This window comes from Leptinotarsa decemlineata, unplaced genomic scaffold, assembly GCF_025532065.1.
Source record: "Leptinotarsa decemlineata unplaced genomic scaffold, Ldec_3_MD MMD2_tig00001019_RagTag_RagTag, whole genome shotgun sequence".
Classification (NCBI taxonomy): domain Eukaryota; kingdom Metazoa; phylum Arthropoda; class Insecta; order Coleoptera; family Chrysomelidae; genus Leptinotarsa; species Leptinotarsa decemlineata.
The window spans coordinates 1,251,497-1,323,585 of NW_027412557.1; the positions used below are offsets into that span (position 1 = coordinate 1,251,497).

Sequence of the window (72,089 nt, forward strand, 5' to 3'; positions counted from 1 at the left end):
TGTCATTCGAAATGGAAAAATAAAGATATCATGAACATGAATCAGTGAACAAACAATATTACAAACTAAACTATCGGTCTTAACATTCATCATTCATACACCATATACCTACGTAAAATAATTGAAAGTCATATGTCTTATATTTCTTCAATGTTCTGTTCTTAATATGGTCCTTGATGACTGCACTTTTCCTTTCTGAACAAATTCTTGTTCAGAAAGATTGCAACAGTACAGAATATGCTGAACAGTAATGACAGATGTGAATTAAAAAATATGAATGAAAGTTCAAATATACGTACAAAGCTGGTGTAGACCATGGATTGTGAAATTATTTTCATTTATACTTGTAAATGTTTACATTATTTTTTTGTGAGAGTGGTGAGTGTCAGTCATACCACGTTTCGTCCAAATAGAAAATTTGCCGTTGTTTTTGTGTATATATAGTTATTTGCTCTAAGTATTTGTTACGCAATTACACTATTTTTCTGCTTTCCATAACTGCTTAACGTTTGTTTATCATTTTAAATCTTAATCCCAGTTTCTTTATCCAATTCTGAAGAGTTTTGTCACAGCAGCTCACGTTAATATTCATTTTCTTCCTTATGAATTCAGTTGTAGGAATCTCTTTGTTTTCTTCATTGATTTTATTCGATGAACATCTCAGGTTTTGGTAACCCTGTATCACATCGCGTCTTGCGTTCATAAGGTTTGTTTTTGACTTTTTTACGTACAGTTGAGAAATGAATTTTGGTCAAATCTGATGTTGCTTGTAATAGTTTGTTTCCTCCGAAACCAAACCTGATATATAGATTCTTATATACATTACTCTCTGTGTTTCAATATTCAAATGTATCCAAATCTTATCTTTTTCGCATTGTTCACCAGCACTATTGGAATCACTACATAGGAAAAAATCTGCGTTGTTATCACACTCGTTATTACTATTAGTACTTGTCCGAGAACGTTACATTTTAAACAGATAACAAGAATTTCAAGTAATTATAACTTCACCAATATCGAATTTCAATACTCAAATCGCGATCAGTTCCTAAATTGAACACGATGGCGATAACCATCCCAGCATTCCCCGATTTCTATTTGTCTCCGTAACATGACTTCAAATTTAATTTTATGACTTTTCAGCCAATCATAAAACTCGGTTAGTAAAAATTATCCAATACAAACCGTCAATTCCACAGTCCACGTGGACTAGTTCGCAGCCAGTTCATTTCTATGTATTGGATTTTTGGCTTTTTAAGAGTGCCGCCAACTTTAAGTGTGCACAATATAGTTCACTTCGACTATACCTACGAGTATATTCAAACACGCATACATCTGTACATCTGTATGTACAGAGGTCCGAAAATCACATGCCTTAAGTTAAGAATGACATACTTGCATTTTTCCGGCCAAGATTTCTGCCTTCGAGCGGCAAGCCGACATGATCTTGTGATCCATTCCTCCAAAAGGACAACCATCTACCACAACAGAGTAGTCTGGATAGATTCTGTGGAATTCGATGAGAAGATCTCTATATTTCATACGTTTTTTCTCTAGTTTTCGAACGATATTCGTCTCATCGGGACCTGAAAACTCCACCACAAGTATCGTCTCTTTCTGATAGTCAGGAAAAACTACATCAAGCTGATCAGCTTGTATGAGCCTGGAGATGTGGAATGAATAGTTCCAATTAATTAGGCACTTCTCATACCCCAAAATGAATTCAATATCCCCTGGAGCAGAGGGCAACACCGGTGTCTCGTCAATACCGTTAACGTGCCTCGTTATTATTATTATTTCTATTAATATCATTACATAATAGTATGAGAATATCCATTTCACCATAAAAGTGGAATAAGACCTTCAGGAATGATCAAAGTAAAATTCAATAAGTTTGTGAATTTAAAGCACGAACATATGTGCAAAGGAGTAATGAATTGACAGAGAATCATAGTTTCTGAATTTGATCCTCCACATATCTGCCGATTCCTTTGAATTAATACTCTGAATGAATTCTTTCCCAAGTTTTCACAAAGTATTTTTTGTATATTCAAATTGAATAATTTGAATTCTCGGAACTATCCTGTATATTTACTGCAATTTGTTCTGATTCTAAACTTGTTGAACGGGATAGTCCGACTTCCGCAAATCTGTGAAACCCGCATGACCCGTGATTGTCAATCTGAGAATTATGTTGGTCTAGTAGTGTCGCTTCTATGTGACTAAATTATTCTATAAATAGCTTGAGCAGTCTGAATAGCAAATAAAATAGGTAGCGAAATGGGATGCTCTCACGATCTTTAGAATGCAGAATGCGTTGTCACTGGCGAGCCTAAACGTACTTAACACGGTTCGTGTTGCTCACCACCGATATCGATGAATGTTTTGAATTATTGACAGCTGTCTGTCATTATTAAGATATATTTACGAGAACATTTTTGTTTGTCATTGAATGTCGGTTGGCATTTACTGTTCATTCTCATTTTACCAACTTGATATCATTGAAGTATAGATACTTGCTGTCAGTGGCGGATTTACAAATTATTAAGGTATATGCTGTGCAGTTTTTGCTGCCCTTAACTCTACAATTGTCACGTCCTACATTAGTTTTACAATCTAACAATTTCGTTGAAACTGCACGTAAAATAATTTTTGGATATGAATCTATTGAAAACACAGTATATTTGCTCTGGTGAGGGAGAAGTGTTTTCAATAGTGAAACTCTTATTATCGACCACCCCTGTAAAATGTTCACTCCCCTTTTTGTATTTCAAAATCAAAAATCCCTTGTTGACATACTTTTAATATGTATACATAGTTAGGCTAGGTTAGGTCCAAAGTGAGTGAGCCTATTCGACCTTCCACCGCAACCCGCAAGGGTTTATTGTGGCTCACACCTATTCACACTCGACCAAATAAACCCAGCTTCTTAATGAATCCGATTAGTTTGTATGTATGGTGAGTGATGGTGAGTGGTTTTTCAGGCATGATTCGGTTCCCAGCGGGACAGGTACAAAGTATGTGCTCTGCTGTTTCATCATTTTCCTAAAAAGCAAGCAAGCAATAATAAAATTGATTCAAGCTCTAAGAACCAACAACTTATGTGGAAAACCATTAAATCTCTAATTAATACTAAGTCTAATACAGTTGACACAAACAATATTGAATTTGAAGGAGAAGGACAAGTAGAAATCCTTAGAGATGAAGCTGAAATAGCAGAAACTTTCAACAAATATTTTGAATCCAGCTTAGAAGAAACTGTTAAATCAACTAAGACTACTACTTCATGGAAAGGTGAAATTACGGCGGTCTCTAGTTTCGAAAGTTTTAATCAACTTGAATTGAAAGATCTTACAGGAATTGTCAATAGATTGGAAAATGAATCTGGAACAGAAATCTTAGATATCAAGTTTATTAAAGCTACGTTTGCAGTCATTGGTCATGTTTTGTTACATTTTATAAATATCTCTCTACAATATGGGCAATTTCCTGAGCAACTGAAAACTAGCATAATAGTACCTGTTCCCAAAGTCAAAAATACTAATAAAGCGGGAGAATTCCTTCCAGTAAACACCTTACCAGGAATGGAGAAACTACTAGAAATGGCTGTATACGATCAGCTCTTAAGTTATGTTGAGGCCAATAATATTCTCATAAGTAATCAATCCGGTTTCAGAAAAAATCATTCTTGTGAAACGGCTTCACAACTTACGATTAGTAAATGGACTCAATCTATTGACAACGGAGATTATATTGTAACAGTATTCTTAGACTTAAGAAGAGCTTTTGAGATAATTGACCGTAATATATTAATGAAAAAATTGGAAAATAGGTCTTAAAGGAACAGTGCTAGGATGGTTTTTAAGGACTACTTAAGCGATCGAAGACAAATCACTAAAGTGGGTAATGTTCTCTCATCTCCTATTAACGCAAAATTTGGGGTACCTCAAGGAAGTGTATTGGGCCCTTTACTATTTCTTATATATATTAATGACATCAGTTTATGTCAAAATTGTGACTTTATGAATTTATTTGCTGATGATACAATGTTAACAACATCTCATAAAGATTTAGAGATAGCTTTGATAAAAATGAATATCTGCTTGGAGGAGATTCATAAATACTTGAACGTCAACAAATTAAAACTAAACGTGTCTAAAACAAAAGCCATGATTCTGACCACAGCATATAAATATAAATATATAAACATAAATTACTATTCTTTGGAAATTAATTAAAAAAAAATTGAATTTGTAACCGAAATTAAATACCTGGGATTCATGTTAGACAACTGTTTATCTTATGATGCACACTTCAAATACATAACTAAAAAAATATCAAAGAAACTTTACTTTTTTACTCGAATCTCTTATCATTTGTCAGTTTCTTCCAAGGTCACTATATATAACACAATCATTCAGCCTCATTTCGAATATTGTAGTACATTACTTTATGAGTGTGATCAAAACAAAATTTCGACTTTACAAAAACTACAAAATCGTGGAATGAGGGACATATTATAATATAATCATTATACAAGCATAAAGTTTATGCTCGACGCATTACAATGGTTATCAATACAAGAAAGGTTCTATAGATCAGCAATGATATTTGTTTTTAAGACTATTAATAATATGTTACCATCTTATTTTGATGAATTCATTACTTATCGTCATAGTACTCACAACTACGAGACAAGACAAGGTTATCTTTTTCACTTGCCAAGATGCAGATTAACCAGCTCAATGAAAATATTGTTTTATAAGGGTTTAAACCATTTTAATAAGCTGCCAAGAGACATAAAACAAAGCGAAAGTATTTATATATTTAAATCTGAACTGAACAACAATATTAAAACAAACACAATTTTGTAGGAAAAGACTCAATGATGCAGAACATCAGTAGTCTTAAACCTTAACATTTATTATCATGTATCAGTATGTTTTAAATTGTTAGTATAGTCTTAACTTTGAATTTTGTTTCCTTTTCTATTTTATTTCTCAATATTGTTAGGTTACAGTCATATGACTCTAGTTATTAGTTATTATTATTGTTGTTTAAGGACATATTATTATTGTTTACTGATTTATTATTATTATTATTGTATATTATTATTATTATTATGTATATTAGGATTTTCTTAATAAACGTATTCATTCATTCATTCATTCATTTTCCAAACAGGGGCGACATACACTGTCTTTCGACAGTTATAGTCTCTGCATATGATAATTGAAATAACAGTGACCTGTAAGAAGGTCTGTTAGACATTGTAGTTCATCCCTACTGTGGTCCAATAACTTTTTGGTATCAAGTTTCGAAGGGTGAATAAACGCCTTGAAGTGAGCCAATCCTAAAAGATTATGCCAGAAGTCCATAAATCTTCTTACCATCCAGGTGTTCAATCTTTGTTTGGCAAAGCCTAAAGCGGTGCCAACGACAGGTTCTGGCTCGATGAAGCTGCTTGCAGCCCCCTCCTTTTCAAGGGAGTCAGAAGCCTCATTGTCTCCCAGGCCAGTATGGTCAGGAATCCAGACCAGGGATAATCTGTTTAGTCTTCCTATCGATGAGAGTCGTTTTTTGCAATTTGCAACCAATTTAGACGTTGCTCGGTAGGAGCTAAGAGCTTCCAACGCCACTTGACCGTCCCAGAATATTTTTATTAACTTGTTTTTGAGGTTGGATTTTTCCAATCTCTCCGCACACAATTCAATAGCGTAAATTTCCGCTTGAAATACAGTCGCATAGGTTCCTAGGCAGGTTGATATATCTTCCCTGGGTCTGCGACTTAAAACACCAGCACAAAAATCAGAAGATGTTTTTTATCTATCTGTGAACCAATAACTATCTGCTCTTAATATTTCCTTCTCCCGGAGGATCCAGTTCTCTCTACTCGGAAACAGTACTTTATAAGTTAGTGTTGTTGACAGTTGAAGGCATAAAGTCAGAGCTCATTTCCAGAATGCTATGACTTCCAGTGTCAACCAACAGTCTGTTGCACTCTGCATTACATTGATTTGTGCAATTGGCAATGTGCACAAGTCTATATACAGTGCGTCTAGCCTGTCTCTCCAGAAAAATGTCGAGAGGAGGTAGATCTAGAAGGATCTCCGTGACAGGTGACGTTGTGGCATCGATGGCACCACTTATGGCCAGACAAGTCTGTTTCTGTGAGCCATAGAGCTTCGCCTGGGCCATTTTCTGCAAAGCCTTCCACCAGGCAATTGCACCATAAGTGATCATTGGTCTGAAAAGCATCACATAAATCCAATGGATTTCATCAGTTCGGACTTCCATTGTCTAATATAATATAAATTGATTCGAAATCTCTGAAAGAATCTGTAACAAATAAAGAAGATTAGCTGAAAAAACAATTTCATTAGGCAAAAAACAGAATTTACAATGAAATAACATACAAGCAACAACCAAAAAAAAATTGAACTATCAACACGAGCTGAAAAATTATTAACAAGAAATGAAAATAAAAGAAATCTAATAATTTTTCAATTTTTCATCTCGTGTAAATAGTTCAATTTTTTATTGTTGCTTGTATGTTATTTCATCGTAATTTAAGTTTTTTGCTTGATAAAATAGTTTTTTCATCAAATCTTTTTAATTTTTTACAGATTCTTTTAGGAATTTCAAATCAATTCATATCATTTTAGACAATGGAAGTCCGAACTGATGAAATGCACCACGAAACATTGTCAACCAACTTAAAAAATCCAATGGATTTGTTTGGGACCCAAACCCCAAGTTTTATGTATATTGTATATTAATTTATTTATCTTTCAGGTGTACAATTACCTCATGCAGACACATTGTACAAATAAGGCAAGTCACGGCTATGCAGAGCGAACAGTTTAAAATACATCATAAAATGTCTATAGAATAGAGTAGAAATTTATTTAACCACATTATACTTTACATGTTTGTAGCAAGTCATGACAAATTTGTTACATATGCTTACGCACAGCAAAAGTAATTTCAGATCGGATGAGTATAAAAAATTATTTTAGATAAAAAGTGGAGCAACATAAAGATTAACATTAGAAACATGAAAGAACAACATGATATAGCATATTTACGGTAGTCAGATGAGTATGTTGCTTGTAAGTTGAGACTTAGAAGCGATTTTTAAAATACCCCAGGTAATCAGAGACAGAATAAAAGCAGCCCTCCAATAGTAGTTGTTCAATGGATTGTTTGAATTTATTCATACTGAGATCTTTCAGCTTGACTGGTAAACAGTTATATAAGTTGTAATCCAAAGAATTTTTTTTGTGATTTAGCTAGGCGATATCGATTTGTACAGATCTTTTCAGCGTTTCTCGTACGGTACTGATGAATATTAGAACGTTTAGGTAAGGTACTCGCAATTCTGTGGATTTATAGCAAAACATAAAAAATTAATAACGTTGGTACATGCATGATACCTAGTTTTTTGAAAATTGGCTGACACGGTTCCCGAATATTGCCAATATTCGAATGGCTCGCTTTTGTAACCTAAAGATATTGAGAGAACCAGGTGAGTTTCCCCAAAGAACAATCTCATAACCAATGTGAGAATGAAAAAGCGAATAATGAGTAACTTTCAATATATCAAAGCTGGTAATACTTTGAAGTTGTCGTAGAACATAAATAGTGCTGGATAACTTACTCCTAAGATGATTTGTATGTTGATGCCAAGATAAAGTATTGTCAAGTGTTATGCCAAGCAATTTCACGCTATCATTTGAGGGGCCTACAGTGGAGAATTGAAGACGTTGTGTCTTATTGGTATTTAATTTCAAATTATTTGTTAGAAACCAAGTATTAGCTTTATTTTCAATGTCTTCCGATATTTCTGTTAGTTTGTTGATACTATTTCCATTGTAGATTAAGGTGGTATCATCAGCATAAAGAATTGTTTTATTTGGCACCATAAAATTGCAGAAATCATTTACGTAGATGATAAAAAGTAAGGGCTCAAGGATATATCCTTGAGGAACTTCATGTAGGTACTACAGGTTTGAAGCTAGAAATGGTATTATTGCAAGAAACAGCTTGATATCTATTTGTGAGGTACGATTTGATGAGTATTAATGAAACTTCTCTCACCCCATAATATTGTAATTTTTCAAGTAACAGCGTGTGTGACACGCAATCAAAAGCCTAAGATAAATCAAAAAGTGTAATGGCAGTATACAGTCCATCTTCAAGGCCATCAATGACATATCCAACTATATCTAAAACAGCTTGCGAGGTGGATCTTTCTTTGCGGAAACCATATTGGGAGTTTGAGAAAAAATTATTTGTTTGAAAATAGGAATATAGGCGTCTTTTTAAAATTATTTCAACAATTTTACTGAAAATTGAGATAATGGAAATAGGACGGAAATTATCCAAGGAAGAAATATCTCCTTTTTTAAATATTGGGATCACTTTGGAGAACTTAAAAGAATCCGGAAATATGCCTGTTTCAAAAATCAGATTTACTAACATGGTTAACGGGTATAGTATGATGTCGAGTGTTTCCTCGATAATAGAACTATTTAAATCTTGGGCATCTAGGCAGTTTGAATCTTTTAGAGATTTTACCGCTTCTGTGATTTCAAGCTCAGTAACGGGCTTGAGAAGAAAGGTGTTGCAGGAAGCTGGAAAATTTTTAAAGTTTCGTAAATCAGGTATGGGTAATTTAGGTAAGGATTTTATGATACTTTCTGCAATATCCACAAAAAAGTCATTGAAATTTTCCGGTGAGATATGAGAAGCAATTTGACAAGTTCTTTTATTTCGTTCGAAATTGATGATCTTCCAGCAAGCATTAGATTTATTTTTTGCTAAACGAATGTAATCATCATAAGCTCGTTTTTTAGCAAGTTTTATTTGCTGTTTATAGTCCCTCTTTAGGTACTTATATAGCTCAACATCAGAATAATCTTTGCTCACATCAGCTATAAGTTTGACGTTAGTCAATGTCTTTCTGAAAGTTTTCAGGGAATCGTCGAACCAGATTACTGGAGATTTATTGTTAATAGGTGTGGATTTCCTTAGAGGCATGTGTTTGTGAACCAAAGAAGTGTACCTATTGGACAAATATGAAGCAAGCATGTTAACATCGGTAGAGTTTTTAAAAATATCCCATATCGTTTCCGAAAGGAAGGATTTTAGTTTATTCGAAGTTGCTTTGGTTATTCTCCTGGAATAATTAGTTTTATCGATTAGTTTAGGTTTTTCTTTTAAATTGATATATTGGGCCTTGTGGTCAGCTATACAGGGTTCAAAAACTCCTGTATGAATATAATCACTATTCAAATTTCTGAGAATAGTGTCGATTTGACTAGAGGATGAGACTGTTATTCTAGTGTCTTCATGTATCTTAATATTTAATCCAAAAGAACGCAGTAGGCAATGGAGCTTATTGAGGATATTTGAATCGGTTTTAAACTCAATGTTGAAATCTCCCAAGATTATTATTTTCGTACCAGCCTTCACCATATCATTTAGGAGATTTTCTAGATTACTGAAAAACAAATCGATATCGCCATTGCAAGACCTATAGACAATGATGATTTTAATTTTAGGATTCATCAATTCTATGCCGCAAAATTCGGCATTTAGTTCACTATTATACAGCTGTAAGTTTAAGGGGTGGAAATCGAAAGTATTTTTTATAAATAGTGCAGTACCTCCATGTTCTCTTATTTTTCTACAGAAATGGTTTGCGAGAATATAACCATCTAGACTGATATTATTGATAGTTGCTTCTCTCTGCCAATGCTCAGAGATACCTACTATGTCAAAGTTGAATTCTTTTAAATAAGCATAAAATACTTCTATTTTGTTTGAAATACACTGAGCATTTACATGGAACATACTCACCATGTCTGAGTCGTTAACAGCATTTTGAAATTCACAAAAATTTACGTCAAGTTCATTAATTACTACTCTTGGATTAGGGCGTCGGAGTTCATACATCAAAGTTAATATCATTAGAAAAGCTAATGCAAGCACTAGACCATTGGCATTATATCTAGAGTTGGGCAGCCATATATTCCTCCATAGAATAGGATGTGTTCGAGATAAGATGATTCTTTAGGTATTTTTTGAAAGTATTATAATCGAAAGCTTTACCTTTAGGAGGCAAGATATTATAACAATCAACGTTCATAGAATTTTTTCTTGATTTGTCCAATCTGAATCTGTTCGGTCTTATGAGTAGGCGGCTCCTAGTATTATGACCATGAAAATCAGCATCAATTTCGAGATTGCTTTTATTTTTATGTATTTCTAAGAGTGTATGATATATAAGTATAGATGGCAAAGTCATAATTTTCAATGTCGCGAAAAGGGGTCTGCAGGAATCACTCTGCTTGGCCTGTGAGATTATTCTTACCGCCTTTTTCTGAAGAACAAAAACTTTATTTGCTTTAGTACTATTACCTCATAGAATTGTTCCATATGATATATGAGAGTGAAAGAACGCATGATAGGCAGATAATAATGCATGATCACTAATCATAGTCCTCTGCTTTCGAAAAAGGAATATATATTTTGATATTTTCAAACATAGCTGCTCTACGTGTTCAGACCAGTTCAGGGAGTCATCAAGGGTGATACCACGCAGTTTAACACGATGTCCGTTTACAACAGAAGCATTAGTTGAAAAGTATAGTTCTTGGGTTTTAATTTCATTCAGCATGAGATTGTTGCACCTTAACCAGGATGTAGCTCTGTCCTGGGCCAAGATAGTTTAATTGCGTAGCCCACTCTCATTCTTGCTAGTGCTGAAGAAAGTTGTGTCGTCATCAAAAGCTATGCATTCATTTGGTAACATATAGGAAAAGAGGTCATTGATATATATTATGAATAAGAGAACCCCAGAACTGAACCCTAGGGAACTCCATATTTGACAATTTCGAGATTGGACACATTTTCTGCATCCAGTTCTATGAACTGTTTTCGGTTCTCTAGGTAGGACGAAAATAGAGCTATTGGCACCCCTCTTACACCATAGTACTCAAGTTTATTGATCAATAAAGAGTGAGACACACAATCATATGCCTTGGTCAGGTCACATAAAATGGCTGCAGTATGTTCCCTATTTTCAAAGCCTTTCACAATCTTATCGACAACTTTCTTCAATGCATTTTTTGTAGAAGTTGACTTCCTAAATCCAAATTGATTGGGGTTGAATACATTTCTTCATTGAAAGTACATATAGAGCCTGTTTTCAAGTATAATTTCAAAAAGTTTACCGAATATGGGAACAATTGCTATGGGGCGATAGTTGTCCATATTTTCTCTGTCACCTTTTTTAAATACAGAAACTATTCTTGCTATTTTAAAACTATCCGGAAATGTTCCTTCTTCAATACAAGTATTGAAAAGAACAGTCAGTGAATGGAGCAGAAACTCTCTTTTATGGCTCTACTATTCAGGTTGTAAACATTGTTGTAAACAAGAATTTGAATGTTTGAGATTTGATATTGCATTCATAACCTCATTTTCAGTAATCGGTTCAAAGAAAAAGGAATCGGAATTTTGGCTTTTCCTCAAACTAGTAAGAGGGATAGTGCTCAAATTGTTGTACAAGCCTTCAGTAATGGTTTTTCCAACGTTTGCAAAATATGAGTTGAACTCTTGAGCCGTGAAATTGAAATTATTTTCTCTGACCGCTTCTCCAATCATTTCAAGTTTGATTAGTTTCCAGCTATCTCTGATTTTATCATCTGAGTTCAAGATAAAATTATCATAGGATTTTTTTTTCTCTCTCATAATCAGATTCTGATACTCTTTGTTCAGAGTTAAGAAAATCTGTTTATGTGTATGATCTTTTGTCACATCATATCTCGTTTTAGCTGCGTGGACTTTTTCATTAAAATTATAGTATTGTTCATCCAATATGTTGGTTTGCTGGCTCTACTTCATGTTTTTTTCAAGCGGAAGTATTTATTAACAAGTTTAATATATGTGTTTATTAAAAAATCGGCCATATGCTGTATGGAGAAACTGCCAGAGAAAATACCCCAATCCACTCCTCTCAAGGATTGTTGCATGTCATTCAAACCAGTGATGTTTATAAACCTTTTTTTGGCATGCAATTTTTCCCTCTCTGAGGAGCTCTCAAATATTATATATTGACCATGATGGTCGGATAAGCAAGGATCAATTACTCCAATTTTTTTATATTCTCCACTTTGTAAATTCGCGAGTATGTTATCTATGCAGGTACTAGAATTGTTGAATACTCTTGTGTGGTCAGAGATAATGGGTTCCAACCCAAACGAATTTAGAAGAAAACAAAGGTTGAGTTTATTCGTAGATTGATTTGAAAAATCTATATTGAAGTCGCCTAATATAATTATTTTTGTGAATTCAGCTGTCAGATCCACTAACAGTTCTTCAAACTTGCAAAAAAAATGGCACAATCATAAACACACGCTGATCTATAAATCGTGACAATTGCCATACGAGTTTTAGTAAGTTCAATGCCACATACCTCTATATCTCGTTCGATGCAAAACTCTTTCTAATCCAGTTGTTTCACTTTGTTATTTTTTCCTTCACGGATATGGCTGCCCCACCATGCACATTTACAGTCCTACTAAAATAAGAGAAAAGTTTATAGTCTGGGATTTTACATAAAAAAAAAACAATTTTCGTAAAGCCAATGTTCTGTTAGGCAGATAATATCAAATTTGAACTCTTCTAAAAATATATGGAGTCTATCCGTTTTTTTGGGAAGTGACTGAATATTTAAATGAAATACACTTATGGTTTCAAGTTCGTCAAAAGTTTTTGTTGAGTTGTTTAAACCAACTCCACCTCTACTGGAAATATAATTAAGAGCTGCTTCTTTCGTGTTGTCACCTTCCTTTGAAAAAATTTACTCACACATGCTCCGTCAGGCCACACTTTTGGGTCCATGGCTTTTTAAAATTCTCATCAAATATTGACACTTTCAACGATGGGTATATGCAGGGGTATTTTGGCGTCAAAGGTTCGCATTTGGCCTCAGCAAAATTATTTTTCAGTTCAGCCTCAAGCATATGGTTGCGTATCTAGAATTGATGGTTGTTTCACCATCAATTCTAGATACGTCAAGGGTTAATAGTTTTTTAACTCCTTTTATGGAAGTTTCTTTGTTTTCCCCAATGATTAACCGTTTATGGTTATTTCTTCTGTGGTGAACATTCTTCCATTCTTCATTTTTAAGGTTAACTCTCCCTTCTGTGGAAGTTGAAGGGCAATCATTCTCTACATTTGTTTTCGTCATGTTTACTATTTCTGAATAATTCATTTCTGTCTGTACTTTCAGAAGTTTAGCTGATAGGGTTTTCTTGTTTATTTGTGGATTCCCGATTTTTCGTTCTTCTTTGGTTTTTGCCGATCTGGTGTTTTTGTGTTGCTAGGAGTTTTTGCAACGACTTTCGATACCTTCGTTCCCGAGTGTGTATGATCAGTTTTTTGTTTAAAGGCACATGTCTATTTAGTTGGATTATTTGCTAACCCATTCATTAGGTCAATTTGTTTATACAGCAATTCTATTTTTTCTCTAAGCTCTTGAATGATAATGTCTTTTTGTCTGAGAATATATGATAAAATATGAGATTCTACCTTTTTGTCAGGTTCTACAGATTCTTTAATGGCATCATAAAAGTCAGTATAGGAGTCCTCGTTCCATCCGTTGGCTTTCTCACAGCACATAACTTCACTGTTGTCATCTGTGAACTTCACATTCACGCAATGTTTTGCACAACTCATGTGGAACATATTTGAACAGTGTGTGTATGTACATTAGAACAGTCTGGCTTTGTGTAAAACTTTTTCCAAGTGAGCGTTCCAGATGAGTTTTTTATTAAGGACATTGCCAATATATTTTACTTCCCTTCCGAACGGAATGACCTCACCATGGCGTTGAATCGTCCAATTTTCTCCTCCTGGTGAAGGGGATTATCACAGTTTTGCTGGGTTTGACAGAAATCTGCTTCCTCAGGCACCCACTGTGAACAACATCCATTGTGCTTTGTAGGATATTACAAGCTACTCTTACCGACGTGGGCCTTGCTAAGATGACAAGGTCACCTGCATAAGCTTTCAGATCTATTTATCTTCTGTCGAGGGCAACAAGCAGACTATCCATCTGGAGCGACGACAAAGGGGGATATAGTACCCCACCTTAAGGGCAGCCTCTGGTGAACCTGAACCTAATGGCCTCGCTTTGAAGAGCTGTAGTTCTGTTTACTAGCATAACATAGATCCTGCCAGGTATGGTCGATTCTGTACCTTTCCTAGCCAGAGACAATCCTATAGTTTAGGTAGTGCATTGTCAAAGGCTCCTTCAATATCGAGAAATACAGCAACCGCAATCCCCTTGTTTTCAAGGGATTGGGAAATGTTCTCTACAAGGTTTAAATGCTAAATATGTAGATTTAACGATCTGATAAGCACACTGGTAGATATTTAGGGGGATGTAAATAATGCCACCCTCTTGGTGGGACTTGGGACTTGGTGGCCTTGGTGGCCTGACGGAGTTTATCCTCGATAACAATAAAGAAATGCTCATGAAAAACTTTCCATGTTTTTTATCACTTGTGTTTGTAACTAAGGTCACTGCAGTTTCGTCCTATAAGAAAATTCTCAAACGAATACAATAAAGTGAAAATAATATTAGATCTCATATATCTAAACATCACTGTAGGTAATAACAGAGGTACTCAACTCAATTGAGTCCCTGAATTTTGTTTACCTGTGACACTGTGGGTACGCTAATTCGAAAATCTGTGAGTAAACTAGATCGATTTGATCACTGTGGACTGTGGATATACCTCGCTAAATGATCAAATCGATGTAGTTTACCTACTCACCGGTTTTCAAACTAGCGTACCCACATTGTCACAGGTACTCCATTGAGTTCAGTACTGTATTCTTTTCAAAAACTTTTTAAAGGACGAAACTGCAGTAAGGTTAGTAATAATTACGAGTGGTAGAAAAAGATAGAGAGTATTATTTCTCATTTTTCATGATGATTTTCTACCACGTAGTAATGGCTACATCCATCAATTTATTGAAAGAAATGATGCATGGAAGGCTGTATGTGTAATACAGTAAATAACGATTTTGAATAAGACAATGATATTTGTCCCACATATTTCCAACCATTGAATATACGTTTGCAAACACCACATTCATTCTATATCTAAATGTAATGTTTACAAATCTTATTTAAACAACATCAAAGACTAAATTATATTTAACATTGTAATGACATCCAACGGTTTTCTTTGAATACTGAAAAAAACGAAATGTCTCGAAGGTGACTGGAAGACATCAAATTTTCAGATTCATTTATCTCATACCGTGCAACCGTTACTTGGAGATATTTATTGTTGATAATTGTGTAAGCAATCATAAGAAACGACATTGTCGTTATTATTTTCCGATCTATCTATATTCAGTAAAAAGTACCACTTCTTGTTGTCTACATATTTTCTTTGAGGGTGGTCCGTCAATTCTTCGATGTCAGATCACCGAGTGTTACTACCTTTTCCTGTATTCAATGAATAGCAAACTTATGAGAGGTTCTCCTTATATGAACACATTCTGATGCACTGCTTCTCCCAAAGGCACGCTCTTTTATTATTCTTTGAATCATGAAAGTGACTTTCCGTATCAACAAAAGCCCGTATCGCCAATACTAAGCTTCCTCCCTCGAGTTCGTTTCGATAGTACGAGAAAAAATAACAGAAATACGCTTTATTTCAAAATTGGAATGTATTTCAAATGGAGTAAAGTAATAATTATGTAAAAAAATAACAATTTGAATATATACTGAATAAGTTCATTTTCATTGAAGAAAAAGATCAAAGTTGTCTTTAGAATTACTTAATTGAAGAAAACTTTGTTTCTAATGTGGCAGTCTTAAGTAAAAGGCTCCGTTGCATAGATTTCTGCTAGAAAAATTGGATTTAAGGGCCTATACATCATATGAATTTAACGATAACTATTATATTTGTTTGAAGGTGGTTGACAATGTTTCATGATGAATTTCAATAGTTTGGACTTCCATTGTCTGATATGATATAAAATGATTTGAATATCTGAAGAATCAATAAAATTAAAATGAATAGCTGAAAATAACAATTATATTGAGCAAAAACAAATCCTGAAATGAAATTACAATAAAATAAAATACAAGCAACAATTGAACTATGAAGAAGAAATGAAAATTGAAAGATATCAAGCCAAGTTACTTCACGACGTTTCGGTTATCAGTATCCACAATCATCTTCGGTTTTTTTTTGCTCAATATAATTGTTATTTCCAGCTATCCATTTCAATTTCACTGATTCCTTCAGGGATTTCAAATGATTTTATATCATAATAGACAATGAAATTCGCCAACTATTATGGTATATCATATCAGCATAAGATTCAAAAGTGAATAAAAAAACTAGTTTCACATATCGATCTGATGGTACATTTTACGTCAGTTTACTCTTTGTATAGGATGAGTGTCAAAGAAGTTTTTAGACGTACTCAGTATTGAAAGTGTAGTTTATTTTTGAATTTCTGTATGTAAATGAGTGGTGGATGATTATCATCTTCTTTCCTAAAATGATTTGCTTCATACCTACGAAGTTTCTCTCAATGCGGGTGAAGTATCACGCGGGTATCATTTCTGCAAATTTTATCAGTACACTCCAAGTCTTACCTAACTTTTGGAATTCGGAAATGGATAAGCGATTATTTCATCATTCTACTTCTATAACAGAACAAACTAACTTAGATCTAGATGCATTCTCCCAAATACAAAAAGTATCGACTCCTGTATCAGACCTATTTTAGAGGTAGGTTACAAAACGCACACTACACCCTTTATTGCTAAGGGTGGTTGCCTGAAAATATGCTATACATGTAGCATCACTTAGTAAAGTTTGTATGTAGACTCCTGAATAATAAAACACACACAAATCTCATAGATAACCGACATTTTGGTTAAAATAATCTTCTCACAATTCCAAAACATTCTTTTGAATTATCTGTTCAATACCTACTTACATTATATGAAAATCAAATAATTTTTTTCATAAAAAAATATCCTTAGTAGAAAGTGAAACAAGTCTTAAACGCTATCATCTATAATTATAGATATTGTTCTCCTTTTCTGTATCTCAGTTCATACTTCAATTGGTATTTGATAGCCTTATAGTCAAATACTCTTGTTAATTGTTTGGTTGAGAGGAAAAATAACTTTGCTTAACTCCGCTTAAAGATCATTTATTGGGTTCCTATATCAGATAATTATCGGCTCTTCGTTTATCCTCCTTTTCATGTTCAACTCACCCGGAGTAGAGAATACCATGATAACAATTGATTTACTTCATGATCGAGAAGGATTACATCAGGATTTTCAGCTTGTTTGTTTGCATTTTGCGTTTGAGGGCCACAAAAAACTTTGCGTTTGCATATGATTTCCAATCGATTCACCACTTTCAATTTTCCATAAAGGATAATACTCGTATTTCTTCCGAACTTTGAGACAACACAACAACATCAAGTGAGTATGAAGATGATAATACATTAGTACTATAAAGATTGAGATCATATATGCTCATGGCAGGTCTTGTGCCTAGTATCGGAAACTTATAAACATATCATGTGACAAAGGTGGACCAGAATTATAAAAAAACATCCTGGATAACCATGCAGCATGTCCCGTACGATGTTTTCATCTACAAGCTGCACATTAACTCGCCACTATCCCTTTATCAGTATCCAATCACATTAATATCATGAACCTGCAGTGCGATTTTGATTGAGACGGTGGGTTTGTTAAAAGTACATCCAGTGATAATAGGTTATAACTGATGATACTGCAACTTTTTGTGAAGATGGCCTAACTCAAATATAAACGTAAAAGAAGTTTTGAAGATCTGCAACTGATTTAGTAGTAAATTACTCACAGTCGACTACAGCGAAAATAACTATATGACTAGCATCTGTTGAACTAATCAATGATATAGGTGTATATATTGACCTCTAACCCAGAGATAGTTCATAAGCTGATACTTAAAACTTCAAATTATCATGGCAACACCCAAACAGAAACACAAATATTTAATATTCATGAACTTTTCTTCCAAACAATCTTCATCTTTTGAATGAAACTATATATAAGAATTTGACGAAATTCCACCATGCTATAGCATATTACTGGACTGCATTATGGTGCTTTGGTCATGCCTAAGGTTAAAAAACCCTAGTCTCGAGATGCCCATACAGGGGTTGAAATACTGAGTATGAATTTGAAAGTGAGAAATCCTATACCTCAAGAAACAAACAAAATTTCTTGAAAAATTTGCAACTGTCAAAAAAAAATGTCTTGGTTTCTTGATCAGGCAATTAAACTACGGGTGATGAATCTAATATACATGGTTGACCCACCACTACACCACAAATATCACAAACATTATCACACTCTCATAAAGAGAAAACGTACTTCTCAATAGTAATTATGGCTAATTGTTTTTATTTATTATCACACCAGCTCTTGAAAGACTTTTGAAAGTTGAACTTCATTTGTTTTTGCCTTCCCACTTTGTATTGTTTTTGCCCATTTCTATGGAAATAAATATTATTAATATGGAAAAATCGTATAGTAAAGACTCCATATTTATATGATTGAACTGGCCGATACTTGCTGAAAATCCGTAACTAACGTATTCAAAAAACACTTTATTGTGAAATTTTCACTAAACGGTTATACAAAAACGCAACACGTGTTTCGCCACGTCTTCACAGAGTGAAGACATGCCCGAAGAAGCCATTGTATGGCGAAACACGTGTTGAGTTTTTGTAAATCCGTTTAGTGAAAATCTCACAATAAAGTGTTTTTTGAATGCGTTAGACTCCATATTTTTCATTATAAGAGGAGTTAACTCCCAAAATCATAAGGCATGATTTCAACAAACATCCCGGTTCAGTAAAGTATATACTCCTACTCATTCTCGTTCCTTATTTTTACAGAATTTTCCCCAACTATATGTTATAAATTGAAAAGCGTATTGATTACGACGCTCTTTCACTTCGACTGCTTTTCCTTTTTATCAACTTATTGTTAGGAAAAGTCAGACGATATTGTTGCAGGACTATGGAAGAGATTTGATATCAGTGTATCGCACACATGTGGATCATTGAACCGTATTGAGATTAATTCGTCAGGAAGATCTTCCATATCATGAGTTGGCGAAGTGAAAAAGATATTACATTGGATATGCAATACCTTGCGATTGGACGATAGAAATTATTTAATCTGGTGCATTATATTAGTAGTGTAGATTTATTTCTTTATTGTTCGTTCGTTCGTCTTTCAATTCATTCATTTATTCAATATATCAGGTGACTTCGAAATCATTGTATAATGCCCCATCAACTTGGAAAGACGTTGAAGAAAGAATGCGTAAACTGTATATTAGCCAAACAGGTAGAACATTTTCCCAAAGAATTAAAGATCATAGAAGTAGATTTGTAAATAGAAAGACAAACTCCACAGTTGTAAACCGCCATTTTAGTGGAAGGGCATGAGTTCAATAATGAATACGATGTGTTACATTAAGAAGAGAAGAGTTTAAAACTCAATCTTCTAGAATGTTTATAAATCAATAGATTCAGGAATTCGGGTAATTTACTGAATGATCAATTAGAATTCAATAACACCCCGTTACTAAATATTTTTTCCAATGTGGAAACTGCATAGATGCTCAGGTAATTTAATTCATTACAAACTTAGATAGAACTCAAGTACTAGAAATGTAGGTTCTTCAAATTGTGAAATAAGGTATACTAAGCATTGAGTATGTAGAATTAGTTAGTAAAGACAGGCCCGAAGAAGCCACGGTATGGCAAAACACGTGTTGCCTTTTTGTAAAATCGTTTAGTGAAAATCTCTCAATAAAGTGTTTTTTGAATACGATCATTATACTGTTCCAATATACGTTCGAAAATATTCAAAAGTCTAGTGTCATTTCCTATTCTCAACATCTTTAGCAATATTAATTCATTCTTTGAGCGTTTTTGAAAGTATGTTGAGTGATACTAACTTTTCTGATTCAAAAATCTAAATCTTTTCGATTTTCATAATCTTGTTTTCAGAAAAACTATAATAAAACTGACCGATTCTTGATTGAAATCCATTATGAAGTATTCAAAAAAAAACACACTCCAGATTCTCACTTGAAACTTCACAAAACCGCAACACGTGTTTTGTTATACAAAAAATGACCGGAATATATACAAAGGGTGGTTACGTTTGCCAATTTATCTGGGGATATTAACTTATCTCGAAAAAACAAATTCAGGAATATCACTTTTATTTCATTTAATTTTTTTAATGATGTTTCAGTCTGAGAAATGGTATATTATGAATATGTATTACTAGCGACCCGCCTTGGCTACACACGGGTGCAATGCTGATACTCAATATGCATATAAACGCATGCGATCGCTTCTGATCTTGAAGTGGTATAGGGCAAAGCGCGGCCTTCGACGCCCTATTTATAGGCTCGCGCCGCCGGACCACGACCGGTACCGCCACAACCACTATGTCTTGTAATATCTTCGAAAATATTCATTTAAATTATAAGCTGTGAAGGGTCATATTGATCTATATTAAATGAACAACGTTTTTATGATACTTAATTGGATGAGGAGTAATGTTGTATTGCTTAAAATTGCTTCGTAAAAAAGTAAAGGATAAAAAATGGTTATTGTGGGTTATCCCTGAGAGATAGACATATACCATCGCGGCCTTTTTTGTGCACAATACTGTAGTACCTATATCATTTTGATATATCTCTTAGGGTTCAACCAGCGTTTGCAACATCACATTAGGAACCTATAAAATTATCAGTGTTTCTCTACTATACTTTGCAAGTTACATACATATAAACCTTCCTCTTGAATCACTCTATCAACTTTGTTTTATGCTGCACACCGAAACGAAATAAATGTTGTTTGTTTCTCTGTTTTTAACATTCGTTGCATTCACAATGTATTTAAGAATTCCTTTAGTGTTTTGTAAACTATTTATGTTGAAATGTCACCATGAAGCTTCATTCATTACATGCAACATCGTTTGTCATCGAGTATCCAAGTCCAACAAAAAATGTTTTGAAAAAAATGTGTGTGTATAAATTAAAATATAAGTATCAATTGGGAAAATGGTTAATAATCAATTCACTATTTTCATTCTTCAGGAATCACAAAGAATGTGCGGAAATCAAGGGTTTGATATTAATTTTTCTGCTTTGGTAGTATCATACTGCAAGCAAAAATATTTTAACGATTTCACATCCCCTTTTATTCGAATGAAAGTATCCGCTAGTAGTCTCTCAAACTGCACTCAATTTAATAACGTCTCCCTTGGATCGTTTGGCACTTCAAAGACATTCTTGTCACGAAATATTTAGGACATCTTTGCAAGCGGAAAGTTCATCAAATACTTCTACTCAGGAAGTATTAAATATCGCGTAACATACGATATCCTTTTACGATTGCTTGTAAGTGGGTTGGAAACTATAAATTTTAAAATGATTAACTTTTTATAGCTTCCTTATATTCACGTTCCATATCTACATTTATACATCAGTGATTGCGACTATTTCCAACTATACAATGAAAAGTGAACTCCACTGGAAAAAATCTGAATATTTGAAGTATATTTCGAACAATTTGAGTAATCTGTTGCTGGAAAATTTTCATGATAAGAAATGATAATAGTAATTAATTTATTCTTATATTCGGATTATTATTTCAACTACAGAGTATCCTCAGTAGAGTTTATTTAAAAAAAAAGAATCAGCTCAATACGTGATCTAACACTTGTTTCGTACAAAAAGTAACCTCACTATGAAAAATAAATTTGAAATTTCATGGAAAAAAATCGAATTATATATAACAAAAGAGCGATAATGAGATTATAAGATGTGGAGTAATAATCATAAGTACAGGGACATAATTTTTGTGTATATGGACAGCCATACATGGCTATATTTACAAATAAATGACAAAAATCAAACATTTACCATATTCCAAGTGCATTGAATCGAATATACAAAAATTAACTACATTTTTGTAGTATCAAATTCCTTGTTTTTTTTATAAACTCTTTCCAACACTACTCAAATGTTATTTCTCTTGTTGTGAGGTTTCATTTTTGTAGGATATTATTGTAGAATTTGGGTGCTAGGTAAAGAAACGTTTCCTGTGTGATAGTTTTCGTGATAAATTGAACCGTAAAATGTGTTCTTTGTCGTGTATTTTATTCGTTGTTGGGAGTTCGTTGAATTTTTTTTATTTAAATTGTTTATTGTCCTTTCAACCATTCAGGTTATTAGAGACGGCATATTACATGTCATAGTAAATATAAAAATGAAAATAAATAGATACAGGTAATCTAATATAATCTAAATTTCATTGACTAAACCAATATCAGTTAGGTAATTCATAACCTGGGAAGGATTGCAACCTTCCTTCAGATAGGCAAGAGTTGAAGGAAATCCATGTAGTATTTCATCAGTTCGGACTTCCATTGTCTAATAACGTAACAATATTAATAAAAGCTGAAAATTAAAAAATATTATCGACAGAAATGAAAAATAAAAATTGAAAGATTCCACACCAAGTTATGTCACGACGTTTCGATTGTTAGTATCCACAATCGTCTTCGGGTGATAACTGGACTTATTCCTCTAAGATCCGACTATTTATAGGCCATTCGAGTGCTTTCACCTATCCTCTCTTCCCTCTCTCCGCTTCATGGGTTTTAGCGGAAGATGACCGTTTGTCGGGAGTTGGTCGTTTTTCTCTTGATTAGAGGTTTCCATATGTTACGTATCTCTACGCTAGCTTGACTAAATGCGTTGTTGGACAACATATACGCGGCTTCTTTGAATTTTCTCCTGAACCAGTGTTCCTCTTTGTGGATGATTTCAGCTTGAGCCCACTTGATGTTTTGTTGATGAGTCCAAACATGCTCTGCTATTCCGGATTTGCTGGTTTCTCCTCGCCTTGTGTCTTTCTTGTGCTCAGCTATGCGAATTTTCAATGGCCTCTTAGTTTCACCGATGTATGATTCTCCGCACTCGCAGGGTATCCGGTAAATGCAATTCTTGGAATCGCAGTCCGCGTTTGGTGGCCTGATTTTCGTGAGGCTGCTACGGACAATGTTCCCAGATCAAAAGCAGGTCCTGATGTTATACTTGGACACAATCCTTCTTATCTTTTCCGATAATCCTCTGATGTAGGGAAGTACAAGTACTGGTTGTAGCAGCCTCCCTTCCTTGTGGAACTCTTGCTGTCTTCTAGCTGAAGTCGGTTCTACCATCATTACTAGGATACTGTGTACGAAACTGCTACTTCCAACTGAAGGACGAATTCTTCACGCAAGATGAGGGACTGCCAATGGGATCGCCATTTTCACCATCAATCGACCAAAAGAGGAATATCAAGACTCTATTAGACCGTGTTTTCGGGCTCTGTAATACTAAGGAAGGTTTCGAAAAGAAACTAGGCATCATCAAAAATGACTTTCAACGAAATGGTTACTCCAGAGTGATGATAGCTTTAGCTAGAAGACAGCAAGAGCTCTACAAGGAAGGGAAGCCGCCACAACCAGTACTTGTACTTCCCTAACATTATCGGAAAGGATAAGAAGTATTGGGTCCCAGTATAACTTCGGGACCTGCTTCAGATCTGAGAACACTATCCGTAGCAGCCTCACGAAAACCAGGCCAGCAAACGCGGACTGTCATTCCAAGAATTGCATTTACCGGATACCCTGCGAGTGCGGAGAATCATACAGCGGTGAAACTAAGAGGCCATTGAAAGTTTGCATTGCTGAGCACAAGAAACACACACAACGAGGAGAAACCAGCAAATCCGGAATAGCAGAGCATGTTTGGACTCATCAACACAACATCAAGTGGGCTCAAGCTGAAATCATTCACAAAGAGGAACACTGGTTCAGGAGATAATTCAAAGAAGTCGCGTATACGTTGTCCAACAACGCATTTAGTCAATCTAGCGTAGAGATACGTAACATATGGAAACCTCTAATCAAGATAAAATTGACCAACTTCCGCCAAATCGTCATCTCCCGCTAAAACCAATGAAGCGGAGAGAGGGAAGAGGGGGTAGGTGAAAGCACTCGAATGACATATAAATAGTCAGATCTCGGAGAAATAAGTCCAGTCGTCACCCGAAGACGATTGTGGATACTAACAATCGAAACGTCGTGACATAACTTGGTTTGGAATCTTTAAATTTTCATTTTTGTTAATAATATTTTTTAATTTTCAGCTTGTATTAATATTGCAATTGATTAGAATTGTTATTTTCGGTTAATCTATTTAATTTTTTGAGGGTATATTATATTAGACAATGGAAGTCCGAACTGATGAAATACACCACGAAACAATGTCAACCACTTTCAAACAAACGAAGAAATCCATGTACTTTTCGATGTCGATTATAAGCTTTGCACTCGATTAAAATATGTTTCACTGTAAGGGGGCAGTGACATATTTCGCAGGTTGGTTGATGGGTTTTATCGATCAGGTGGGAGTGTGTGATGCGGGTGTGTCCAATGCGTAGTCTAGTGACTATGATTTGTTGTTTTTTTTTAGGTAATATATTTTTCGAGGGAGTACGGTCTTTTGCAATTCGGCCAATTTTGATTTGGAGAGGTTCCATTCAACTTGCCATGCATTGATAATCATCTCTTTGAATATTTGTTTGGGGTCAGATTTGGCAGTTCTGGTTATTGGGTAAAGTTCTTCAATTTCCGTTGCATCTCTAGCTAATTGATCGGCTATTTCGTTTCCCTTTATACTCATGTGTAATGGTACCCATACGATGTGAGTCGTTTTTTCTGTTGTTGAAGATGATGGAGTTCTTTTTCAATATGGATGAGGATCGGATGTGAGGAATAAAGTTGAGATATTGCTGTCATTGCGCTGAGGGAGTCTGTAGTGATAACTGTTTTTCCGTTTTCAAGGGACCTTGTATATTCTAATGCTTTGAGGATTGCAATTAGTTCTCCCGAAAAACCTGAGGAGGCCTTAGAGAGCTTGTGGCATGACTTATATCCAGACGCAGCGGTGAAAGCTGCAGCAGTTCCATTTTCTGTTTTTGAAGCATCTGTGTATATGTGATTATAATCTTGGAAGTGACTCATTATTTGATGAAAGTTTTTCTCAATGACTGTTTGGTTTGTTTTGGTTTTATTGAAACGAATTAATGATTTGTTACAATCTGGTAGCTTTACTGTATAAGGCGGGGGTGTAATAGTTTCACTTGGATAGGTGGCTGGAAATTGGAATTAGAGTGTATGAAAGTATCCATTCAGTCTCTCATAGAATGGAAGATCTGTATACACCATTTTGAATCGGTCGGAAAATACATTTTGGTAACCAAGTTTTTTTATTGGTAGATATCATGGATGCATAACTGAGACTAAAATATTGCCTTCTGTAATATAATGAGGGTTCACCGGTCTCGGAGTGCAGGTTGGTTACGTGACTGGAGCAGAATGCTTCAGTGACGATTCTGATTGATGAGTTATGAATGACATCAAGTTCTTTCAAAACTGATTTAACAAAGCCTAGAATTTTTAGAGTGGTATTTTAAGTTGGCATCCTGTCTCTCAAATACCTGTCCTTGCAGCATTCCTGAAAATTGTAATAAAATCGATATTTCAAAATTCAGATTTCAGTTTTATACTTGATATCTTGATAATGGGGTCAAACCCGATACCGGTCGTAAAAATAAAATTTACCAGTGGTATTTAGACAATTTTTTATTCATTTCATTTAAGTCACACAGAGATGTTTCAGGTTATGAAATTTATCACACGTGATGAAAAAATATAATTGAAATATGATATTTTATCATGAAAAAAAATATTGATAATGAAAGAACTCAAAAACGGCCGGACCAATTTTTATGATTTTTGTGTTTTTGGATTTGTCTTCATTGGGAAAACGATAGTGAGTATCGAAGTATGATATCATATCAATAAAAATGATAATGATGGCAATGATAATAATGATTATAGAACTCAAGAACGGCTGGACCAATTTTCATGATTTTTGTGTTTTTGGATTCGTCTTCTTCGGGAACAGGATAATGAGTATTGAAATATATTTTGTCGATGAAAATAATAATAATAATAACAATGATAAAAGAAATCAAGAACACTTGGATCAATTTTTATGTTTTTTGTCTTTTTGATTTGTCTTCGTCGAGAAAAGAATAATTAGTATTTAAAAATGATATTCAATCAATAAACATAATAGTAATAATGATAATGATGAAAGAACTCAACAAAGTCTGGATCAACTTTTACAATTTGTGTGTTTTTGAATTTGTATTCTTTGGAAATAGGATAATAAGTATTGAAATATAATAATTTATCATAAAGAAAATATTAATAATGAAAGAACTCAAGAACGGCCGGACCAATTTTTATAACTTTTGTGTTTTTGGATTTGTCTTCATCGGGAATAGGATAATAAGTAACAAAATATGATATCTCATCAATAGAAATAATAATAAGAAAAGAGGCAAAATATCAGTGATGATAGTAACGTGGTATAAAAAACCGAAACTGATAGCTCACATGTAGGTATATCATAGGGTGCTTTACTGAAGAGAGCACTCTTACCACCAATTCCCATTTATTTCATTATATACTAATACCAATTTATTTCATTATACTCAATAATTTTCTACCAATTTTAAAAACCTAATTTTGCTCGACGTTCGCCGGGTCTGCTAGTCCACTAATATTCAACATATATGTGTACTCGGCAAACGTAACGATCGAAATGAACTAATTTTCATATTCATTGAGGAATCAACACAATTTTTTGAGTAGTTGGAGCAGTAGTAACAATAATAATGTAGAAAAATTATTTTCAATGAACTAAAATTTTATTGATATAAACAAAAGGCATGCAAAAAACTATACCTTACAATGGATGTGTAAATCGTCCACGTTTAGCCCGAATATACAAATATCTTAACTTGAATGGAAACTCGATGAAAACTCAAATCAACAACCACATCGTATGAATGCCAACACCCATATATGAACATTTTATGTATGTCTTTGTCTTACAAATTCCTTGCAAAATATCCGGCTCTTCCACTACTGACAAATTCGTAAGTTGCATTATTTTTCATAATACACTTCCATCCATAAGTGAGAAGTTTTACTAAAGTTCCAGTTTTTGTGTCAAATTTTTCTTCCTATATCACATTCGTATTATGATCAACAATCACCTAATCCAGCGGTTCCCAAACTAAGAGTCACAACCCCCAGTGAGTTCGCGGGCCATTCGGAAAGTGGTCGCGACATGTATACAAATAATGATGAACTATGAACTTGAACTTGGACGACCATCGGAAGTTTTAAATTAAATAAATTTGTACATTTACAAAATATCAATATATTTTACAGATTTTGTCAAAACAAAACAGAATCATTTGATAATTTCAATATGTAATTGTTGATACATTTCTAAGTGAAAAATACTACTTTAGTGAGAAACATAGGCATGTTTTTTGTCAACAAGTGTCTCAAAATTTGGCTAAGTTTTAGATACACATACAATAACATCATTTTCTACGTCCAGTTCATTTCTTGCCTTGGTTTTAATGTTGACCAATGTAAAAAATCCGAGTTCGCAGAGGTAGGCAAAGGGCATGTCGATTCTCAGGGCCATTGATATTAAGCTTGGGTACTCAGCTCTTCTTTGTAGCCAGAACTTGTCAAGATCTGGTGCTGAAGGACAGTTGCAAAGTCATGTCACATGATAGACCGATGAGTTTGTCATGAATTACCCAGTTCCAACCGGTTTGTTGATCCCCAGAAATGTAGCTGATGATCTACTTTGTAGACTTTGCAAGTGAGTAGTAACAAGTTTGGACAGGTGAAATATGTCCGCTAAATAAGAAAGTGTTGACAGACATTAATTGTCACTCAAAAAACTTTGAGATCGTTCAGATAGTGAAATATGTCCGCTAAATAAGAAAGTGTTGACAGCCATTAATTGTCACTCAAAAAACCGGCAAAGTCTGTAAAAAAATGTCTTGAGCTCAGAGTACAAAGCAAACACTCGAGAAAATACCTTCCCTCGTGACAGCCACCTTGCCTCTGTGTGGAGCAAGAGGCATTTGTACTGTGCCGCCATTTCTTCGCATAATTGTGTTAACAATCGATACTGTAATGTCCGGCTTTTTACAAAATTGAACGTTTTAACAGTTTCGTTCAACACTGTTTTTAGCTCAGTGGGCATGACCTTGGTAGCTAATGCCTGACGATGCAGAAAACAATGAACCCAAGTGGCATTAGGCATGACATTTTGAATCCGTCTCACGAACTCACTTTCTTTACCAGTCATTGCTTTGGCACTATCACTACAGACTATATTTCACTTTTGAAAGTCAATTTGAAGCGAATCGGTTGCAGACATGAACACACATTTCCTCACCTGTTGCGTGTTTGTAAATTGTTAGTTATCTGTGATCACAGTCAATATTGCCAAATCATACAGTTTAGTTCAGTTCTTTTGCAGTCAAGACTGAATATTGGTTTTATTGGTTTCAGGTTATTCTGGAATTTGATATCACACCCAAATTCAGTCCTTCGTCGATAATTATATTTTTTTGCCAAGAAATTATAGACACCTTAGTCTCCCTATCTCAATACTACTTTTAAATGCTAGTGTATTATGTTGAGCCCTTTTTTTGGCCTATCTAGTTCTGAGTCTGCTACAAGTGTACCATCACTATGTCTAACATGTTCCAGAAGGTGTAGTAATCCCTTTCCTCCACAATGTTTGATTGATTGATTCTGAGAACATATAATGGAAGCCCATCTGCAAGATTGTCTTCTTTATTATCGATAGCTGAGCCTGGAAACACCACTGGAATTCTTTAGAATTCTACACATCAAATTTCTACACTGACTCAGATAAATATGATTTCTTTTCAAATACTCAAGACTGGATGTTCGACGCAACGCACGAAACTAACTGCTGAAGCAACAGAATGTACTCCCTTGTCTTTGTGAGCATATTCTCTTCTGGCTTGATAATGGTAACTCATACGGTTGAAATGAGGTTGTGGCCGAAATCTAACATTTTATTTGCCAACTGCCAATCTGTTTTGGATGTGTCTTTGATGAAGTCTTCCATTTCGGATTTGTCTAGGAAGTTGCACCCAAGGAAGATTTGTAATAGTTGCTTCTTCTGTTTTGTGTATTTTTTCCCGGATTATTCATAGATATTTGAGGTTACTTCGAAAGTTAATTGTAGAGCCTTGCATAAGTTGGGTCTATTCGATCTCCTTCCATTACCTCCTTGTTGTGTCTCTCGTTGAATTCTTCAGCGTTTTTTCAAATTTAGTCAGAGATTTATTTTTTTAGTCCCGTGTACCTGATTTCTTTGAACTTTTGGAAATTATCCTAGTTCATTTCCAGCTGTGGGACAATGTTCGTTGTATATATAGGTGATAGCTTCCTGTAATGGATTTTTCAGACTCTATTTATATAATTACGACCTAAATATTGAAATGAGAAACTCAGTGTGACATATCTAATACTGAGTTCAGGCGCTCAAAAAATCAAAAAAATTATGTATCAAAAATCGAGTGTTTTGAGAATACCGTGCTTCTGAACAATTTCACTCACTGACTTTACTGGTCCTGAGTAGGGAATATTGATACAGATACAGGGAAAGGAAATCATAACCTCAAACTTTACGAACTTCATAGAAATAACTTAATTACAGTAATTCAAAATTCAGGTACGTATCCACAGTCACATACAGAATTTCACACACATCCATTTGTATAGTATGTTTCACTATGAATGGTATTTTATTATCAACTGCAATGAACTACCTGTTTTAATCCGAAGTGTAATATTGTGACTCCCTTTCCTTTATTTGATTAGGGTTTTACAACTTAAGAGTCTAATTGGTTTTATTACAATCGTTTAGCCAATACCATGTACCGTGAAACCTACTATACCTCCTGGTATTACACTGTACCTTATATAAAATTCATTTATTATGGTTAAACTCTACAATGCGATGGCTGATTCCAGACACAAATAAAATATAAGAATAGAAAAATACTATTTATAGCAGTCATTCTCTTTCTCCAAACAGATGTGCCCCTATCTGTTGATGACAATTAAAATAATATCCTGCTGTCACTCCAATAAGACTAGACTAGTTAAAACGATTCGGTACGTCAAGATATCTATTAATATTGGTTTCCTCATATGAATAAACAATCATCAATGATAACATCTACTTCCTCCATTCATCTTGATATCACCCCAGTATGTGCTTCGAAGTAAAAAGTGACATAATCGAGTGGATTCCCACGATATTGTTTCATTTCGGAATTACGCGTGCAGAAATTGAACAGTAGGAAATGGAAAGCTTGATCGCGGTTCACTTTCTTTGGCATTTCATTCCTCTCAGATGGATATAGAGGCCAAGTTCGAGCATTGTCAAGTTCAAATTAACCATATATAATACTCTTTATGGTTACATAATCAGTTCGCGGTTTAATTGGGCGAAATTTTAAATTACTCTGTTATTGAATTAGGCTACCGGTTATCTGATGTTGAAAAGGAGATATGTCTAATTGAAGATGTTCCATTTAAAGCCGATTAAATCATATTATACATTATTCGAAATACACTAATTTTAATTAGATTTCAGATTCTTGCGAAAAAAGAATAATTCAAAAGAAAATTTGCCGAAGTGTCTGTTGGATTCAATTCAATGCCCGTCGGTAGTATTAGCCACGGAAGTAGTTATTTTCGGCAGACAATTGCCGATTCTACTGTACAGAAACATTGGGACGTATTCTCTTCTACTCTTCTACTATATAGTCATAAAACTTATTACATTTCTGCTATTTAGGGATTTGCTCATGAGACTGAAACCAGTCTGTAAGCCATTACTCGATTTATTTCAGCGAGGTGGTGCAGCTGAACAAACGACAAGCTGTAAGAATTTTTGGTAAGAAAACTTGCACAAGTATTCATCGGATATGATTCCTATGTCCGTCGTGGCATTTAGCCAGAAATGAGTTGTTTACGGTCTGCATTTGATAGATCCTACTGTGCAGGAACTTTGCGAGGGGCCTGGTGAATTTACGATCAATAAAATTGTTTTGCATTCTTTTTAAATATTTGACACTGTCGGAGACAATCTGCTCTATCACAATGACACTTCGATAATATCGGGCATGTATATGACAGATATCACTCACGTTACTTACTTTGAATTATCTAAAAGAACAATTCGTTCAGGCCAGTCTCAACTCCTTACACTGTAGGTTGATGGACTGACACCTATCAGAAAACAACTACTTTCCTGGCTAATACCACGAAAGGCATTGGATTATATCCGACAGGTGTCAGCGCAGGATTCTTCACTGAAGTTATTCCTGCGTATGCTGTTGGCGATACAACTGCCGCAATAGATTTAATAGATTTTCAATTATTGGAACACACTTGCAGACCGGTTTAGGGCTGTTTGACCACTCGTCAGTGCAAGGTAGTGTTTATCATCAATATAAAGTCGATGATTTCAGGTAATTGAAAATCGAATTCCTTCAGGGTATCATTCCTCGAACTAGGCCGAAGCGAACAACAAACAACAGGTTTATAATCGCCCCATCTGCCTGTGAACGAAGTAACCAACCGCATATCCGATGTTTTCTTCATTATACGAAGAATTGGGCGAATTTCGATGGGTCAACAACTTTAACGTTTTTTCTCAACCTCAATTTTTTACATTTTCACCGAACATACAGCTGCCGGAATGAGAAGCCCCTCCCTCAATATGTGCAGTAGATGTGTAGAAAATATGTTATCAGTCTGTTAGATTATTCGAGCTTTAAACATCCAAATTCAGGACCGTCCATGCCTGGGTGTGGAAAGGGATATCATTAGATTCATTTCACACCCGGGCTATTAATCCCACTCAACAAATTGAACTTGAATATATCTGTAAAATGATATTCCATATACTTATAAAAAATGACATCGAGTCATAGGCTGATTCTGTCCCGTAATTATAAATTCCAAGCACAGACGTCTGATGGAAAACCCGAGCCCGCAATTGCAGTGGGAACACATTCGTCTAGTCATCAATATGGCATTTCTAATCGTCCGCAGTAGTCAGTTCACAAACGCAATGTTGGGAAATTTCAAATGAGAAATTCATTGAGTTTGGTGTCGACAAGATGTTCACTTCTGATTTTTGATCTTTGGAAGTTGTTTACCTTTTTAGACGAGTTTTTCTTCCATCATAATTATTTCCCGAAAACAAAAACATACACGGATATCTCACAGATGTTATTTATTTTTGCAATTGAGCAAAAATTGATTGGCATCATTTCTTTTTTTTCTACAATACTAGTGTCGTCAAACCTATTAATGCACTCGGCATATTCAATAATCATTCAATCAATATTATGGCGAATGTATATCTCATTTATAACTATTATTTTCGATTTCATTTGTAAATAATAAAATACGGAAAGTGTTTATGTTCACTAGGTATTGGTAATTCCTTCTGGATTTTTGAAAGACGGTGTCTGTCCAGTAGGTTTCTGCATTTTATAACAGATAGCCTTCTAGTGTATCGACAATTGGAATTTGGAAACGTGTTTCTCATAATAATTACTAACGGGCTCTTTATCGATCAAAAAATAGCTAGAAAAATACAGGTCTGCATGTCGTTGTTTCCTAAATTGGGCGATACCTTGTATGAAAATCCTTTGAAAATACTCTAATAGTCAAATGAAACTTCCTTCGACAAAGTGTTGAAAGATTTCCAGTATTTCTGCTCAAAAATAAGTTTTAGCAAAAAAAAGACTTCTGAAGTGTTCGTTATTTCCGTGTATCTCAAGAAAAAAACTAAATTCGATTTTTCAGTATCAGTCGATAATACTTGAAAATAAGCACAACTTGCTACAATTTAACATACTTCCTATCTCTTGCGATTTACGAGATTTTCATACAGAGCCACGAATTTGGATAGCCTAGTATAATCTCAGCAATCTCGTATTAAAACTCAATTTGATGCAGAATCGAAAAGGTGTATTCAGAAATATATGAAACAAATATAATTTTTAACGCAAATTCCATTTTTCCAAATTTTGATAACATTTTTCTTCAATAGAAAACAGCTGCAAAAACGAAATTTTTTTTATCAGAGTCAATTTTTTTACCAAGACATTTTCATGGCGTTAACAAAAATAAAACCATGCCCTGAAAATTACTCAAAAGTTCAACCAGTGAGAAACTGAGATACACGTTGAGAAATTCTTTGAATATTTTGTTTTACATTCCAATTCAGTATTGGAAGCTCGAGTATTCTCATCAATTATTCATTTTCTCACATGAAATTGTTTGATGTTGAATACAAAATTCAGCTCTATAAATACATCTTCAATTTATGGTGTTTATATATAAAGTCTCAATAACGATTTCCCGTTTTGTTATTCCAACACCTACATAATTATAAAGTTATGTGTTTACGCACTCTGTCGAATAGTAGAGCCCTATGGGTTTTGACCCAAAATAAGACAAACAAATCTTGCTTTTACATTCGGTGTTGATTAAAATACTGATTCGAAAAGGAAAAATTAACATTTCTCCCAATATTGTGTAACATCTTGTTGAGAAGGCAACACACATATAAATACCAAAGTTTTATTTGAGTTCACTTATAGAATAGAATCGTTAATTTTCTTCTATATTATGCATCAGGAAAAGTTGATGAAATTTCATGAATTTTACAGATTTGCCTTGCTTAAAAATGAAAAAATATATGGAAAGAAAAGTTATGGCTTCCTACTCCTTCATCTTGATACAAAAAATGTGAGAATCTTCCAAAGAAAAAAGAAAGCAATCAATTTCAGAAAGTGTACTATATACAAAGATGTGTGGATCATGCAAAGAAGTAAAGTCACAAACTGGAAGAAAAAATGTCACTTACATGGAATACTGTCATCCTCACTGGTAGACATCCAATGTTTCGCCGTAAGACACTTGCCGTATAAGCTCTAAGTACCAAATCTGAATAACATTATGAAAAAAACACAATTCATTTATGATATTACGACTTCATGTCACGGAATGAGTTTGTTCCACTCATGTCATCGAGGCACTACGTAATAACATTCATTCGCTTATTTGAATGAAACCCAGCCATAAAAGTTTTGTTTGAATTAAAAGGGGTATATTTTCCAGAGAGGTTAATTTCTTGAAAATAACAAAAATAACATGGAACACTGTTATTCTCACTGTCTTAGTACATCTCGAAAAAAATGTGAATATCTTCCGAAGAAAAAAAGAAAGTAGAAAGCCGAAACCTTTCTTTTCATAAAAATATATGCTAACTACATAACCTAGAAAGCATTGATATTCTGGAGTGGAAAAACAGAAAAAGTCCAAATCGCTTCGAAAATTACCAACATATTTTTTGGATGGTTTGTTTTTGCGCAATCCTTAGCAAATATTATAATTATTGTGGGAAATAAAAATACAAAAATGTAGAAAATGATCATGTTTCAAGTCGGGGTTACTGTTGCTACTCTTGTAGGTTCCAGAAGTAATTTTATTCTCTATCAGCCTCTCTTTGACCCGAATCATAAATTATATCTGTTCTGGAATGCTATTTCACTTATGTGGAACCAATGAAATGAAGCAACTTATCCCATTGGTGGTCCTTCATTGATAAATTCTACAAATAATGAAGAGGCTTGATTTTTTCGTTTTTAACGTCTGGGTGCATATATTTCTTATACAACTCATTTTCTGGTATTTGATTCAATTGTAATCAATGTTTATTGTAGGCTGTCTCCTTGAGCAGAAATCAACCTATGAATAAAATTTTTAAATGCCACACTAGCATCCTTCTTCGAATCATTGAAAACTTCGACAATCGGACTTGGAATTGATAAAAAATATCAGTTCATTTTCAAAATTCAATTTTCTGCAATGATTTTTCTAGAGTCAGAGATTTGAGAAAGAAACGGAGTTAGTTCCTGCGACAAAGTTCTATAGAAGTTCAAGTTGCAACACAAAGTCATATTTAAGTTTTGATTACGTTATATATTGGCAAAAAATTCAATGAGTATTACGAATTATTTTAAGTAAACTATATCCATTCATCAAACAAAGTAACACAAACAAAGTTAGATGCGTGATCAAAGCATGATCACTACGCACATTTCAATTTATTGGGTGAAATACACAAGCTTCAATCATGTCTCAATCATCAAGTGATCATCTTCCTCTTGAAGATGATCACTTGGCGATTGAAACACGTATCGAGGTGTTCAAAATAACGGTTTGGTATTGGTTTATAACTCTAGTAATCTTTTTTTTTGAGGACAAAATGCAAGCACTACATTAAAATCCTTAAGCCGTCAGATCCGTGCCTATGCGAAAGTAGCGATTGACATTTGATTTGAATCGCTGGAGGTTTAATCCATTTGTAAAAACGTTCTTAGGAAGTTTATTCCACATAAACGTAGTTCTCCAGATGAAAGAGTTCTCAAACAGTGAAGTTCGAGGTGTACTAAGTTCAACGTCAAAACTATGAGCAGTCAAAATCCGTCGCGTATTTCTGATATTTACCGCCCTTGGTGGAATTAAATGTGCCAAGTCAACACTTCACGTGAAAGTATCTATAGAAGAGAGACAGATATCCAACCAATCTTCGATGTTTCAGGCTATCAAGGTTGCACGTGATGTTTGCGTCTTGAATTAGGCGGATGGATCTTTTCTGGGTGGAATCCAGCAACTTCAGGATATCTTTGGGGGCAGAGCTTCATACATGAGAATAATACTTCAAAGAAGGTGTCATCTGAGCTTTATAAAGCATCAAAAGTTGCTGAGGTGTTTAGTTTTCTGGTTCAGAACAGTGTACCAAGCTTTTGAGAAGAAGCCTTCGCAATTACAGCGACATGATTGTGCCAAGACATATTGGTGTCAATTTTAACCCCCAACAAACGTATCGAAGCAGAACGCGGAATTGTCTGACCTGACATTATAAACCTCTAGATCCTCATTAAGATATGCAATCTCCTGCTTTCAGTGGAGATGTGCCTTCGTAGACGATGTCCTGGAATGGAAATGGAATGACGAAAAAAGTGGAAAGCAATATATTGGATTCTTGTTTTTTTCCAATAAGTCGCTAATATAAAATAAAATGAAGGTTGGAGGCAATATGGATACTTGAGGAACACTAGCGTTGATGGTGGAAGTATCTCTCGAGATATCCATCGAGGGCCACTTGCAGGGAACGTTCTTTCAGGAACCTTAAGAGCCATACACAAAAATGATCCGACAAGCCATAGCATCGAATTTTGGCCAGCAAACTCTCATGCCCCACATGGTCGAAGGGATTAGAAATATCAAGCGCAACAGCTCTTGATTCTCTATGTTTCTCGATTGCGTTATTTCAAATATGGGTGACATTCGATAGAAGGTTGCCTGTTGATCTTTGTTTCTGAAAGCCATATTGATGATCGCTCAATATGTTGAAGGTGGTGGTTTACGGTTTTATCTATGATTTTTGATATCACTGCAAAGCGACTGGTCTATAGTTATTTGAAAGATTTTTCTTACCCTTCTTGAAAATAGGCTGAAAGCAAGCAATCCCCTTTCTTGTAAGACAGGTTGAAAAGTCTGCAAAATACTGGTACGATAACGAGCGCTTCATCAGGGCCAGATGCCTTGTTGATATTGAGATGTTTCAGAATTCGCCTGACTAGACGCTGTCGAAAAGTTATTTCTGGCATTATGGATTCTAGTTTGGGAATAGTTGGTGTTGCCTTTCTCAGAAAATTAACTGTGGAGTGGGACGCAAATTGTGACTGTTGTTGAAATTGAACCATTCGCTTGTGTTAGTAGTGGAATTGTAGATTTTGTAAAGTTCTGATTGACAGCTTTAGCTACCAACCAGAAGGATCTAGACCCGTTGGGGTTGGCAAGCGGTTTATCCGTAATTTTTTGATTGTGGAGTTATTTGCTTCCATTTATCCCAAGTTTGCAGCTGTTGCGAGCATTAACAAACCTTGTTCAGTTTTCGGTACTGGGATTTTTGCGTTACTACCGGTAGGCGAGATTTTTGGGGGGCGACAGCTTGCTCGCAATTTTTGTTGAACAAAGATTTGTCGTTAAAAGGTCGTTTTATTGAAAAAGGATTATATGCATCCATGGATGATAGAATGACTTCCGTGACTTCAGAAGCACAAGTTGATGGATCTTTAGAGCTGAAACAAACACCTACCCAGGGGATATTTCGGAAATGGTTTCGAAGATCCTCCTAATCAACTGATCTGTAATGCCAAACTTTGCACGGCTTAGATTGTTCCCCAACATTTATCGGTAATTCAGTCAACACTGCAATGAGTTTATGGTCAGAAGGTTCCAATGGAGACCTTACGGTGACTGTTCGTCGTTTATATTTGAATATTTGAGCTATTCGATATTGTGGATATTGAAATCACCGAATATCAAAAATGCGGCACTGGGATGATTGATTTGCAGAAAGTCTAAGGTGTTTGCAAGTGAAGAGAATAGTGCCCTATATTTTGTATCGCTAGGTGGTCGATAAACGTAACATATGAATTTGGTGATCTGTGACATTATTTTGAACCACAAAACATCAATGTTTCGGGGTTCCAGCATTTATGCCTATTGACAGGAGAGATTGGTTCTGATGAAAAGAGATATTCCAAAGTAACGTCTGAATCGGGAGTGGAAATTATAGCCGGAATATAGAAAATTACTACACCAAAGGTTCAAGCAGTCCATCATAAGCCTCCTCACGCTGACCAGTCTGATTTAACTGCAATCGGCTGACGAAATGCATACTACAGTGTCAAAGTAGGAGTGGTCAGTTACGTGTTATGCCTGTGGTGTGTACATATACGGTATTTTAGAGTTTAAATTCATAAAATGTCAAGTAGTGATACGGCTAAAAAAGTGCTAATTTGTGTCCCTACAATCCACCCAAAAAATTTCCTATACCCAGCCGCATATTATTAGAAAAAATAAATGAAATTTTGTTCGTTCCTTAATGTACAAGCAGCCTCGTCTGGAAGATCCATATGTATAACGATGTTTTGGAGCAGTCCGATGCTTAAATAGACAGAGTGTAACATTGGATGAATTTGCGATCCAGCATCAGATAGCGCTGTTTCGATTCTACAGGTCTCATGAGTGGTGCAAGGCTGAACCACTTAACTGTCCCAAAAAGAAAATGCCTGACATCTTTCCTACGAAGATGTCATCTATGGGATCGATGGAAGACTCAATCTTCGAACATCAAAGGGAAACGAGATTCCCCAATGCGGTAGGGATAAGCACATGAGGTCGACAAAAAATAATCAGAAGCCTTTTCCGAAAGTCGCCGTCAGGCGGCTCCTGCAAGTTTATATTCGATTCGAACATATAGACGTTAGTCCGTGACATACAAACTTTGTCTCCAACTATGTACAGAGGACCACCATGCGCATCACACACAGCAGAGTCAGGTTTCCCAAATGGTCCGATATAAGGAAGTATGAGCACCAGAGTCTGACTTCCGACTTCCGACCACAAAAGTTAAGATTTCAATCCTGCTGAAGTGCCATGTTGCAGGCTGAGGACCACTCGGAAGTAAGTGGAGGTGAACAATGTGGGGAACATTTTATCTCAGGGCTCTCAACCCCGGGGGCCATGCTGGTGGCGTCCCAATGCGATCAGTTCTAAAGCCAAAACAGATGTCATCGCTTTCACGTCATTGCCTTCCATAATGGATTTAATTTGGGAAACTTTTCCATTTTAGAATATGAAACCTTAAAATCAAGAATTATGAAGTTAAACAAAAATTTTCTTTAGAATTTCTTTTATGATGTTTTAATCGAAAAGAAAATAATGCCACATATTTCTTCAATAACTTTTTAAAATACTGAAGAAATTTGCGAAAGGATTCCTTGAACTCGAAAGAGTCCACTTCCTAAGTTCGGTTCTTGAATTCACATCATTTATTGAGTAACAATTGAATTTACATTTATTAAATAACAAGTACCATGAGTATATGAAGTTGCAAACAAAAACAATTGATACTCAATAAGTGAATAACTTGTTTTGATTTATAGATCAACTCAAAAATTTTAAATGTTTAGTCAATACTATAAAATATAACAGTGAAATACATAAAATACAACACAGTTGTTTTGGAAGAACAGTAAATATACTTGAAAGTGACACAAAAATATTACATTTATTCATTTATCTATTTGTACACTGTTCTACAGGTTACATCTAACTACAGAAGAGGGATATAAGTCATATTACAATTAGTTATAAGGTAAAAACAATACATAAGGCATAATAGGCATAATCTCATAAACTCAGAGATGGAACAGTAAAAAATGTCGAACTGATAACTTGCTGAATTGGATTTGACACACATGATATGCAGAGGCGAACATTTCAGAATATTTGTACGTGGTTTGGATAAAAAAATCCACTCTAGAGGTTGGTCCAGGTTCATTGAAATGAAGTTTTTGCAAAATATGTGGTTACATAAAATAAGATAAGAAAGAATTAGATAATGTAAAATAATGAATATTGAGTAGGTATGGAAATGTTAAAATATAAAAATATCTCTCATATCAATGAAATGAGCAATGTGTTGCCTTAATCGATCAAAAATAAAACTCTTCAAAGATTTTTTGAGATTATGAAGTATATTCATATCGCGAATCAACACCAGAACTGTTTTGAATAATTTCGGTGCCAAATAATTTTATGAACGTTGGACAATTGACTTATGCGTCTGAATGAAAATATAGTCTTTTTACGGGTATTGTAGAAATGACAAAAAGTTAAGGCTATCGCGGCCGAGGTTTTCAGTGTCACTATTTTTGGGTTTGAAGTCCGTCGATTTTTGGAATTTCTTCCTGACGTTTCGCTAGCGCTAGTGGATGGCTTCTTCAGAGGTTTTCACATCCTGAGTTATTACATATTTACGGCTGCGTAATGCGTGTTTATGTTGACTCATGTAGTTTGGTGTGCTAATACCTGTACATGGATTAGGTAAATTGCGTTAACCATATTCGTGTTGACTCAGGTAGTTTGGTTTGCTTATATATATCTGCACCTGAATTAGGTCCATTGTCAATAACATTCGTCGATCCTTTCCAATTTTCAGTCCTGCTGTTTGCTATTCTTGAACTCCTCAAAATGGGATTCCATATTCGGTTGAGGTTTACAGCTTCTTATTTTCTGTTCACACGGATGATTTCTACAGAAGAGAAGAAGCTGTGAACCTCAACTGAATATGAAATACCATTCTAAGATGTTCAAAAATAGCAAACAGTATGACGGCTGGTAGAAAATGGTCGACGAATGTTATTAACAATTCACCTAATCCAGGTACAGATATTAGCACACCAAACTACCTGACTCAAGATAAATACTCTTCACGCAGCCATAACTCCAGGAAGAAATTTCAAAAATCGAGGGCCATCGATCATAATATGTTATTACAGTATTACAATAGAAGAGAAAAATGAGAACAATCCTTCGGTATAGAATCGTGTTGGTTTAGTTAAAACCAATTTCAAAAATATATTTTGCATCAATTCTGACTATCAAATATGAATGTGAAAGGCTCCTCCCCAGCAGGCAATTTCTCAGCGGGACTCTCGTCTGGAGCGTGAAAGAGAATTTTGAGTTGGGTATTTTTTTTAATTTGAATTCATTAAGAATGAAGCGCAGCTTATTATATGAAGAATCTACATGAAAATTCCATTCTAGATGTGCATCTAAAACTACACCCAAATATTTAACTTTCGTTTCAGATTTCATTGTATGTTGGCCTACATCGAGTACGAAAATAAATAGTTTTATAATAATATAAATATTTCCATCCAGTCAAAGTTTGATCATACTATTATATTTTTATCTTCAACCTTATCTTGCCAAATGGTCTTGAAATATGGTTTGCCGAACATATTCATGATTAATTATTTTTCCAACTAGTGGGTGTTACATTCGTATAAAGCTTAGTGTTCACAATGTTGGATGAAATTAATTAACGTCAACCTTCAAACCGTTCAAATATTATCAAAAGAATACTCGTATAAGGAAGTTGTATAAAGATTCTGTTGGTTCCACTACTCAAAATTTTTTGGGTAACCATAATAGTATCGATGATGTAAAATCCATTAACAGCATACTTGGATTACCTGACCTTAGTGATTCTTCGTTTTTTGCAGACATCAAATATTATTCTTATGTCAATTTGCTCATGAGATAACATTTTATTTGAATGAACAAATTATTGCCGCACATTAAGTGTAATTCATCAAAAATTGAATTCAAAATAAATAATGATGAATTTTACATGGTCACATAGATATTTAACATTATTCTGCGAATCCATTTAATATTGGTATTGTCTTCCATTAGAAAGTTTGCAGGTTATCATAATTATAATTGAATATTTGATCTAACATAATCAAGATTTATATAACTGTCATAAAATCGCATGTTTTTTGTTCCCTTATCGTAAAAAGTTAGTCAAATTGTAGTGATATGCCATAATCACCACATTACAAAACAAAGTTCCTCAGCAGCGTCTGTCTGACTACCGATCGGATTTTTTGTACGGTTTTTAACAATGGATGGAGTGAATGTTTTATTTGAATTGGTTGAAAATTAATAAGTTTGTCGTGCGAAGTCGGGGTTTAAGTGATACCCATGCGAAACCGGGAAACTTGCATAGAAAACGCTGCATATTCTATTTGAGGACATATCACTACATATTGTTCGTTTTTATCGATCATTTTTGGGTTTTTCATCTTCCGCTCTATCAAGGATGTTTTGAAAATAAAACAAACCAAAGAAAAAACTGCAAGATTCATTGAATTTTCACCAGTTCTAGAGACGGTGGCACGGTTCAGCCTCCAAAACATCAACATAAGTATCTGCATAATTTATTAGCTCTTATTTCAATTTTAGTACTTCGAATTTACACATGAAATGAAAAGTCTGCACTTTCGACACTTGAAACACTTATGAACTTAGAGATATCAGCAGTAAGATTGTAAATCTGTAATTCTCAGAAAAACAACTTCTAGTGATCTATCAATCCCAGATTCGACCCATTGAGAAATGCTCACGCATGTATGCACATGAAAGATATTTTTGTAGGGAGATTTATGATTCTTTGAATTTTCTGAACTTTTAGTCTTTCATGTTATGAAAAAATTGTTAAATATAGATTATTAGAGAATTTGACGAAGTGCACTGATAGGCAAACAGAAAAATTCGCCCCAAAAATTTACTGCGTACTTTGAACTCACGAAGACAAAATTCGATTATTGAATATAACTGGGCAATACTTGATGAAAATCCACATTAGAACGCATTAATACAGTTTAATACTTTATAGTGAGAATCATACAATAAACTGTATGATTGTATGAATTCTAAAACTCGATTATTCAGTAGTTTGCATTTATATTTCTTGAAGGTTGTCTTTTTTTGGAAGCAATCGCTTTCTCTCTAAAACCGCCTCCAGTAAAATCTTCAGAAGTTTCCAAGTCTTCTCTATAAAACATGAGAAAGGAAATTATCGGTTATATTTAACAACAGAAACAATACATGGAACACTATCCTAGCATATAGATCATGACTGAATTTCTATCTTCAAGTCTAGTTCGATATCGCCCAGCAATAATCGTCGTTAAAATTCCCCTTTCGGGTAAAGTCTCACTCGTGGAGGTAAGAGTCTTCCTAAATGACACTTCATTCACATAACTTTCGAAATACCTGGTGCCTTGTCGCCATACCCACATAGCAATAGATATTCCAGGTATATTTCATGAATATACATTTAAGGATATTGTATTATGCTATGAATATGCCATGGATATATATATCTTCTGGAGAATATTCCCTGGAAGTGCTCCTGGCGAACCTTTGATATATTTTAAGAATATTCCTTGGGAATATTCTTGGAATATCTTATAATATTCTTAGAATATCTAAGGTATATTCTATTAAGAATATTCCAGGAATAGAACCCGAGAAATATTCATAAAATATTCAGGATATTCTTAGTTTATTGTAGGAATATACAATAGAGAAACACCATAGAATATTCTTTAAATATATTTTATGAATATTCTAGGAATATTTGGAATATTCCAAGAATGTGACGAGTAACCGCTATTAGGCATTTATATATTGCATTTTGATACAAGATTCACACAAGTAATAAAACACATAATATTCATAAACAAATATATTTTAAAAACAATATACACTGAAATATTTGACGTTTCAACCAATATCAAGAATAAAAAATCCAATTCAAAATATTTATTCACTGAATAAAATATTCCTGAATACTGTCATATTACAAATATTAGAAATGTATTCAAATTAGGATGTTCCTACTCTCAAACAAATGTATACTAAAAAATATGCTAAAATAACAACTCTGTGAATTCATCAGCACTAATTAAAAAATAATAAATATATCATTTCATTGAAAAAGAAAAAGTGTATTACATCAAGAAATAGGTTAGGTTAGGTTTCTCACTTAGAAAAATAAACCCACAAATGAAGTATTTAAAATGAGTGGTATGATGGGTTCTTCAATGAATTTCACTTACTTAAAGTTATTCAAACTTTGCTCACCAGAAAAGTTTTCCTTATATTCGTCCAACAATGCATCAGCCAGTGTTTCAATAGTAATACCTGGAACAAAATGTACATTAACGTTCATTATCACTATTTGAAAGTGGCACAATAAAACTGGAATAAAAATCAAATAGATATTTTTCGCATAGGTTACTCATGAACATTTACAACATTTTATGACTTGGAGAACAACATGCATTGTCTTGTAAAAAAGTAATCATTACGTTTTCAGTTCCTTGGCGCACCTGCCTGTACCAGGTACCACTCTGTTTCCTTTTGGTCAAATTGATAGTATCTTGAAAACGAGTGATAAAAATTATGAAAACAAATGATACAAAAGAATGTGTCATTCACTTACTTTTCTCTATTGAAGATACACAACTGAAATCACTCTATTTCAAACATGTACTTAGTCAAACCAACAAATCCCACACACCAACTCTCCTCGAACCTAAAATGAGGTATAGTAGATTAATCACCATGACTTTACTATCGATACTATTGCATTTTACTTACTTTTCTTGAAGACTGAATAGATGCAACTCTCCTGTTTGAAGATCCAAAATCAAACTATTCGCTGTACTGCAAATTGGACAACCCTAAATTATAAATGGTACACTGAACGTAATAGAATTATACTTTGATAATAACACCAACACACCATGCATTACACACGCGAACCTGCCACGTCAACCGCCATGTTGAATCAAATGTCGAATTTAACGCAAACGCAAATGTACCATGCATTAAGGGACAGGCGCTTTCACAGAGCTTATTCGACTGTCGCGCGCTACACTTCAATTGACCAATGAGAAACGTTTACTCCAATTATTCACTTCCCCATTTCTCTGTTTCCAGGATTTTTCGCTTTGTAATTAAATAATTTCAAATACAAAAAGACAAATAGGATGAGAATTAACCAATTTATTGATGCAATTGGTTCATTTATTGGCCCATTCAAATTTTTTTGTCGTTTCCAACAGTTGCTGTTGGAGCAATTCATCCAGAATCTTTGCGTTGAGTTCAAAAACTGGTTAACACTATCAGAGTTATATACATTAGGTTATGCATTCGATTAAGATCTTCAAATATTTTTGTTTTTAATAATATTGAATTATTTGAATACGTTATTATAAGATAATTCAAAATTCCATTGTATAGAATATTCCAAAATATACCGTGGGGATATATTCTAAGAATATACCATATGGTATATTCGAGCGACAATATTCTTAGAATATTCAAGGGAGAATAATCCATTTATAGACATTCTATGCACATTCTTTCGGGAATAATCCTGCCATATTCATTCAAGCATATTCTATGAATATTCTAAAGCCATGTATATATTCCAAGAATATTCTATGAATATTTGGAATATATACATTCGTTTTATGATATACAGGGAATTATCCATGAATATCTAGTGCTGTGTAGGTAGAAAGCTTTTCCACAATGATACGGGTTTTTTCCATGATGACTTTGCCCCGGCTACTGCTTGGACCTTTTACGTACCATGGTAGGCAAAAAAAAATGATCCTGAGTCTACACAAGAGGTAAACTTCAACAAAATGAACCCAACTGTCCTCATTGCAATATTGTCTCAAGAGCAAAAGTTCTTCAGTTCTTTTGATCCTGTTAACAGTCGGTAAACGACTTATCGCCTCCTCAATAGCAGTATATCTCATGAATACATCTTGCACCAACTTTCTGAACAGCCTGAGCTGAATTTGCATCGGGAGTGGAAAGAAGCTGCCCCTGAGCCGGTCAGTTATACGTGGAAAAGTTCTGCATTGCTGAATCTAATGTGTCCACAGGTATAGTCGACTTGCAGATGCCATACTATACTAAGGTTACTGTGTCCATTAACGTAGGAATCCTCAATATCGATCAATCAACTGAAATTTTGTCAGTGTGTCATTGGGTCTGCCGTAAAGCATATTCCATAATATGACTCACAGGTACTATTCCAGAGTTCTATTATCTAGCCTAGGTGACTACCGGTTACCTACTTTCCAAGCCATATATTTGTGCTGTTTACTCACCCCACAAAGGTAATTTTCAATGGAGTCCCCACTAGAATAAAGAAAGTGTACCATCATATTTCAGCCTTGGGGTGGATTACTCTTGCAAAGGCGCACAATCTATTCTTTTTTCGCTGCGTACAGTTCTTCACCATTTGACAGGTTCTCACTCTTCTCAGTTGACCTGAAAGTATAATCACCAGATATAGTAATCGACTTTGTCAAAAGTCTCGAATAGAGAATACACCGAAGTGTTTCTAAGCAAGTAATTTATTATCCAAATGAATATTCTTGCAGTTGTACTCATAGTTGACCTAGCGAATTGGAGCATATTTCAATTTTCTTCCATACAAAATTCAATTGTATTTCAACTATTTTTGACTGATCTGATATCTGTTAGAGTTATAATAGACGAGATGATTCTTCCCCGATTGTGGCTTTGTTTACGATATGAGACAATCACTAGTTCACTGTAGTTGATACAGTTTCTCTTTCAAATGCGTTGAAGCATCCATAAAATCAGTTGAATACCAGTTAGCAGTGCTGTCATGTTTAGATCTGTCATGCACTGACGAGAGATAATACTCCGAAATCAATCTGAAGGTGATTACTATATTGATTCGAGCGAGATCCTGCTGTTTGATGAACAATAACCATCTGCAACTTGGACAAGTGTCTGTTGAAACATTATACAATGTCAGGGAAATATTTGCATTTGCCAAATTCCACCAAGTGAAAACATTGGGAGAGGAGAATATTTCGAATTTCATCGTTGAAGAACGAAATGACACAGTTATACTGATTTGATTTCTGCATTGAATAGTTAATAATCATTCATATGACTAGCTAGAGGAGTAATAGTTTGTTGATGGATAGCTACACTCTGTCTATCTAAGCTATGGAGTGCTCAAAAACATTATCATGCATAGTGCACTTGATATCCCGGACAAGGCCTCTTTGTACGACCCAAGTTTCATATTTTTTTTTGATAATATACTTCTCGGTATAGGAACATTTTTAGGAACACAAATTAGAAGTTTCTTCAGCTGAATCAGTACTTAGCATTTAAAAAATTTTAAACTTTAAAATACCGTATATGTTAAATCGAAACTGACCGCTCTGACACTGTAACAAAGAATTCCGCTAGCCAATTGCAGTTAAATATGAATAGCTAGCATAAGGAGGCTTCTTTATTTTAACCCAATAGATGGAAATGTGCGTGGTGATCATGGTTCGGTAACACATCTAACTTTTTTAGGGTTGTTTTTTTTGTTGTTGGATGGATATAGGTTAGGTAACAAAATACTGTTTTCAGAAATCTTAAAATCGTATATACTTTGAAAAATTTATCAGTAACTCTGAACCTGTTAAGGAAAGCAACTAGTGTCAATAGTGAGAAATCTTGTCAAATATTTATCACATACACCAATCGCGGTATAATCCATTTCATTATATCTGCTCTTTGCAAACTTCGACAGCAAATACATTAACAATAGAAAGATAACCAGCTGGTATTTTCATGTTTACTGGAGGACGTTGCCGAAATTGCTTTCGATTGTCTGCATTGGGGGTGCTGGTTAAACGAGGGTAGCGATAAAGCATTTCTGCAACCCTAGACGTAACGCAAATTTCAGACCATAATTCATCATTTTCATGTTGGGTAAGATTTGACGTGGGTGAAGCGGATGTTGGTGTTCCATATGAATATTTATGATAATAATTTGATGCTAAAAATGAAAGTAGAACTAATGAAACGCTGTTAAAACTACTTCAGAATAACTCTGTATAGTCACAAGAGATATGAGAAATAAGCAAAATATGTACAGAGCACTTCAATATTGAAAACCTATGGGGAAGAATGTAAATTGAGTTTGTGCAGATGCCTCTCTCATCAATAAATTGGAAAATTGATTTCATGAACAAATAAAGAAATCAGATATTATTCATCAGAAACTTCTGAATGGAAATGTAGTGAAGTAAGTGAACAAATTCTACTCACATGTATCTCCAAAGTGGCTCTTTAGAAACTATTTTGCTTTCCTTCTGAGCTTGGTTTTGGACAGTAAATTGAACTGAAGAGTTAGTTCGTATGAAACAACTAGAATCAGTTCAAAACTTTAAGTTCGAGGTGAAGCAGAATAATTCGAAAAAATAAATGAAATATTTTTCCCAATTATATGTAGGTTCTTTTGAATGCACACGTCAGTTGTCATATCTGAAGTAACTTTCAAGAAATTATGGCATGAGTATTTTGAAATTTCGGAGATTTTCACAGTGTAGTTATTATATAAAATAGTACAATTTAATGAGTGCTATTTATTTTTTTCAAATCTTTCTATTCTATCCAATTTGCAGATCATTCATTTTATATTGAACGAAAGTAATTTTTTGTGAAGGAAATCAGAATTTTTGTCAACCTTCTTTGGGTATTTCCACCTTCTAGTATTTGGAAAAATACAAAAATTGTAACGGAGAACTTTATTTGTGAAGGAAGGGTAAAGGTTTAAATTTACCCAGATAAGTTACTGCGTAAATTCAAATTATTTTTCACAAATAAAGGGGCTTATCGTATTCAATTATTTTGCCAATCATAAAAAAGTGCTAAGAAATTATACAGATATGTAAGTTAAGGTTTCGGAGGCTGAAATCTTCCTCCGTCTTCAGAATTGAAAAAATCTAAATCTATAAGCAATTTTTTTTCTAAGTCTATAAGCAATTTTTTTCAGCTCCTTTGGCAGATATCAAGGAAGTTAGGACTCTATCTTTATTTTTCTACAAGACGGAAGTAGGTTCCATTTCTAAGGAGCTGTTCGAAATACACTTCTCGCCAGATATGAGAAAATACGCTGATTCTTTGAGTCTACCTACGTCTCTTAAAGTGAAGTTCGTTGGCAATCAGTCTTATCTTATTCCATTCAAGTCAATGTTCACGGTCTGATTTCAAAATGTGTTCTGTTAATTTTGAATCTCTTAATTGTCAGCTGTATATTAGAACTTTCAAGGTTATGTACACATACTAATAGATACCTCCACTACACGTTAAACCATTATGTGAGTGTTAGAAAAGTATTCCAGAGCAAAAAATATTTATAATTCAGCTAAGATTTCAATAAAGAAGTATAATTGTTTCAAATGAGAACGCTTATCCAGATTCGTTCGTACATTAAAGTAAACAGTCTACAACCACCTACATCTTTCACAACTAACGTTAAACCTCATATTCCAGGACTTTCTGAAAAAATAAGACGAAACGGTAAGAGATATGATGTTAGAACTCATTACAAAACATCAAATACACTTATATCTCGACTTACACATACAAAACTCAACATCACAGCAGGAAAAACCAAAAATTGCATTTATGAATTACTTTGTTCTCGTGGTAAATGTTACATTGGTGAAACTTTGAGACCATTGAAAGCATGTGAGAATAAACATTGAGATTAGGTACATCAGAAATAGACAATTAACAGGATCATTCAAATGATTTATTTACTTGACTCGCAGAGGTTTCCGGATAAAAGATAATCGGTTCAAATTTGAATTGAAGGGGTTATATTTTTAGGAGTGATTAATTTTTTGGAAAAGAAAGTTTTTGGCTTTCTACTACTCCATCTGATACAAAAAAAGGGATGAGAGAATCTTCCAAAGAAAGGAAGGAAGTAATCAATTTGAAACTCTATACATGAATGTGTAGATCATGCAAAGAAGTAACTTTCACATACAAACTGAAAGAAAGTCCTCCTGAAACAACTACTTTCATATAAACATTGAATTACACGAAAGAAAAATAATTCTTTCGAAACAAATACTTCTATATGAACACTGAATTATACAGAAGATACTTTTCTCTACTCAGTTTGTATTTCAAACATTTGGTGTGGAATAAGAATCAGATATCATTCACATGAGTTCTACTTTGAATGAATGGTAATGAATTGTACTCACATAGAACACTGTCACCCTAACACTTGCCCTAAGGCTCTTCAGTACCAAATTGGATAACATTATAGAAAATACACACACTTCATTCATGAATTACGATTTTGAATGTCACGGAATAAGCTTGATCTGCTTATGTCATCGATGACATCGTAATGACATTCATTCACCTATTTGATTTAATCCCAGCCAAGAGGAATCTTATTTGAATTGAAGCGGTTATATTTTTAGGAGTGATTAATTTTTTGGAAAAGAAAGTTTTTGGCTTTCTACTACTCCATCTGATACAAAAAAAGGGATGAGAGAATCTTCCAAAGAAAGGAAGGAAATAATCAAATTTGAAACTCTATACATGAATGTGTAGATCATGCAAATAAGTAACTTTCACATACAAACTGAAAGAAAGTCCTCCTGAAACAGCTACTTTCATATAAACATTGAATTACACGAAAGAAAAATAATTCGTTCGAAACAAATACTTCTATATGAACACTGAATTATACAGAAGATACTTTTCTCTACTCAGTTTGTATTTCAAACATTTGTCGTGGAATAAGAATCAGATATCATTCACATGAGTTCTATGAGTTCTATAATTCACATGAGTTCTATCAATAACGATGGTCCACCATCGTTATTGATAATATTATTTTGTTTACTTATTTCTACACCCTCATAGGCATCTAGTTGCCAGTTGTTGTTAACTTGTCTGACAAAACTTAATGAACTAAAGTCTATGGAATGGTTTTTGTTGCAAAATATAATGGGTGACTGCTGATGTTTCTCATCTTCAACATTTTAGGTGTGCTAACTGTTCCTTATATCTTATTTTAATATATCTTTCAGTATATCCATAATATTTTGCATCACAGTCCCTACATTTAATTTCATAAATTCCAGTCTTTTCCGAATTCTCAACTTTGTCTTTTAGATTTCCTAAAATACTCTGTAGTGTATGACTTGTGTCTAAATTCCACATTCATACCTAGTTCCTTGAAAATTTTTCCACAGTTCTTCGTATACTAAGATATATTTGTCTTGGTGTTCCTAAAGTCCAGATTTCGTTCATTCGTAACCTAAACTTTTTCTTCCTTATAGTATCATCTACAATACCCCTCGAGAAACCGCTGTATTGTCCGTTTTTCTTTTGTGAACCTCTCATGTGTGAGAGGAAAAGTCAATAGACGATGCACTGGGCTGAATGAAATGAAATATAAGGAACACTTGGCACACCGAAAATATGGAAGACCAGAAAAATCAGCAGTCGCCCATCATATTCTGCAACAAAACAATTTCATAGACATTAGTTTATTAAGATTGGCCAGACAAGGTAACACCAACAGGCATCTGTATGCCTGTTGTTGCTAATATAATATATAGCTTGTTAAAATATTATTTTCATTATCAGATCAACTTGATGATTACATAAGGCCACATTGTAAAATTAAGACTTTTAGATAAGACAACATTTTGAAATTATTTTGAGACTCGGGTACCTAGCAGAGGTATCCGTGGTATAAATAAGGATAACATCATATGTAGATTTAGTTTAATCTTCCCCTTAGAGATGATCACTTGGTGATCGAAACACGTATGGGGGTGTTGGAAATAAGTATTTGGTGTTGGGATAAAACTCCAGTAATATTCACAACTTATGGTTTCATTGAAAAGTAATAACTTTTATCTACTGTAAGTTCTACGTCTGCATTGACATTTTACTCTAACTTGAATAATGGACGGGCTGACGTGTCGATAAAGACAAACACTCATAGGTGAAATAATTTCAGTGATGAATCAAATCCATACAAGGTATTGCCTGGTGGATCACTATTATAGGTAATTGATTGAATGTATTACACTGGCAAAACTGAAATCAGGTCATGACCAAATATTGAATACTGAAACTATTGTATAGAAACATGGTCTTTGATGGCCGAAATCATGATTGAAATAACCAAAATCTGGGCTGATAGGCTATGGTTGAATGAAACCTGAAGTACCAAATATTTCGTCCGCTACTGCGATAGACATCATAAATGGTATGTGTGTTTACTTCAAGGATGAAAATTATATTTCGAAGTCAATGCAAATACCACTGATGATATATATTTCAACAGCAGACGAAACGTTTGGTATTTCAGGTTTAATTGGTTCACGGCGTACCAAACCGAATTTTGTTCTTTCTGATCAATACTGAAATTATAGTCCATACCTAATTATAAAAATGTCCTAGAGTGCCAATAGACAGTTATTGCTGTTGTTGGATAAAAAGATGCCTACAAGTGAAAAATCTGCCAACAGGGAAGTTTCCTATTATATTTTCAATTATTTGTTGTAGGTGATTGTGTTCCAGCATTTGATTAAAACAATGATCAATGTTATAGTGCAATATGTGAACCATGATATGTGCTTGTTCATAAACGGCTCATTGATAAGTTTATCCAATTCTTCGGAATATTGGTTTAACTTATGTCGGGCGATGTTCAGCTCGTCAACGTTGATTTTGTTGAGTTTCAGCGGTTTCAGTTCTGGGAGATGTCGTTTTTCAGGAAGATGATCGCAACAGCTGTATGGTATTCGAACGGCATGGTTTTTGTATATGACGTTCTTATATCTATCGACGAAGTATTTGGAGTGAATTCTAGTGCTTCCAACAAATGAGCTGCATCCGGGTTGGATGCAACAGGGAATTGGTTTTGATCACACGTGTAACTGGTTCCATATTTTCGCAGTTAATGGTGATTGGTAGGACTTCAGATATTGTTATGAGCCACAAATTTAGACTCAGTTCCTGGACATTGTATTCCGTAGCGTAGATCAGTGAAGACTAGCAAGTTTTCAGGAGGACGGCTGTCTTCTTAATAGTTGGGCTTCGCATTTAGCTTCCCTATCAATCGGGTAGATTGATTCTTACGCCATGATTCAGAGTTTTACAGTTTTCTGAATTTTGAAGTGAAATGTACAACAAGGATTCATCATCTCTCGCAATATATTTTTGAACAGTTAATAATATGCGATGAAGTCCCGTTCGGTTACCTGGAATTGGTATTGGTAAAAGTCGATACAGAGTGTATGTTTCTGGTTCGACCAGTGGAATTTTTAATATGAAAACAATTATTTTGTCCACTTGATATGCTTCAAGTTCGATGATTTCGATATATTGAGCAACAATGTGAGAGCATTGTGGGTAAAGGTAGATTGTTTTTATGGAGTGATTGAGAAATTTCCTGAAGTGAGTTCATTAGGTCATTAGGAGTGATAATTGAACTGTGAAGTATTTTCAATCTAGCGAATGTTATTGGATTCAATATGTTATCAAAAGTTGATTCAAAGAAAAGATAGCTTTCCATTAATGTTTCACATATTTCCAATGTTTTCAATTATGCAATTTGCTTGATATCTCGATTGAAGGTTTCTTCATCGATTTGAAATTTTTGAATAGTTATGTTGAAATTTCTAATTACTGATGTGGTCACCGATATTTGATTTTTCAAAAGGTTTTCTAGATGGTGTTGTCTTGGGTGAGTTTATTAATACAGTTGGTGTAATATTCGCCGTCTGACGAGTCTAAATTACCAGTAATGGCTTTCCAGAAGGTACCTATTCCATTAATTAGTCCTCGTTTGGATCTTTTATAATAATTTTGAGTGTCTGCAAATATTTCTTGAAATTTCAAGTCAAGTAAGTCAGACATTTGGGTCAATAAACTAATGTGTATTTTCACTTCGGTTTTGAAGGATAACATTTTAGGGTTTGATTGGTCAAAAGTATATAGCATGTTTTCCAAAATTTCAATGTTGTTATTTAAGGCAAATTCTATGGAGTCCAAGTCTCTGTAGACGAGAATAGTCCATTTATCATTGGAAATTTTCAAAGTGCTTTCTTCGTGAAGAAAAATTTCTATTGTGTTATTAATGGGTTGAACGGAGTATTGGGAATGTGTTGTGTGTGTTGCTGAAATCAGCAGGGAATCTTGAAAATGAAATCAATTTTCAGTACAAGGTCGTAGTCTGTCAAAATTTACTTTTGTTTTTTGTCTTGTCTTCCAATTAACTAGCGTTGCTGAGTTTTGGTAGATTTCTATAATTTCAAATTGGCCATTAAATTTGTTTTCTAGTTCATTTTTAATTTGGGATTCTTTAACATAAACATTGTCTCCTACCTTAGACTCAGGTATATTTTGTGCAACGGTTCTATCGAATCGAATTATGGATTTTTCTTCTTGGTCCTGTGTCCTTTGACGAGCAATTTAATAATAATAAGAAATTTTATTATTTGTATGTACTTGGTATGAGTTCCTTTTGGTTGTAAAGAGTTTCGGGTGATCTACTAGAGGTGTGTCCAAATAGTAGTTCGTAAAGGGTGAATCCGTGTGTTTTGTTTTTGGTGTTATTGTAACAAATTATTGCATATGGTATAATGACTAATTGGTGTTCATCAGGATTTTCGATTTAATTTGTTCTTATCATTTCTAGAAGGGTCGCGTGAAAACGTTCTAAGGAACCGTTTGATTTCGGATGGTCCACACTAGAAAATGATTGTTTAATGTCATAAAGTGTACAAAGGTCTTTCAGTAGGGCGTTGTTGAATTCTCGACCGAAGTCACAATGAATTCTGAGTGGGGTTCCGTAGTGCTGAAAGTATAGCAGCAGAGTGTTTACTACTGATTTTGCTGATTTATTTTCAATTTTGTAAGCCTGGGTAAATTTGGTGAGTTCGTCTCGAATTGTAAGTATATAGTTTTTTGTGGGAATTTTAAGAATGTCTACATTTACTCTTTCAAATGGTGTTTTCGGAGTTTCTGTAATGACCAAAGGGCTTTCAAGGTTTTGCCTGCAAATTTTTGCTTTTTTGCACGCTTTTTGCGTGCAAAATATTTCTTTGATCGCGAGTTCACATTTGGTACGCACAATCACAAGCATTTATCAAGGTTGTTTGGTCTCCTTCAAACTCAGGGACGATTGAAAATATCTCTGACAATTTATATGGTTCAATTCCAGAGATAGGTCCAGGGATTGGTTCAGGGGCATTTTCGTTATCAGGCATATCGCTCAATTAATCGGTTCACTGGATTATAATAAATCAATAATAGCAATACTCAATACCTTTTTGATAATAGAACAGTACAATTATTTTGATGATAATTGATCTGTGCAATTATCAACAATTGTTTCGACAGTGAGCCAATAATCAATCTGTATGATTATTGCAATGAAATAAAATTCAATACAATAAACGAAATGAATCTTTGTTAACTTACAGTATTTGTTTCATGGGTGATTCGTCTTGTTCTCGAAGTTTTCCACCAGGGGCTTCACTAGGTGTTCCTTCCGTGGTTTTCTTCAAGTGATGACTCATCGGGTTCTCTTGGTTTTGCTTTTCCTCGAAGGGCTCGGTTCTTTGTTCCTTGAAGGGCTCAGTTCTTCGTTTCCTTGAAGGACTCGGTTCTTTGTTTCCTTGAAAGACTCGGTTCTTTGTTTCCTTGAAGGATTGGAATCTACCGCTGCCAGTTGGAATCCTACCGACTGCGCCATATGTCATATCTTGTTTTTCACAATTCACTTTTTAAAAATTGACTTATTCCTCTATAAACACTTCAATACAATATTTGAATATAATATGAACCATTAACAATTATAATTGGAACATTAACAATTGAAAGTAAGTAACTGATGATGAACTATATTGGAGAATGATCAAATCGTTAATGAACATCTTTCTGACCTCGCATGGTCTATTTATATGTTTGGTATGAAAAACAATATTTGAACAGTGTCAGCAATTGCTTTGTCTGGAACACAAGTGTTCATCTTGCTGATACTGCACAATTAGCACTTTTCGCAGTAAGCTGTTATCGCTTGTAATTTAATACGTGTGAGACGTTAATTTGCATATAACATGTATAGAGAGATATTTTTTTACTGAAAAGAAAACTGACGTAACTGGGCACTTTTGTCTCTGAGAGACAACCTCCGGTTATTCCTAAATAAGTATTCTGTATATTTCTTCGATTTATCTATATCTCTGACAGGAGTGGTAACTGTTGTTTCCACCATTGATATCATCATAATTATTTTCACTTCGTTGTGTTTATGTCCCCTATCCTAATGAGATCCAACAGCTGACAAACCATATCTTCGAAATTGAAGCGAATAGTCATCTCATCTATTGAATGGTACAAATCCGCATGTGCACACAAATATCGACATCTGTGCCATGACACAAACCGAGGCTATCGATAATGTATTATTTCATAGGTCACATCGTCCCTCAACGAATTGCAGATGCCGATGAGCAGTCTAGTGTGGACGGACTGTTCGATCCGATCGTTGTCATCCACAGCAGATGAAATTTAACCATATATTCTCGGTCCACATGTTGGTTGAGCAATTAGCTAATTATCGAATAATTCGTTTTTGAATACATTCAGTTGGTCCTGCTCCTGCATCGTATGTAATCCTCCGCATGGCCTGGGAAAGCTTTCATTTTACTGACAAAATGGAAAACCAGTGAACGATATTGCTGAAAATTCTGCAGTGTTTTGAAAATATGGTCAGCACGAACGAATAAAACTACTTTGAAATTAATTAAATGAAACAACCAATAAATAATATCACCAATATTTTCAATGAATTCTACGCCTAATTGAAATTTGATAAAATAACTTCCCATCTGTTGAGTTTCATGGTCAACCTCGACCAGATATTTTTCTCTAGAGAAAATATCTAGTTGAAGTTGGGATGATTGAACAATGTTTGATGGCTGACGTACTGTGAATAACTATGAGGCACCCTGGGTGGGTCGGGGAGTTATTAATATTACCTACCCAGAACACGAGGCTGACGACCAAGCAGTCGATGCCGTTGACTCCCAAAAGAAGAAAAAGTTCCGTGTTGAACTACTGAAAAGTAGAAAGTAATTCACTAATTGTATATATTATGAAACAAAGTCTTCTACCGCAAAAAGATGATAGAACTGGCGGATACTTGATGAAAATCGATTCTAACATATTCAAAAACATACTTTAATGTGGGATTGAAGTTCCACAAAACCGCGACACGTATTTCGCTATACAAAAATATCTTCGGGCTTCTCCTACCACGTCTACCTGTCTATTTATCTGCCTGTCTGTACAAATGCGATAAACCTCCAAAACTAGAGAACGGATCTTTATACGGCTTCCACCCATGGACGAGACGTTCCAGGAGGATGATTTGTGAGAATATTTCATTATTGTTTTGGGTAAATTTGTTGAAATATGACGATGTTTTCCGTGCGACGTTTTTAAAGAAACACCTCTGTGATTTTCTCTTGTTCCCCTTCTTGAATAATGATTCCATTATTGATATTTTAAATTCGGCAACCTGATAACGAAGCTAACAGAGTTCGAAAACATAGCACCCATGACACAATATTAGAGTCTTGAGAATTGATAATGACAACTTCTCTTCCGAAAACGCCATCTATGAAATCGACAGAAAACTCAAACTACGAATATCAAACACAAATAATGGCCAAAATCGCAGTTTACTGCAAACCCAAATTTTGATATCTACCGCGAAATGAGAAATTGAGTTGCCTGCTTGCTAAAAGCTACACAAAACGCAGAGAGAGGCGGAATGCGATTACTACACCAATGCTACTGACTAATATTGTGATTGTATACTGCTTTTTTTCCTTAAGCCTGCCACTATCGTCAAAGGTATATTACAGAGAGAAAGAATGTTTAATAAAATATATATGGCAAATTGACATTTTTGATTTGCCTTGATTTGGGATGAGCATCTGATCTGTTCAAATTATGTCTGTTTAAAATCTATTTTTCCGTTAGTCAGCTGTCGCCCCCATACGAACGACAACTCTCAGAAGTTGAGAAACTTGTTGCGAGCTAAGGACTAACGAGATCTTACTTTTTAACGTGTGATTCCTAACACACGATTTCTGATACTAAATCCAGCACAAAATCAATAGTGATTGCACTGGGTGGATGGGAGTTTTTTCATATTGTGTTTACTTATTTGTGAATGTGATGCTAGAGTTACCTATTATCTGAGAAAGAAAAGCGTTTGACTTTCTACTGCTCTATCTCAATATAAAAATGTGGGAAACTTACGAAGGAATGAAGAAAGCGATCCAGTTCAAAATGAATTATTTACAAAGATGTGTATATCATGCATAGAAGTTACACCAATATGTCTTGGCACAATCATGTCGCTGGATTTGCAAAGGCTGCTTCTCAAAAGCTTGGAACACTGTTCCGAACCAGAAAACTGTACACACCTCAGCAACTTCTCATGGTTCCTTAAGTTCAGATCAGACCTAAGCAAAGCTCAAAAACAGCTGTATTGGAGACACAAACATCACTTGCAGCCTTGATAGTCTGGAATATCGAAGGAAGGTTCTCCAACCTAATTTCCATTAGTCTCTCTTTCATGGGAGGTGTTCAAGTGACTTGGCACATTTGATTCCATCAAGAGCGGTACATATAAGAAATACGCGACGGACTGTGACTGCTCATCTTGTTGAGGTCAAATCAGTACACCTCGAACTTCACTGTTTAAGAACTCTATCATTTGGAGAAATGCGTATATATGGGATAAACTTCCTGAGAACGTTTTTCCAAATGAATTCAATCTCCAGCGATTTAAATCCAAGAAAATATGAACATTTTCGGAAGTTTTTTTCTGAATGTAACTTCTGTGCATGATGTGCATATCTTCGTAAAGAGGTAATTTTGAAATTAGTTGCTTTCCTTCTTCCTTCAGAAGTTTTCTGCATTTTTTTGTATAAAATGTTAAACTAAGGAATCTCTTCTAAAAATATACATCCATTCGTTCAGTCTTCAATGAATGATTTATATGAACTAATCTCATCCAAGCCGACTCTGACACGCAATATGTTTTGGGTTAAGGCTTGAATACTGAGCTCTCTATGATTAGAGATTCCTTTTCACTTTTTTTATGCATCTGTCCGCTTATTATGCCCAAATTTTCTGAACGCAGTGCAGTGATGAATCTCGAAACCGAACAGTGGATGAATCGCATCGCAATTATTTTTTGCAGCTCCAAAATTCCCGGCAATTTAAACATTCGATCCAACGAATGTCCGACCCTACGTCTAAATGAAGTAATTTCTACGCTGCACGTCGTCATTATGTTGCCTTCTTCACTTTTTCATGGCTCTGATTGTGATTTACGTTGTAAGGAAAACCCATCGTCGGACAGCAAGATAACAAGTAAAAATTACCTTCAGATTAGGCATCAGAGTATAGCAACCCTTTAAAATATTTCAAATACAGGGAGTCAACTGATCATGGAGAGTTACCAGGATGAACCAATTGTAATGGATGCATTGTAGTATTACAATTGACGAATGACCAAAAGACGCCAACATATTTGAAAAGAATACTCCATTATGAGATTTTCACTCCAGAATTTCTTTTAACTACTTGAGAGCCGTCTGAATTTTTTCTAAAAACACTGCAGACTCATGGGCTTACTCATATTGATTTTTCTTCCATCCTTTCGATATTTATTCCGACAATCTTGAGCCCTTTACCAGTTTGTACAGGTCCCTTGTTGTATTATTAGGGGAACCCAAGCGGGGATTTCGGGATTTACAAAAGCGCGGCAGGTTAATATACAGAAGGATACCTTGTACCCGGTTAAGTACCTCCACCAAATATGAGCCCCATATATAAGGCCGCCCGTGAACGATAAAGGATCAGGTTAGTAAAAAAAATTGATCATCACAAATTCTTGAGCGCGTAAGATTAAGGTAGGGTGACTAAATTACATGCTAAAAAGTGTATATTCCAGTAATCTGACAATTTGAGAGTGACGTAAAGAAAGGGGAGGGCAGCAAAGTTGTAAAAAAATAACGTCATTTCATTCTCGAGCGTAGCTAATTTTTTTTTATTTCGAAGGAAATAATTCAAGGATAACGAAAAATATATAATCTGACGATTTCCGCAAGCCGAAATAACAAAAATTAGTCGATAAAGTTTAATGCGTGTAACTGTATGATACCTATATTTCCCTCTCCGAGTTTCTATTCCTCTTTCACTTTTTCTCTATCTATTACTCTCTCACTCCGTCCCCACTCTGAATTCTGTTGTCATGACGCCATCACTCGTTCGTGATGAAGATGATGATTGATTAATCAATTGATTATAAAAAATTAAATTTTTTTGAGATCTTTTTTTTCAATTATTTTCTTATAAATACAAGTATTCTACTTAAAAAACATACACTCATTTTTTTGCATGCTATTTCCTGAGCTTTTCAAGTTCAATTATTTGAAAAAAATTACAAAAAAAAAATTTTTGTCAGATTAGGCGAATCCCTCTAGATAATCATCAGATTATGAAACAGCACATCTAGAACATAAAAATGAACGATATATATCTTAATCTGACGCGCTTGAGTATTTCAAAATGGCGAATTTTTTTTTGCACATTATAATAATCGCCGCGAGTTTGCGTCAGATCGAAATCGTCAGATTATTGAATGAGAGCTTTTTTCGTTGCACTTAACACCCCCTTAGCAAATCTGACGCGCTCGATTAAATTTCCCTTCTTTTGACTTTTAACGCTTACGTACAACCACCCGCATCATGAAAACGATCAGATTAACATACGAACATTAATAAATATACGTAGGACATTGATGCTATCAATGTCTGACGCGCTCGAGTATGTCCATGCAACAATATTTTTCACATATGAAAAAGTATATATTATATAACATTTTTTACTTTTTGGGAAAGAAAGTTTTTGGCTTTCTACTACTCCATCTGATACAAAAAAAGGGATGAGAGAATCTTCCAAAGAAAGGAAGGAAGTAATCAATTTAAAAATGAGTAACTCTATACTTCTTATCATCTAAGCTTTGCAACCTAATATGTCTCTATGACGCTCGAGTAAATCCCCATTTTGCATGAGCTCCCCTATTATATGTATATCATATTCTTTTGGACATAATATGGGTTGTCCATAAATTATTTGCCTCTTGTATTCCATACCTTACATTCGCATAAAATATGAAGAGCTATCTCGATCCCTTCTTTGCATCGCCTGCAGGTTTCCGATGTACAGCCCTCTCAATGGTGTCAGATGCTCTCTTAATGGACAGAGTTCAATGTTCTTAGACGATCACAGCTTTGTTAAAGCTTCTCAGACGTATCATTTATGACAGTTTTTCGTGTGTGTTTCAGGGTATGTTTCTCCAGTACTCTCTATGTTTCTTATAGATCCACTTTCCTATCTAGTTGCACTCCAAATACTTTAGTATCAATGCAGCTGATTCAAGGCTTATATATGAATTCGATCATCCATGTCTGACACTCATTAGATTTTTTAATGCCTGCGAAACCAGAGTATCCTGGCACTCCTGTATCCTGTCCGTCAGGTTCCTCAGTCATTCACGATATTTCCAGACCAATCTGAAACCTTTGAGTTTGTTAGTGCCCCAAGTGCAGCCTGGCTCTCACTTGAGAGTATTAACTGTTAGTACTAAACACGCTTGAGGATACATGAGTAAGCTATCACTACCTCACTAAAAAGAGTGTTATACCACGTTCTTTTTCAATTATTTCTATCTGTGATTTATTTAATTATTGGTTTTGACATTATTCATTGATTCATTTTGATACTATCGTCATGTTGTATTGTGAAAATGACAACGTGACGATAAATTTTTTCATTAAAATTTCAAGATTACTTTAAGAAAGAAACATTCAATTTAATTCAATATTTTGAATAATTTTAGACTTCAATAATTATAATTTGTTTATATTATCAATTTATTTGAACACTCATACATATTATATAATAATGTTGAAGTTTATTTGAGTATATGATTGTTAAAAATAATACATACCTTCAACTAACCTCAAATTTTACAAACGTACTCAAATTGATACGGAAAAACTACTTTCATCACTTATAATCACAGTAAGTTATCTTTAAATCAATGAATTGTTAATAAATATGAGTCAACACCTTATATTATTTGAAAACATATATATGTATGTATATTTATATATATTTTATTTGGACTGCTACTAAACACGTTATGTAGGTTCAAAAACATTTGAATTAATATCATAAATTCAGTTGCCAAACATACGTAGAAGTCTTTACTTTTACTATGTTGGTAATTTTTTTTAAACTAAAATATTTCCCTCCGATCACGACAGAGGACGATTGTGTCGATAACAACTGTCCTAAAAGTAATTTGAATTTTGAAAATGAAATATAAAATGGCGTCTTTTGATCATTTTTTGACCAAAAGTAATTCGTAGCTCGAAAATGAAGGGAAAATGACGAAAGTATCCCTTTTGGCTCACGTAGTCCAAAAATTGTATTCTGGAATGAATTCATTTTTTTTATAATTTTTCAAGAAATCTGGTTATATACTCGTAAATTACCCTCCATCATGGTATTCCAATGCATTGATCAGGATATGTTTCATCTTGGCACCACTAAAAAAGCTCAGAGATGTGAGAAATAGGACGAGAAATATGTGGTATGATTGCCAGATGGTGGAATACGTGAGTTTAGAAATTAATCATTTACATTTATAAGGCATGTAAATAAAAGTGAAATTGTATTCAGATATATTAAAACCTTCCTGAAAAATTCAACAAAGGTATCAGAATGCAAATATTCAGTTGACATATATATCTTTTTTATTATTTCAATCATGGGAATAATAATCCATTCTTTTTTGGATTGAACAGTGTTCGCTCTATTATCAAGTCGGCTTTTGAAATTTATGAATTCATTTCATCATAAGATCCATTATTGTTTGACTTACCTTTAGTATTTAGTTTCATTATTAGAGCATTATGAACTTGTGCAGCATTTCTCTATTTGTAACAGTGCAATATTTCGGATGGTATCTTTCATCACCGTATAGAAGTAAACACAAGTAAGTTCACTCTCGGCCATATTTGCGCGAATTTTATGCGCCGCCGAACTACAGCGCAGCCGACTGAATCAGAGGCGTTTACCAAGCGAGCCAAATTGAGGCATGGAATATTATTACAGAGTGAGTCGTTGTAAGTGGTGGTTTTGTATTTGTGAAAAATTTGTGTATAGTTTCAAAATGAGCAAGTGTCGAGCTGAGGGTTGCTGTAATTTGCAGGGTGATGTCGGCATTCATTTTTTTCGATTTCCAATTGACGAAAAAATGTATGTTTTTCTAGCATTCATTATGTAAGATTGAAGTAGTGAACATATAACGAATATCATAAAATAAATTGTTATAGACTATATATAGTGGAGTGATTAAAAATCAATAACTTCAGTAATCAAGATAAGGATTACAACATTCGTTTCGATGAAATGAGCATCAAGTCACACTCATTCTACAATATAGGAAAGGATAGAGTAGTTGGTACATACATGGGGTACATTTGAACTCGAAACACCCTGTTGCATACTTTTTTACCAAAAAGTATTGTGATTGAAGCTGTTAGGCAATTATCAAGAATTGGATTGAGAGTTAGGGGTATCATTTCAGATTCAGGTTCTAATTTTTATAAACTTGCCACAAAAGATCTCGAAGTGACTGTAGAGCATCTATATTTCTTTGTTGATGAGAAAAAAACATTTTACTTTTTTGATACTCCTCATTTGCTAAAATGTAGCAGAAACCATTTTTTGATGACTTTTTGAAATTTGATGAATGTACAACGAACAAAAGTCATCTTGAACAACTTTACAACTTGGATAAGGAAAAGCAATATAGACTAGCACCCAAACTTACTGATTCTCGTTTATTTCCAACTAAGGATGAAGGTTAAATTGGCCAGTCAAGTTTTCAGTCATTCGGTAGCTACAGCGATGAATACCTATACCAGTTTTAATCAGATACCATCAGCAGCAATAAGAACGGCTGCACTCATTGAAAAAATGGATAAAGTGATTGATATTTTGAATTCAAAACAATTTGACGATCTCGAACATTTCATAAAACCTTTTTGCGAAACATCAAAACAAACTGATTTTCTGAAATAAATGAATATATTCTTCATTTATTTTATATTAACTGTAATTGTTAAAAAAAAATCATTCTGAAAAACCTTCAGAATAGATTAGCATAAGTTCTTGACCTAAATTGTATAATCCTACTATATAAAATATACGTTTATTTTCACCAACTTGGCTTATTTTTTATCAATTCCTAAACAGTTCACAAACATTGGGAGCTCCTCGTAGCAATGATGAAGTTACTTCACCTCGTGCATTCGTGCAGAGGTGCTTAACAGCTCTTAACCTACAGCCTCCTGCCCCGCTACATGCTAGCAAAAAATAAAATCTCGATCCGAAACATCAAAGAGACCGACCAGGAGTGAATTTACTTATGTTAACTTATATACGATGCTTTCACTGTTAGTTATTTGAATACACAATTGCAATGGCTGTGGATAGAATGACTGGATTCACTTTTCGAACAAAACGAATGTTTTTTGTCGTGCAAATATGGGATAATGAAAGAGTTGAAAAAAATATCTTTTCAAAATATTCGTCACAGCACACCTCTCTGCATTAGAATAAATAAGACTGAACGCAATTCCCGCAAAGGGGTTGAATTTACAGTGGTGAAATCAATTTGTTAATATGTCCTCCTGATAACAAAATTATACAGCTCCAAGAAATTTTTTTCCCACAGTACCTAAACCTTGCTGGATTGTTTTGGATAGTTCATCCTGTATATAAAATAATATCTTCTCATACTTTCAATGAATAGATGAACAATGTGTACTTTCAATCGTATTATTTTGTCTATTTGAACTATGTTGGCAGATCTGAAACGTGCACATAAAGAATGAATTTTCGCAGCAATATGTTGGAAGAAATGTATTATTTATTGATGAATAATGAACCTAGCCAGAAGCTTCCTAATTTCTAAAAAGTGATCTGTCCTACTTTCATAACATTGCTGTCGTCTTTTGGCATTTCTAACGATATTTATGATGGAATCAACTAATATTGTAGATCAAATGTGTAGGTATTTAATTAAATTTTACTTGAAAAATAAAATTTCCAAATATTTTAAATGAATATTGTGCTTCAAAAGTCGATAGTTTAATATAACTCCGTGGTGAAATGAACCAGGTTCACTCTTCAACTTTCCTTGTAAAACTCATAATTTCATTTGAACTAAACTCAAAACTTGAACCACACTTGGGTTGCGATTTCACATCTGGGTCGAAATCTTTCGAGCTAGCGATTCGTTACTGTACCGTTACTGTCACCATAAATAATGACACCAGCAAATGCTTCTATGCAACAGCGACAGAGTTTTGCATTTGCCTCCACAGTTGACTTCCGTGGAAAATTACCAGATACTCTCCCCAGTATACAGCTAGTCAACTGTAGGAAGAGGTTTCTAAATTCGGTTATGGTCCCGCCCACCTGATATGCGTTCGTTAGAAGACTGTGATAAAGAGAGAAACAGAAAGAGAGAGAGAGAGAGAGAATTCTCAAACCTCTTCCTTTATTTGACAAGCTGTACATTCCATAATCTCATTAGACGAACACTGAAACAGATCAACATCAACAAAACTTCTGGGCGTGATGAAGTATATCTTGACCTAGCCAAAAATGTGGATAAACTCACAACAATGTTCTATCAACACATTTTTAAATATATGGAATACTTCCACATCATCATCAATATGATTTCCGGAAATGCCATTCGTACATATGCCACACTCCTTTAAAATAGAGAAACACGAAGCGTCTGGGGTTATTGCATTTGTTATTACACGGTCTTCGAATTTTGTGAATTGAACTTCAATTTTATTGCTTATCAGATCGTCTTTGATCAAAAACCCATCAGCTTTCTCAAAAAACGTTTTTTACAAGTAGCCGTTTATGGTTTTCTCAGATACCTTCACCACCAGCCCTGGTATCCCCCAGATATTTATATTATCTTATTGCCTATTTCTATTATCGATCTATCAGAATATTTCAGTTAACTGGCTAAAGCACACATGTTTCTTCTTTCTCAATGCTCGAATATAAGCTGCCAATACAGTCAAATGACAGCAAGATATTTTGTATCTTGATATTTGAAAATGAAATTCAATGCAACGAAAATCCAGGCATTGGTTTTGTCAATGAAGGTGAATTTGGTCAACCGGACATCATACTGTCAGGGCACATAGTTCCACTAGCTCAGACGTAACTGGAAAAGCTAAGTCAGCTTCTCAGACATTTGGATCACTATATTGAACTATAAAGTGGATAGTTTCACGGGAAATTTTAAATCACTCAGTCCGCTTGATTTTTCAATAATTCTTCCTTTCTTCTGAAATACTCGAACATCGTTATAATCACCAGTTGAATATTGGAATGAATGACTATAAAAAATTATTAGAATTTATTAAATCATCAATGATACATATTTAATGAATTTCTTCGATACTAAATGAAGCCTAACAATTGCAAACTATTGAATTCAATTCTTCAACTGAAAAGAACCCATTATTCAAAACCAAAAGCAAAGAAAGGCTCGAACTCTGTTTTCAAAAAATGAAATAAATAAAGTATCTATTTGTGAAAATGAAACCTTAAAATATACCGAATGTGATCCAAACTCTGAAAAGTAATATGCAGAGTGTAACTCTTTTTCAAGCATGTCAAGCATGTCAGTATCACCATCACATCAAATTGAAAAATAAGATTTTTCCATATTCACTTAGCGACATCCAAATTTCATCTGGTATATTTCACAACTATGAAATAAGTTATTCTTGCAGTCAAATATTTCATTTAACCACATCACGACAGATTTTTTTAACATTATTTCACGTATTCATTCCTGCTATTTCCTCCTTCTAAAGTTTTTTGTATTTCTAAATTGCTAATTCCTTTAGTTTCAGGTAGAACTAATACTACAAAAATGACACTTAGAAGTGTGAAACCACTGAATAACCAGAAACTCCCAGACATATCTAGAATTATAGATATATATGGAAAAACCAGAGTTACTAAAAAGACTGTAATTAAACAGGAACAAGAGGAAATACTAGAACCCAATGATTTTACGTTAGGAGAGAATATTTCACCAGAAATAGTCCAGGGCAAAGATGCGAACCCCATATTGAAGAAGAAAAAGAATATTATCAAACTACAGATTGGAAGCCACCAAATAGCATCGACATCAAACTCATTATTTTTCAAAAAGAAATAAGTTCCTAAGGAAATTAGTGAAAGAGAATTACCCAATCCAGAAATAATAAGGAGTGGTTTCCTTCCTAATCGATCAACCAGAAAAATTATGATGATATTACTTATTATTTGGACAACAGCTGGTGGAATGGGAGCGACACTTGACGGAATCGTACTGCCACTAGATTCAAATATAGTCTGCATGTACGCCAGAACAGCACCAATACCGCTCAGCTGCTGAAGAGCTTGCAACCCAACAGATATTGTCAACCCCTTCACGAAAGCCCTAGATTTGAACATATCCTTCACATGGGTTTTATTAGCCTGGGAATCTTTTACACATTTTTCTATGTATATCAATTCCTTCTGAATGACAGTGATTTCTTCTCCACCTCTCAACTTTTTCAGACATTTTTCTGCCCTATTCTTTCCATCAACAGCCAATAGATAATAGGGGCTCTCAGGAACGAAAGGGACAAATGTGATATAAAATAATATTAACGGTACTAGTTGAACCAAGCTGAATGCTTTCACGCTCAGAAAAGGCCCAACTGCGTATGTGAACAGATGACCTACGGCTACAGATATGCCCATCACAGCCCCAAGGATACCACGATTCTCATCTTCAGCTATTTCACCAACGTAGCTGGGTAACACGGAGAGTACCGTCCCGACAGTAATCCCTAGCATAAATCTTGCTATGTAAAACAAGTTTATCTTCGTTGCGAATGCCATCAATGCATATCCTGCTAACATCGGTAAAGCCATTATAATCAAAGTCTTCTTTCTTCCCAGCAATTCCGCTATAACTATCGATATTGTGGATCCTATAATACTTGATATAAAGAGAATTGAAGTGACGCATGCCTCCTCAAAAACAGTTATGGGAGCTTCCAACGGGTTTATTTCAGCATCACTGCTCGTCAGCTTTGGTAGAGTTGGAGACCCCCAAGAGAATGCACCCGCAAGGGAAAAGGCCAATAAGTTGACTGCCAACAAAAAACAATCTTCAGTCATGTTGAATATGAAATTTAGATAACTAATCGTGGAATTACAACGAAGTATTAATTGATCATATTCAATTTGACAGCTTTTATCAAAAAAAGGATTGAAATAATTTGAATCAACTCTCGAACTAGCTCTCGACAAAAATATGGTCATTGTCACATTTCCAAGGCAGTATTGAAACTTCGATAACTAATCTACTACCACATTCTATAGACAACACCATCTATTATTAACAGTGGTTTTATTTTAGAACTAGCGGACCAGGCCACGTGTTGCTGTGGCTAAGGTTTTTGTTATATTACAATGTAGTAAATATAAACTATTTGAGAGGAACGGTAGGAGAACATCGGTCTCGGGGACCACCATGCTTTTTTACATAGATGCCATTTGTAAAAAAAATATGTCCACCTCCATGACAGATTTTCTACTACCGTAACCCCTCAGTACAATGAAATTATTATTTACGAAAGAAGACGGAAAATTTAAAGCTGGTATAAAAATCCACTGGATTGGGATTTGAAGGGAAAGAACTTTGAACACGATTGATTAAAATTTCCGTACAGTAATTCTACTAAAGTTTATTATTATTTTTATTCAATTTTGTAACAAATGAGTATATTACAAAGTTGTTAGTGGATAACATTAATGAGGTAGGTAGGGCAGATAATCTTAAATCTTCAACAATAATATTTATCATTTTGAATTATGAATAGTTTTAATTTCAATTCAATTTAGCACTAATCGGTACACAATATTTTTGGTTAAGATGTCTTTAGCTAACACGAATAGATTCGACGGTTTTCCTACTTCCCTCTTAAAAATGGCAGGTGGAGGGATCTTCTGTCCACCTGCCATTTTTAAGACAACGACGCTCAGTCCGATTCTCAAAAAATAAACACCAAAAACATAGGAAAACATGACCAGAACCTCTACTAACAATCATCATCAAATAAAAAGAACAACAGCACTTCAACATTATTTACATTTTGAAAAGTTATCAATAATTTTAAGCAAGGAAACCAGTCAAATATTCAACGTGTTATAAAAATTTTTTTTTCAAATAAACAATTGAAAAAGCCTCTAGCCAGGGGCGAAACGTCTTGACACTTAATTGAAAAAACTTTTCCATTTTCCAAGAGAATCCAAAACCCAAGAACAATCTATTTATTTTTTGATTTTCATGGAATTATTTTCCAGCAGCTTGACTGCATTAACCTTTCTAGATTTTATATATATATATATATATATATATATATATATATATATATATATATATATATATATATATATATATATATATATATATATATAAATTCGTTTACAAAATACATTTTCCGGCTAATACTTATGCTCAAATTCTTGACTACATGCTACTCTATTCATTGTCAAAATATTGCTGAAATGACGTTCGTCTGGCGGCCCTAGAATCTTGGAAAATACTATCGATCGGTACTATAAATCGGTACAATACTATCGATGTAGGTACAATATTGAGTTGTAGCTTAGGATCTCTTCCGAGGACACTTTTAATAATTCTTCATATTATAATGCGGACGTCACCCATTGAAAACATTCTTCAAGTCCCACCACATTCCTTTTCACCTTCTATAATCTGAAGAATCGATCAGAGTTCTGAGAAAGCAAACTTCTACTTCGCCCTGATAAGTTACTGAATGAATATTAAGATTTTGGCCTCCGAAACGTTGAGAATAAGTATCTCTGCAATTCTGAGCTATTTTTTGATAAGTAAAAATACATTGAATTTATGCAGTTACTCTATCGAGGTGAACCAAAAGTTTTTTTCACAGAATTCTTTATGACAGGTCGTGGAAAGAGAATTCCCAGAAAGGCCCATAGAATACAATGAACAATGTTTTAATTCTCATTTTTCATAATGATCCACGTAGTAACGGCTACATGCTTCAATTTATCTTTTTTATATATTCAATATGTCTGACATTTTCAAATAGAGGAGAATTTCTTTTTGACGAGTTACTTTATTTAAAATAATTATTCCTTAGAACATTGAATTAATGGATTATAAAACACTGTTTCCTATCAATTGTCTTTCTAAGAATAATTGATCTTATTACATATCCAATCTTTTTGTTAACTAGAAAATTATTTAAGAATTTGTTTTTTTTCAAAACATGTTGAAATTGTTCTCAACCTAGAAAAAATCATTTATACAAATTTTTAAAAAAATAATTTTTTTTATGGTTACGGCACAAAATCAGAAACTGATATGTCCATTGACTTGATCCCTGTTTTGCTGTAAGTTATTATTTTATTGGTGCAAACTTATATTTTTAATTAATTTTACATCACTGTTCTCACCTGATATAACTGCAAAGTAAAGAAAGTATCTGTTCTGATGATCTGACATCTTTACTTTGCTCCTGGGCCGCTGATGTATAACAATGGCCTGGTGGATTTTCAGTGCAAATACATGTGCGAGGAAGCTCTATTTATGCATCACAAAACGTTATTAAATTATCATGATACTATGTGATAAACTAATTCATCCGTCAACCTACATAGGCGTCCGCTAGGTTAATGAGAGTGATTTCATTGACCTGAACGTTAAGTTGTTTTTTGCATACTTGAAAATTCACAAGGTGTCCTATCAACATTCAGCTTTTGATGTTTGTGTCGATCATATATTACGGAAGAGTTCCAAACAATTCACGATTACATGATATTTGCAAATGAAAACATTCAAAAAATAATTTTACTTATTTCCTTCAATGCATACAAATCATAAACCAGTTGAAGGCTAGGCAGCATTTACAGTTTTACAGCGATTGAAAGCACTAGAGACCTGTTTAGCCGATTGAAGTAAACATAATTAGGTGCTCTTTTTTCTTGAAAATCCTAAAATTTATTTTGTGACACTTAATTTTTTGAGTTTGATTGTATGCGCGCGCGAGCTTGCGTGTGTGTGTGTGTTTGGTTTCCGTGTTCGTCAATCGGAGAATCTGAATTCTGGTTTGAACTGTCTGAAGTCTTAAAATTTTTAGCTTTTCAGCTTTGAAGTCAATTTCTAAAAAGTATGGACACACTGGGGTTTCAATCAACCTTCTTCCACATTTCATAGTTTCTGTGATTTGACGTCGAGGTCTCGATCTGCCTTCTCCACAGATCTCCCCAGAAGGGACTCTTGCTGATATCTCTTCAATATGCCACTATGGGAGTTGTAAGAGAATATTTCAGTAGATGATCCAGACGCACCATTACAGTGCTGCACATACCTACCTGGATGGTTACAGGTTATTTGGGACGATCAGAAAAGTGCAAAACTGCAAATATCATTGAAATGCTTCACAGTAGACCTACTTCCCAAGCTATACATTTGTGTTGCTCACCTAATTGACGAAGGTAGTCACAGACTAACTGCCGATCAGATCTTCACTTGATTAAGAAAAATGTATCAGAGTTTGTCAACGTTGAAGTGGATTTGTCACGAGAAAATTCTAGCTCAGTTAGTAGAGCATTTGTTAAGGAACTAGTTTCATTTGGTCGAGCTTGAATATATATGAGCCACAATTAACACTTGCAAGAAGTTGCATCGAGGAGGTTAAATAGATTCTTTCACTTTGGACCTACCAACTACCTCTAGTCGGATTAAAATAGGAATATGTATCTTCACTCAAATTTTCCCCTCTAATATAATATAAATATTTCCATTCATTAGATTGCCCAACTTGTAAAATGTGTTTTGACGATACGTATTCCAATTTATTATTTTTCATTATATTTTATATTCACGTAGAAATAATAGATATCAGGACGCACATGACTTTTTGAATTTTTAAATAAAAACGTTGAGATAATTCATTCTTATCATTTTCTCAGGTCAACAACAAAGTGATGTGCCTTTTTGCCTGGTGTTAGTGTGGATCATTAACAAAAATATATTACTTTTCAAATATTCGTTAAACTATAGGAATTAGGATTGTTATATTAAACAAATACTGTGAAGCAAATAGTCATATGTAATAATTCTGATATCAGGGTGATATGAGGTTCATGACACTTAATGAAGGTCATATGTGGACAATATTCGTTATGGAGTTCTCAGATTTGACAGAGACGAATATTGCCTAAGAAGAGAGAAATAATGGGTGTAAAT

The 72,089-nt window shown here is 34.3% G+C and overlaps 2 protein-coding genes and 1 long non-coding RNA gene across 3 annotated transcripts; all 3 read right to left on the reverse strand.

Annotated features, from left to right (window-relative positions):
* Positions 1-43,470: 43,470 nt before the first annotated feature.
* Positions 43,471-45,129, reverse strand: LOC141482277 (uncharacterized). Its single transcript, XR_012465431.1, has 3 exons — positions 44,315-45,129; positions 44,157-44,249; positions 43,471-43,855 (listed from the first exon to the last, which is right to left on the reverse strand). It is a non-coding gene; the product is annotated as an uncharacterized lncRNA (long non-coding RNA).
* Positions 45,130-45,294: 165 nt separating this feature from the next.
* Positions 45,295-58,412, reverse strand: LOC111506636 (uncharacterized). The gene is made up of 2 exons (XM_023161760.2): positions 55,025-58,412; positions 45,295-46,006 (listed from the first exon to the last, which is right to left on the reverse strand). The coding sequence occupies exons 1-2, from the start codon at positions 55,303-55,305 to the stop codon at positions 45,943-45,945; spliced, it is 345 nt and encodes a 114-aa protein (XP_023017528.2). The 5' UTR covers positions 55,306-58,412; the 3' UTR covers positions 45,295-45,942.
* A 7,731-nt stretch (positions 58,413-66,143) lies between these two features.
* Positions 66,144-70,445, reverse strand: LOC111506633 (facilitated trehalose transporter Tret1). Its single transcript, XM_023161756.2, has 2 exons — positions 70,295-70,445; positions 66,144-67,938 (listed from the first exon to the last, which is right to left on the reverse strand). Exons 1-2 carry the CDS (start codon positions 70,341-70,343, stop codon positions 66,581-66,583), a joined length of 1,407 nt encoding a protein of 468 aa, XP_023017524.2. The 5' UTR covers positions 70,344-70,445; the 3' UTR covers positions 66,144-66,580.
* Between the last annotated feature and the right edge of the window lie 1,644 nt (positions 70,446-72,089).

What these genes read in the sequence shown, in the direction of transcription:
- LOC111506633 (XM_023161756.2), bottom strand. Translation starts at nt 70,343, where the DNA reads ATGTCAGATCATCAGAACAGATACTTTCTTTACTTTGCAGTTATATCA. An exon ending in TTACTTTGCAGTTATATCAG is followed by an intron (nt 67,939 to 70,294) that starts GTGAGAACAGTG and finishes TTTTGTTGGCAG; the next exon opens with TCAACTTATTGGCCTTTTCC.
- LOC111506636 (XM_023161760.2), bottom strand. Translation starts at nt 55,305, where the DNA reads ATGACATATGGCGCAGTCGGTAGGATTCCAACTGGCAGCGGTAGATTC. An exon ending in TCACCCATGAAACAAATACT is followed by an intron (nt 46,007 to 55,024) that starts GTAAGTTAACAA and finishes TTATACTTTCAG; the next exon opens with GTCAACTGAGAAGAGTGAGA.